This window comes from Nelumbo lutea, chromosome 8, assembly GCF_056320005.1.
Source record: "Nelumbo lutea isolate HS-2025 chromosome 8, American lotus-T2T, whole genome shotgun sequence".
Lineage (NCBI taxonomy): Eukaryota > Viridiplantae > Streptophyta > Magnoliopsida > Proteales > Nelumbonaceae > Nelumbo > Nelumbo lutea.
In genome coordinates this window covers 34,530,723-34,602,811 of record NC_142691.1, presented here as the reverse complement: position 1 = coordinate 34,602,811, position 72,089 = coordinate 34,530,723, and the positions used below count along the sequence as shown (strand labels likewise).

At 37.0% G+C, this 72,089-nt stretch overlaps 2 protein-coding genes across 5 annotated transcripts; one reads left to right on the top strand and one right to left on the bottom strand.

Moving 5' to 3' along the window:
- Positions 1 to 10,687: 10,687 nt before the first annotated feature.
- On the bottom strand, positions 10,688 to 13,607 carry LOC148843783 (Tetratricopeptide repeat (TPR)-like superfamily protein). The gene has a single exon (XM_088957123.1). It carries the CDS (start codon positions 13,273 to 13,275, stop codon positions 10,864 to 10,866), a length of 2,412 nt encoding a protein of 803 aa, XP_088813249.1. The 5' UTR covers positions 13,276 to 13,607; the 3' UTR covers positions 10,688 to 10,863.
- An 18,699-nt stretch (positions 13,608 to 32,306) lies between these two features.
- On the top strand, positions 32,307 to 69,155 carry LOC148843782 (adagio protein 1-like). Of its 4 annotated transcripts, none has more exons than XM_088958670.1 (4): positions 32,433 to 32,572; positions 32,723 to 33,080; positions 67,023 to 67,132; positions 67,250 to 69,155. In XM_088958670.1, exons 2-4 carry the CDS (start codon positions 32,860 to 32,862, stop codon positions 68,626 to 68,628), a joined length of 1,710 nt encoding a protein of 569 aa, XP_088814796.1. In that variant the 5' UTR covers positions 32,433 to 32,572; positions 32,723 to 32,859; the 3' UTR covers positions 68,629 to 69,155. The 4 variants fall into 4 exon arrangements, with proteins under 4 accessions (XP_088814795.1, XP_088814794.1, XP_088814796.1 ...); XM_088958671.1 differs by adding an exon at positions 33,685 to 33,829 and having other exon boundaries at positions 67,023 to 69,155; XM_088958669.1 differs by having other exon boundaries at positions 32,307 to 32,521; positions 67,023 to 69,155.
- The last annotated feature ends 2,934 nt before the right edge of the window (positions 69,156 to 72,089 follow it).

The window sequence follows — 72,089 nt, the reverse complement described above, 5'->3', positions numbered from 1 at the left end:
TTTAAAAAATATCATAATAATTTATGATCCTTTCAAAATATATACAAACATATTCAAAGACATTCATACATACCCAACCATATTCTTAAACATATTAATTCAAATTCCTTAACTAATTCATAAGAAAACACAAATACTCAACATAAATCCTAAGTTTTGGGCTTCAAGGCCTTAAACCTAATTTTAAATTAATCAGCATTTTATTTTTATTTAATTCTATTATTCTTTTTATAAATGTTACTAAATTTACTAAATTTTTAGATGATAATCCTTTTACTTATTTTTTTAATTTTAAGTTTTGCATATATTAACTTAGTTTTCCTACTTTATAAATGTAATTAATTGTTATTTTTAATTGCTACTAAATTTTAATTTTAAATTTTATTATTTTTTATTTAGTGAATATATACTTAATGTTGATATTTTTTTAATATTTATATAGGTTATATAATCTCACATATTAGTTTTATGATAAATTTTGATAATTATATTATTAATAAATACTGGTAATTATATTAAAATATGGGTAATAATATTAAAATAATGGTAATTATATACTGATAATTATATTAAAATTAAATTAAATATTAAACAATGCTAATTAATAAATACCATAACTAATTATTTTAACATAATGCTAATTATATTAAAATACAGTAGAATAGTAAATAATGCTAATTAATCAATGTTGTAACTAATTATATTAAAATAATATTAATTAATAGATATTGTTAATTAATACCTTAAAGAGTTATGTTAAAATACTGTTAATTACATTAAAATACTGCTAAGCTAATTAATGAATACGGTAATTAATGAATTATCATTAATTAAGTAAATTAATAAATACTATTAATTAATAAAAATTGTTAATATTTTTAATTAATAGATCAATAATTATCTATTTAGTTATTTAATTATCGTGTTGGTTGCGGACCGGATATGGGTCGGTATCCACGTAGAACCCGGTCCATTTAACTAAGCCACGACAGACGACACATTAGTTAAATGGATCAGGTAAGACTTTACAAACCGACCCGTACCTAACACATTTATCTCATTTTCTTAACCCGTGTATATGAATAGTCTCACTCAACACTATGGACGAAAACCAATGTTGGGGTCCCTTCTCCTTCTCCGGTGACTGTTTCTATTCCGTTTTACCCTATAAACACATTGGAAAATTTTAAGAATGAACGTGTTCTCGTTTTTCCCTTTCCGTGAGCTGGAAAAATCGCACAGAAATTTTCAACCAATACTTGCACATTAGTAACATCAAATAATTGCAGAAGAACCTGACTCGTCACTTTTCAACATCACCAAACTTCCTGAAACATCCCAATCAATGCCAAATACCCATTCCAAGAATTCAAACCATTATTGTTTGTCGGCAACTCCACCAATTCTTCTTGTACTCTACATCAGAAGCTTTAGCCTAATACCAACACTGCTAAGTAAATCCATCTCCATCTTTATGCAACCTATACTTCGAACCATTAAAAAATTAAAACCCTTTAATATAGAAGAGCTGAAGTTTATGAGAGATTGTTGTCATGAGAAGCATTGGCAACGAAAGATGCATTATTGATAGTAATAATGATGAAATCGGAAGTGTTTCCGTTAAAAGGGGGTTAAAGAAGAGATGAGGGATTAAAAGATGAAATCTTTGACAAAGTTTGCAATGAATCGGAAACCGGAAAAAACTAAAAGGTAGTGGAGAGAATGGGACGGAGCCCCTGTTTTGATGTATAAAATGAAAGGTTCAAACACTGAGTAGAATGGAGGAAGAAGAAGCCCATGGTGATGTGTTTTGACGTCCAAAAGGAACATTTCAAACAAAAAGAATGGGGGAAGAGATGTGAGGGAGGAATAGAGGTTTCCATAATAAAGGGAAGGTTTTTTGGATAGTTTCCATCCCGGTCACGATTCTGAAAAGTTGTTTTGGATGGTCTCTATCTCCATCACGATTTTCAATCGTGGTAGAACCTATATTGAATTGGGATTAAAATTATTGAGAGTTTGTTAGGTGGCAATTGCATGGGCTTCTAGAGGGAATCTTGCACCCGCTCTAGAATTGCACCTTGGGGTAAACGGGTAATAGATGAAAAAAGGCCATCTATGTGGCAAGCTCTTACTTTATTATATAAATAGATTGTGAAATAAATTAGGATATATTTTTTAGAATGAAGTTTTAGGTGGGAGGAGTTTAGCAGAAATTTGGGAGAGGAGATTATTTAGATTATTGGGAACATATGGAAGAGATAGATAGTGGGAGTCTCGGGAGAGAGAGAGAGAGATTTTAGGTAAATAAAAAATCAAAAAAGGAGAAAATTCCTAGTTTGCTTTGTTTTAATCTCTCTCTCTATATATATATATAGATATATATAAATATTAATTATTTATTCAATTTAATATTTCATAAAATTAAAATTTATACTATTATTACATAATTTCCTTATTTTAACTATTTTAAATTTAATTATATTAAATATGCCATTTTTTAAAATACTCCATTAGTTAAATATTTAAATTTTTTAGTTATTTAAATTTTATTTATTTTAAAGTTATTACATAGTATTAAATATTTTGTTATATAATTCTTTGGCTATTTTTAATATTTTGTTATTGAAATTTTTAAAATAATACTTTCATTTTTCTAAATTTTAAATTGTTTTATTTAAATAATGTTCAAATAATTTTGTTATTTAAAATTTTAAAATATTATTAAGTTGAATAATCTGTAAAATTATAATTTATATTGTTATTATATATTTTCATTATGAATTTTATAAACATATAAAATTATTAATAATTTGAATATTATTAAATTTATTATAATTAATTTTTGTGTTTTTAAAAAATATTTTAAATTCATTACATAATTTGGTTATAATATTTGAATAATTCTTAAATTTTTTAGCTCAAACTTTCTTTAGACAGATATGGATGAAAAGTGACACACACACACACACAGGATAAATAGGAAATAAAAATAACTTGGGAGAGAACATTGAGATAAATAAGAACAAGTGATAATTTAGGAAAAAGTGGGGATTGTGGTGACATGTGGCTAGACATCAAAAAAACAACTCTCTCTTTCTTTATCTATTGGTTACTACCAAGGACCTGTGTGATGCACAAGCTTTGTTAAACGAAAGTTAATCAATAGAAAATCATAATAGTAACAATTGTTTTATATTTTATTTTTTAAATAATTATAATTATTTATATTTTATATATTACTTTTAATAATATTTTGCAATACAAAAATAGTAATAATTAATTTCAGCTAGGGTTGTTCATCAAACCAATGAAACCAACCAACCCGAATTAACTCAACCCAAATTTGTTGGTTTTCTAGTATTTTCGGTTGGCTTTGGTTCAACAATTTTCCAACCCGATCAAGTTCGGTTAGTTTCAATTTTGTCATTTGTAAAACAACCAAAATTAGATCAACCCGACCATAGATATATATTAATATTTTATATTTTTAATACGAAAAAGTGGGAAAATTCTCACATTTCTTAGTTTAATATATTTTATATTGTAAATTAAAAAAAAATAGTTTATTTATTTTAATAATGTTATTGTAATTTTTTAAATTTAAATTAAAATTTTAAGCTTAGATCTTTTAAACCGATTGACCACACCATAAACTGACCCAAAATGATACACCCCAAGTTGGCCAATTTTCACTAATGGTCGGTCGGTTTCGGATGACCAACTCCCCAACCCAACCAAGTTTATTTGGTTGGCCAAGCAATCTTCAACTGAATCGATCTAACCCATGAATACTCCAATAAAAAACAATAGTTTAATCTCCAATAAGTATTGATAATTTATAACGAAAATACACAATTATTGAAAACAAACTTAAAACAAAAATAAATGAAATAAGTAATAAAAAACATTAAATACAATAATTATGAAATGAATACAATAAAATATTTAAAATTTTTCATTATTTAAATTTTATTTATTTGAAATTAATTACATAATATTAAATATTACGTTATAGAATTATTTAGATATTTTTAATAGTTTTTATTTAAAATATTTAGTTATTGAAATATTTAAAAAAATATTTTAATTTTTTAAAGTTTATTACTGAAACAAATTTTAAATAATCTTGTTATTGAAAATTTTAAAATATTATTTAGTTATTACATAATATAAAACATTTTGTTATATAATTATTTATCTATTTTTAATATTTTGTTATTTAAAATATTTAGTTATTGAAATACTTAAATATTATTTTAAATTTTTATTTTTTTTATTCAAATAAAATTTTGAGAACTTAATTTTGTTATAATATTTAAAAAATTATTAAAACTTTCATTTCAAACTTTATTTAGATAGATATAGATGAAAAGTACGGGAGAGGGTAAATTAGAATTAGAGATAATTTAGGATAGAAAATCTTTTCTAGATTAAAGATAATTTAGGAGATAAATAGGAATTAGAGATAATCAGAGATGATTTAGGAGAAAATAGGGATAGTGGTGGCATGTGGCTAGATTGAGAGGAATTTTCGGTGGAAGAGATAGTTTAGCAGAAATTTTAAGAGGGGGTTGGCTAAGTGATTAGGAACATGAGAAAAAGAGAGTTGGAGTGGGACTCTAGTGAAGAAGAGAGGGCTAGGGGTGTCAACATTATTCAAAAATCCGATTTCAAATTCGAGATTTGACATAATCAAATCCAATTTGAATCATTTGAATATTTAATTAGTTGAATTCAGATATCCTATCCATATCAAATAGATCATATATGACCTTATTTGATTCGATAAATATCCAAATTCAATTGATTATTTAATTCTTATATATAATATATAAAATATTTAAATGTTTTTATAACATATATATAATAATTAAATTATATAAATAATTTACATATTTATATACTTTATATAAATAAAATATTTATTTTTTACATTTATTAATTACCTAAAATAATTAATTATCCAAATTTGAATCAAATTGAATATTTGAATATTTAATCAAATTCAAATTCGAATTTTGATGTTGAATATCCGTCGGATATCGAATCAAATTCGGATATTGGATTTTCTAATCGGACTCAAATTCCAACATTGCCTGATTCAATTCGAATTCGATCCACTTACACCCCTAGAGAGGACTGCCACGTGGCTACATGGATGGAGGGGTTGGGAAGGGGTAAGGGAGGAAGGAGAGAAAGTTAAGGAGAAACCAAGATTGGGGTAATGAAGTAAGGAGAGGGTTGTTGACATGACCTATATCACCGTATAATATAGTACAGATTTGTAAAAACTACATGAAATAAAATAAAATAAAAAATTTATAAAAGGAAAAAAATATATACTTCCAAGATATTAGTTATTTTTTATTTAACTAACATTTAAATAATTTTGTTATTTAATATTTTTAAAATATTATTTAATTATTAAACCGAATAATCTATAAAATTATAACTTATATTGTTATTACATAATTTCATTATGAATTTCATAAAATTATAAAATTATTAATAATCTAAATATTATTAAATTTTTTATAATTATTTTTTATATTTTTAATAAATATTTTAAAGTTATGAAGAGTGTTTTGGCAGCACCCGTTTACTAATAACTCGGATGTCGATTGATGATGCTGATGACTCTAAAGTTGAGCTAGAGAATTTCTACTAGAAGATGGCTTGGATGCCGAGCAGACTAGGCGGAACCAGGATGTTGTTCGGGTGCCAAACTAGGTAGATAGGCGAGTTGTGTAGCTCTTTAAAGAGACCTACAAGGAATCAGTGTCAGAGGACCCGGGTGGCTTACCCGACATGGTTGCTCCGATGCTTAAGTTAGTACTGACTATGTGCGAGTTGGAAGCTTGGGAGTTATGAAAGCTAGTAAGCAGTAAATCGCACGTACCTTCTCCCCCCTGTGAGGTTGGAGGTGTGGCCTATATATAGGCGTTGCTTGGTGTGAGTTTTACGCATCGCGTCCAAGATCTCTAGGAGGTCATGCCTAACCAGTCTGAAGTCCTCGGAGGTAGCCATGCACGTAGACCAGTTTTCTCGCCTTATTCGGTTTCCTCCGGAACATTCGGTGCGGGGCCAACTTCCGAGAAACCCGGGAGTGATGGGATGTGCATGCAGAATGGGTCGGCGAGTATGTCTCGCATGTCGCCACCTGAACCTCAATCAATTCGGCAATCCCTCGAAGGAGGTCGCTCCACACGTCGAGGTCACTTCGGTTGGTGACAAGGTGTCATAGGTCAGCCCTGGATGGGGTGCTACAAGCTGCCCTGAATTGTGGATGAGGTTGCCAGCTCGGTTTTCACCAAGTCGACGTCGGTGGCATGTCACCAGGTTGGCAGCGGAGGCAGGTCGCCAGGTCGGTGGTGGAGGCAGGTCGTTAGGTCGGGCTCTATCATTTTGGCTAAGACAAGTCATCGCCTATGTGGTATCAGGGTGTCATCCAACTGTTCTGATATGCCATGTGTCATGATGTCAATAGAGGTCCAAATCTGCCCTCATCAATTGCCCCCCATTCCCGAGTTGAGATCAGTTCGGCAAAGGGAGTAGCTTGTTTCTTTAGCCTGGAGTGACTAATTTGTTGAGCTCGTAGCTGTTGGTGTCATTCTAGTTTTGCTCCCCAGGTTGGAAGAGTCTAAGTGTTGAATGTAGCCTTATGCATGATCTCACCGTCTTGATTATCGGGGCACAAGAGCGAATTCATCTGCTCGAGGAGAGAAAAAACAAGCACTCTAAGGACATCTACCTTACCAGGGATGCTGCCATCAAGAAGTTTTGCAATTCAACCCAATACCTCAAGAGCGAAGTTCGCCATGCCGTCTTCAAGAGGTTCTAACTGCATGACTGCTTCGTCAGGTCGCTCCACCCAGGTAGACTACAACGCAATGTCCCTCGAGTCGGTTCTCAAAAGAGTAGCCAGTGAGGTCGATGTGGAGCCTGAAACAGAGGTGGAGGTCGGCTATGAAGAGATCGGCCAAGTTTGCATATGCCACGGTGCTGAAAGCGAACTATTCTTTCCTTCATTTCTTTTTCTCTCTCTCTTTTTGTTAAGTTAGCGGTGAGATACCGACATCCTTTGAGATTGATTTACATGTGTTGCCGAGCTAGATAAATAGGGGGCTGAACTGCTTAGATCGGTCTACTTGTTGCCATCATGCTTCGAGGTCGGCTTGAGGTGGCCTTAGCTAAATGTTGTATAGCTTTCCCTTAGGACTCCGTTTGACCAAGTCACCAAGGCAGATAGTCATTCTGTTGTAGTCTTAAATGCGGCTGCTTCTATGTTGTCACTTTGAGATTGGCTTCCTCGGGTAGGTGCTTGCGAGATCATGGCGTACATGTATCATCTGCTCCGGGAACTGCTGGCTGCCCACTCCTATTGGAGTCATGGGAGGCTCACCTTGAGGGGTCGGCTTTGTTGTCTGTGGGTCCCCTACTCTCACAGGAACCACGAAGGGCTCAACCTATGAGGCCGGTTCGACATTTAGTTCGCTTCTAACTCTCAGGGGAGCCATGAAGAGCTCGATCAGTAGTGAGGCTTCACAGTTCAGGCTGGAGACATTCTGGGCCAGATCGCTGAAGCTCGCCCGGGCTGGTTGTTCATGGCTGTTCTGCTTGTGAGTTTTGTTGATATGTACGCTACACTCTGTGTTGGACGGTAGGTTGATGTCGCGGCTACACTGCATCAGCCCTCGAAGGCGCTGGTCCTCTACTCCTACAAGAATCCATAGGGAGCTCGACCTACAAGGGCAGCTCTACTAACTGTAGCTCGCCAACTCGCACGGGAGCCTTGAAAGGCTCGACCCGCAAGGGTGTTTGCATAGTCCGTAGGTCACTGATTCCCGTGGGAGCCACAAAGGGCTCAACCTGTAGGGGAGACCTCCCAAAGAGGGATGATGAGGCTCGTCCAGGCTGAATTGAGGTCAGCAGAGCTACTCAATCTATTGGCCATCAACTTCCCCGAGAGCCACGAAGGGCTCGACTTGCGGGGCAGCCTTACTCTGAGGTGCCTGTCGCTAGACTGCTAGTTGTTGAGGTCATTATGTTGTTGGTTATTTTGTGAATGCGCCAAACTTCTCCTCCCATGTCCACATCTGGAGATCCATGGTTCAACTGATAAAACTGCCACGCTCCAATCCTGGCGGTACTATTGATGTCTCTACCACAGGGCCGTCCACATAAGGTAGTAGTGTGTTTGCCTGGGGTAATAGGAGTGTTGGGTTCGGTGCGGTTGCTACTCCAAGAAGTGCTAGGGGCACTGATCTTGCTTGATTGTCATAGAGGGGTTTTAAAAGGTTATCATGGATGTTCCTGCCCCCTAGTAACTAATACTTTGTTCTTGATGTTGGTGCTACTCAAAAATGTAATTGAATTGACAAAAATGGAAATTAGAAGGTGAAAACTTATCAAACTAGAAGGTGAGATCTTAGCTTTCTAGAAGGTGAGAACTTAGCTTTTTGTTGCATTTCCCATAGACGGTGCCAATTGATGAGGAGTGTTTTGGAAGCACCTCATTTACTGGTAACTTGGATGTTGATTGATGATGCATGACCAAGCAGCTTCCTAGTGGCTGATGACTCTAAAGTCGAGCTAGAGAATTCCTGGTGGAAGGTGGATTGGATGCCGAGCGAACTAGGCAGAACCAGGAGGTTGTTCGGGTGCCGAACTAGGTAGATAGGCGAGTTGTGTAGCTCTTTAGAGAGGCCTACAAGGAATCAGTGTCAGAGGACCTGGGGTGGTTTACCCAGTGTGGTCGCTTTGATGCTTAAGTTAGTACTGACTGTGTGCCAGATAGAAGCTTGGGAGTTATGAAAGTTAGTAAGCAGTAAATCCCGCATACCTTCTCCCCCCCTGTGAGGTTGGATGTGAGGCCTATATATAGGTGTTGCATGGCGTGGGCTTTACGCATCGTGTCCGAGATCTCCGAGAGGTCGTGCTTAACTGGTCCGAAGTCCTCGAAGGTAGCCGTGCATGTAGACCAGTCTTCGTGCCTTATTCGGTTTCCTCCAGAACATTCGGTGCGGGGACCAACTTCCGAGAAACCCATGAGTGATGGGATGTGCATACAAAATGGGTTGACGAGCACGTCTCACAGGTTGCCACCTAGACCTCAATCAGGTCGGCAAGACCTCGAAGGAGGTCACTCCTCAAGTCGAGGTCACTTCAACTAGTGATGAGGTGCCATAGGTTGGTCCTGGACGGGGAGCTATAAGTCGCCCTGAATTGTGGATGAGGTCACTAGCTAGGTTTTCACCAAGTCGACATTAGAGGCAAGTTGCCAGGTCGACGGCAGAGGCAGGTCGCCAGGTCGGGTTCTACCATTTTGGCTAAGACTAGTCATCGCCTATGTGGTGTCGGAGTGTCATCTAGCTATTCTGAGATGCTATGTGTCATGATGTCACTAGAGGGTCAAATCCGCCCTCATCAGTTAATAATTCTTAAATTTTTTAGTTCAAACTTTATGTAGATAGATATGGATGAAAAGTGGGAGAGATGATAAATAGGAATTAAAGATAATTTAAGAGAAAAATAGGAATAACAAATAATTAGAGATAATTTATAAGAAAGTGGGAATACTAGTGAAATGTGGCTAGACATTAGAAAAGTAACTCTTTCTTTATGTATTGGTTATTTGTAAAAGTGACATGAAATAAAATAAAATAAAATAATTAAAAAATAAGAAAAAAGATAGATCAACTTCCTTGTATATATATACACTATTAAAAGTGTGAATGAGAGTGTAGAACTTTTGTTTGATTAAAATACCCCATATTTTAATTTGGTCCATCTCAAATTGTAAGGACAAAAATGTAATTTGAACAACCACTTTTCTCTTCATTCAAATCCCTATCATTAAGTCTTATATTTAAGGTGTTAACCCCTATTAACATTCATTAATTCTATTGTTGACTATAATACTCATGTTTTTTAATTTGATTTCTCTCTAATTTTTAGGCACAAAATGTAATTTGAACTACTACATCTATCTTCATTCAATTCCCTCCAATTAAGTCTTATATTTAGGGTATTAACTATCATTATTTCATTGAATCCTATATTAATTTATCATATTAAAAAAACAAGTGTGATAAAAATTAATTATTTTATTCATAATAGAAATAAAATACAAATTTAAAACCAACCAAAAGATGGAGTTATTTTTCTATTTGATGGAGAGTCAACAATTCAACCTTCTTAGGTTAAAGTGATTCAACCTTTGATTTCATAGATAAATAATAATAATAATAATAATTAAAAAAAATGAAAACACACAAAAATATAAAATATAACAAAAAATTGTAGAAAACATTTAGGCACATCTCTAATATCGTATATTTATCATACTGTGACAACTGACAAATAAGGATAATTTTTATAGATGTAGAAATATGAAAAAATTGTAACATATTATTTACTATATCATCGTCATAAAAATTTGTCACATGCAAAGCACATGCATATTTACTATATATATTATATATTGTGGTAACCTCTTACGAGAATCAACGAAAGATGCTCTTTCTATATTTATGGACTGGATAAGATATTTTGTCAAAGGTATAACAGAAACTTTTATATGACTTCAGCGACCAATTTATGAATTTTCTAACTATTTATATTTTACCAGCATCCGTTGAAAATCATATGCAACAAATCCAATGAAGTAAATAAACAAAAATTATCAAAGCCAAATCCATTCAGTTTTTTGATAATTAAGCCAAATTCTTTCCTCGGGCAAAATATAGATATAAACATAACATCATTTTTGAAAAGGATATAAGCATAACATATTAGTAACTACTCTATAGATCTTTTGCATTTATATTTACAAATTTAGCTAAAGTTTATGTTAAATGATCACCAATAATCACCACAAGAGCAACATCCATCTTTGAAGTGGTGATAGATTTTTGAATCCCCCACTATGATCTCTCGGTTAGTAACCTTTGAGATAATTTTTGCAGCATTATGGCAATCCTGACATATTCTGACATTTTTTCTGACAAGGATGGGGGTCCCAATTGTCATGGAGATCAAGCCAAAACAAATAGCCAATCTCACACTGTGAGCCTCCGGTGTGCTTGCCTTTTTCTTTAGTAAATCTAGTGGCCTGAAATTGGAAATGATAGGAGTGTATCTATCTTCCCCTTTATGCGTCAAGATAACATCTAAGACATCATATATGGTGCTGGTCTCAGTATGAGACTTGTCTCCATTGACAAAGTTGAAAATGTTACCATTCAGTGCAATCATGCTGTATGCAATTGTTTTCTGTAACCCTTCTTTCTTCATAAGATATCTCATTCTTTCTACATCTTCCCACCTTCCAGCTTCAGCATACATGTTGATGAGCAAAGTATAGCACCCAGTATTATCTTGTCCCATGGAAAAAATATGCTTAGCTGCAAACTCTGCTAACTGTAAGTTTCCATTGTTTCTACAGGCAGTCAGTAGAGATCCCCATATCCTTGCCGTTGGGTTTAGTGGCATTTCCTCTATGAAACACTTGGCTTGGTCAAGACTTCCTGTGCGACCTAAAAGATCAACCATGCATCCATAGTGCTCTATCCCAGGCTCAATATTGTAGACTTCTTTCATGGAGCTAAAATACTTCCATCCTTCATCAACCATGCCAGCGATGTTACAAGACGATAACAAAGAAACAAATGTACTCCCATTGGGTTTAATGCCATTTTCTTCCATCTTTGAGAATAGTTCAAGACCAAGTCTCCCAGATCCATGAATTGCATATGCCATAATCATAGTGTTCCATGAAATGACATCCTTAAAATGCATTGTGTCAAAAACTTGCCTTGCCATCTGGAGGTCACCACATTTTGCATACATATGTATCAGAGAGTTCAGGATGAAAGTATTCAAATTTAATTCTAATTTTGAAATGTAACCATGGATTTGCTTTCCCTCCATTAGTGAGGCTGATTCAGCATACGAAGGTAGGATGCTTGCAATTGTTACGGCATCTGGTCTGAGGGGCCCTTTCTGAAGGGAAGAAAATTGTGTCAGGGCTTTTAAGCTACATCTATTTTGTGCATAAGCGGCAATCATAGCATTCCATGAAATCAAGCTCCTCTCATTCATTTGATGAAACACACGCTCTGCCAATACTGTCTTCCCACATTTCCCATACATATCAACTAAAGCAGTGTCCAAGATTGAATGAGGTACAAAGCCTTTTCTAACAGCAAAGCAATGGATGGATTTACCCTGTAGAAAAGCTCTTAATTGTGCACAAGCAGGGAGCACATTCACCAACGTGATCACATCAGGACTCAAATTATGAGAATTCTGCATCTCTATCAAGCAAGTGATTGCCTTAATTGGCTCATTGTTCAATGCATACCCACCTATCATTGAGTTCCAAGAAACCAAGCCTCTCAAAGAAATCCTATCAAACAACCTCTCTGCCAAATCTACACTTCCACATTTGCAGTACATGTCAACGAGTGATGTCAGGACCATGATATCAAATCCATACCCACATCTAACTACACGGCAGTGAATTTCCTTCCCATGTTGTTGAGATCTCTCAAGAGAACAAGCAGAAAGAGCACCAATGATCCCGAACCTATCAGGATTAATTCCAAGTCTTAACATTTCTCGAAAATGCGATAATGAATTCACCCCATCCCCAACTGAAACATACCCACCAATTATAGAATTCCAAGAAACCAAGTCTCTCACAGGCATTTCCTCAAATATCCTCTCTCCAAACTCAATATACCCAAGTTTTGAATACATGGCAATGAGAGAATTACAAATGAAGATATCGGAATCCAAGCCAATTTTAATCATCCTTGAATGAACCTTCAATCCTTCTGCAGAAATAGACAATTCAGCACAAGACTTGATTACAAAAGGGAAGGTGAACTTATCAGCTCTCACCCCAATAAAGTTCATCCACTGATAAAATTCAATCGCCTTCCTGTAGAACCCATTATCAGTGTACCCTCTAATCATAACATTCCATAAGAAGGTTTCTGGATTCTCTAAACTCTCAAATAAAGAAAGAGCTTTGTCCATGTGCCCAGAATCCACATAAGAACATAAAGTACGATTAAGTGAGAAATTAGGCAATCCAGTCAGAGCTTTCACAGCCGTTGTTTTACTGCCATTCTTTTGGGCTGAACTAGACTTTCGATTCTTGACTGAGAGATCTATTTGCCTATCTGCCCTTGTTCCATCTACCCTTTGTGTAACATTTTCTCGAGCACTTGAATTGCAGAAATTCTGAGCCAACATTGCTGCCATCGTTGCTGAGTATTGCCGATGGATGCTTAGCAAATAGGGTTCCAGTCACAAATAGAGTGAAACTAAGAACAATGCTAAACATGCAAGAGCTTTGCTATAAGATAAACCATTCATAAATTTATCAATGCAAATGGCCACGGTGTCGAGACTCAGGACTATCCATCCGTGAATTTTCAACCTTATCAACCCTATCAACGCCCATGTCAAATTTATGGTCAAAAGGAAATGGGTGGGTGGGGGGTGGGGGGGCAAATAGCACTATTTTACCCCACTCTCATGTTAACGTGGCATTCTAACAGCATAGTTCCAAACAGCCAAAGACCAAAGTTTTTCGTCCTAGGTCCGTCAAATGACAAAGCCTTAAATATAGATCATACAATTGAGCTCCACACAAATAATTAACCCTATTTAAAAAAAAAAAAAAGGTCTTTTAAAAAAAAAGTCACTTTCCACGCAAATAATTTATCTATACTAACTATAAAAGAGCGAATGCCTATTTTTTCTAAAATTTTTATTGAATATTTTTTATCCCTTGTTTAAAAATATAGTGAGGATAAAGAGAGCATATATGTCCTTTACTCTCATTTCAAAAACTAACTACCTTAGAAACTGTCCATTTATAACTGTTTAAAAATTGTCCATGAATTATAAATAGTTGTCTTAGAGATACTACCACGTACAAATGTATGTAAACATTTACTAATAAAAGTAAAAGTGTAAAACAAAATTGATTGGCAAATACCCAAAAAAAAATAAAAGTAAAAGTGAATTATAGTTAACTTTTCTTTTATTGGAAAAACAAACAAACAAAATGGCCTAGTCAAAAGCACAAGTCTTAGGGTAGAGGCCCCCTATTGCATCAACTAGATGAAGAAGATGATAAATCCCCGAAAGTGGGGAATCAAAAAACTTGAATCTATCTTTTAACATCCAAGCTAGATTAGTCATGAAATTTGTGCATTGATCGTGATTCCTTTGAATCTCCTAGTCCCTTCGGAGAAACTTGATGTTGTTCAATCCGAGGTGTCTTGAACCGAGGAGTTGTTCATTGATTGGGATTCTAATCACCCAAGGAGTTGTTCCCCAGATAGGCACTTTGACACTCAAGTCAGTAATGTGAGAGATGGGTGGTCGGGCTGAGCAGTTAAGAATAATGCCGGTCCGAGAAGGTGAAGCAGAATAATAGTATGAAGTCCAAAAGACCCTTAACTTGAGTGGGGGTTACCTATTTATAGTCAAGGATCCGAGTCCTATTCGGATGAGGCTTTCGGGGTTGTCGGGATGAAGTTATCCGCTGAGGTTTTCGGGATAACTCCTCTTCCCCGACGGAGTCGCTTTCCTTATCCTTACGGGACTCCTCTTCTCGATCATGCTTATCCATCCTACATGGTGCCGACGTGGTTAAGGAGATAAGATGGCCACGGAGGTCGTCACGTGGCATGTGGGGCCAGTTCAACCATAACCCAAACACCACTTCCCCAGTTCCGAAGTCAATGAGTGTAGTACTCGGCCACGGTGTGGCATGAAAGACATCTACGTTTTTTGGCTGAGGAACTCTTTGGTTAGGCGTACTTTTCCAAGTTGAGTGGCTTGGGGTGTAGCTGATTTATTGGGTGAATCGGCTAGTTCAATGCTCGTACCATTTCTGAGATGGATCGGTAGGGGCGTCATTTTATTTCCTTGAGGCTACACGTGTACGGAGGGCGGAGGCATCATTTTGCCTTCTTGAGTTGTTAGAGGGCGGCATTAAATCGACACTGTTAACTTGCCTTGATTTGGGCCGTTGGGAGTCCTATAAAAGGGGAGTGAAGAGCATTTTCACCTTGTCATTTGCGAAGAGTGTTCTTTGGAGTTCGGCAAGAAGTAGTCCTCAACTATTGCTTCGGTTTTCCGCAGGCTTCATCTTTACTCTGGTAAGATGTCTTCTTCCTCGTCGCCTGATTCTTCTTGTTCATCTTCTTTGTTTATTTCCAGTAGCGAGTCTGAGTAGGGGTCTCTTGTCAAGGCTACCGTGCTCATGGTTCGTGAGGCCGATGGCCAAGGGGCCGATGTCGACGAATTCAAGGGTGAGGCCGTAGAGCTGGAAGAGGCCACGGTTTGGGGGACCGAGGCCAACGAAGTCGAGGTCAAGGTAGTGTCTAAGGGGCCCAACATCCCTCCGCGGCTAGGCAACCACTTTGGGTCTACTCCATTTCATCTGACTCCCGGGGATCTAGCCCGAATCAACGCCTTGTACTACATACCCGAGGAGTATGAGATGAGGTGCCTGAGTGATGGTGAACGAGCCACCTCGGCTCAGCCTAGTGAGCTCTGTGTTTCTGAGAATATCATGATGGTCGGGCTAAGGTTTCCTTTGAGCAAGGGTATTGCCGTAGTGGTGAGGTGGTTCCGCGTCCAGCTGATCTAACTAATGCCCAACTCCTTTAGCTACTTAGTCAGTCTCCTCTATTACTGTTCAGTCCACCGTCTAGATGTCACCTTGTCAATGTTTGTCTATTTTTTTCAACTAAAGAAGCATTAGCAGGGCTACTACTATTTCTCAGCTCAGCAGCATAACAAGGTGCTTGTCGGCGAAGTGCTGGAAGGAGAGATTCTTCTTTGTGCACTACCCTAGAGGCTAGTCGTTTCTTGCTAAGCTTCTTAAGCTGAGGACCAAGGTCAAGGTGCCAACCAAGGTTGAGCTTACCGAGGAGGAGTTGGCATATATAAGGCGAATAGAGAGGATAGACGTGATGGAGTACACGTCATTCTAGATGTTTATTCGCGTCGGACTGATGAGTGGCACGACTGAGCAATACTAGTCCGGTCTGTAGGTCATACTAGGCTATCTTCTTTGTTTCCGAAGTCTATACTTGGTATTGATTTGACGTTGGCTTGTGCAGATATTGAAATGGTTGGCTTTGAGGAGAAGGCTCACGGTATGAGGGTCGTGGTAAAGAGGCGTGGTCAGGCAAGGCTCAGGGTGCGCAGCCACAGTCCGCCAAGCAGCAGGTAGGGTTGGCGGAATGTATGCCTTGGATCCCGAAAGAAGTGGTGATTGTCAATCCAGAGGAAGAGGCACCTCAATTCAACCATCCATCGCCACCAAGGGAGAGCGTGCCAGAGCACAACGCGACAGAAGGCTTAGCGGACGTGTACATGCCGCAATGGAGTGTCCAATTAGGGGACAGGCTTGAAACAAAGGGGTCTGATGACGGCCATCATCAGGTAGGAGATTGGCGGTCTGACCAACGGTTCCTTGGAGAGTGCAGATCTGCATCAGATAGCGGCAATAAGTCTTTTCCCTATCCACTCAAAGAGTCCATATCCACATAAAGATTTGGATCAGGAAACTCCTAATTTGATTAGGAAGGTTGATCTTTATCTACAGATAAGATAAGGGATTATCCTTGTCTCTTAAAGAGAGTCCAAATCCAAAGATAACATTTGGATTAGGAAACTCCTAATAGGATTAGGAGAACCTCTCTTTAAAGCTATAAATAGGAGAGTAGGGCGAACCTACAGAGATACAACAGATAGTCTGCTGAATTAAGAGAGAAGACAATATACAGTTTGACTGCTTCTATCTTCTGCTCTTGTTCCTTCTCTTGCTGCTCCACCCAGTTTGATCTCCACCAATGGGAGTGATCAATAACAGTTCTTGATATTGCCTTTTGCTAGAAGAGGCAATCTGAAGTCATGCTCACCAGAACTGGGATTGATGGGTATATAGGAGAATTTTGAGCTGAAATTTGATGAATAGTTATTTTAGGATGTCTAAGGTATAATGGAAGTTTCTGATGGACTCAAGGATGTTGAGATCATGAGAGTACAAGTTGTGGGTGCTTAGGCCAATGAGAGAGCTCGGAATAGAATCTTTCTATGAAAGAGGGGTAAATGGGGAGAATTTTAAGTTGAAATTTGATGAATAGGTATTTTAGGATGTATGGAGTTTAACAAAAACATATGGCTTCCTGAAATTTTAAGTTGATCTTGGGTTACAAAGTAGGCTAGTATGGCTTCCTGAAATGGAATCTTGAACTGTTTATAAGTCAAATGAGGGAATTTTGCCATGAAATTTTATAGGTTGGTTAAGTATGAGATTTTGGGATCAAAGGTGTAATCAGTGAAATGATATTGGGTAGTTTTTTAGTTTCAGTGATATCAATTAATCAAAATTGTTGGAATGGAACCTTTAGTTGATGGCCGATGAAAGTTTAAAGTTTAGGGCTGATATTTGATCATAACAGGTATTTCAAGGTTCTAAGTTAGATGGTTGTTTTGATTTGATGGTCATGGTGTTGGCAGGGTTTGATCAAGGTTATCAGGTTGGGGTTGGACAAGTTCAACAATGCATTTTAAGGATTTAGAGTTGAGATTTAGGATTTTTAGTATTTTTATAGTGATCAGAATGTCTTATTAGGTGTTCTGAGATAAGCTAGAGTTCAATCAAATGATCAAGCAAAAATGAGGTGTTGACAATGTTATATAGCAACTTGGTCAGTGACATGTTCCAGATCATACTTATCACGTTAATAATGAGTTAAAAACATTGATACTTGGTTAAATTTTATTGATAAAGATAATTGAATAAATAATGAGTCGATTTATATTTTCATCTAACTCTTATAGATGTAGTTTCATGATAATAGAATGGTTGGATTTGGATCCATTGGAATCCCAATTTAGATACGCCAAGGTAGCAAGACATATAGGTGGATATATGAATTGAGATTTTTATTAGATGCCATAACTTGTTTAATGTGTCATGACTCTTCTAAATTTCTAACTTTTGCATTATTTTTTATTTAGAAAAAAATATCCAATATGAGGCTAGACTCACCCACAACCATTTTAGTATCATTTTTTATTAAGAAATCAAATTTAATTTTACATGGTATTTTGACACTAATCCATGCATTGCATGGAATCACTGCTAGTTTCCCCGTAAAACAAGCATTATTCATCTAAGACAAAAGAAAAAAAAAAAGGTTTTACTCCTCTCTCCTCATCTACACTACTATTAAAAGTGTAAATGGGAGTGTGGAAATTTTGTTTGATTAAAATACCCCATTTTTTAATTTGGTCATTGTCTCATTTTAAGGATAAAAATGTAATTTGAATAACCACTTTTCACCTCATTCAAATCCCTCTCATTAAGTATTATATTCTAGTTATTGACTCCTAATAGCAATCATTAAATCATATTTTTTAATAAAATACCCATATCCCTTTCTAATTGCGAGGGCACAAAATGTAATTTAAATTACTACATTTCTTCTCATTTAATTCCTTCTTATAACATCTTATATGTAGGCTATTAACTCCCATTCTTTCATTGAAGGAATATTTAAGCTATTATTTCACCCAAATAATAAATTATATCAATTAGATCTACATACAATACCTTTAGTTAATGATATAAAATACATGCTTTTTAAAATTAACCAAAAAATGGAACTATTTTTCCATCCTAGTGGCAAGTAAGCAACTCAGCCATATGGGTCAACTGTGCTAATTCATGATGTTATAATCAAATACAATAACTTTTAAAATAGAAATAAATAAAAAATATAGAAATTTGAGTGCATATTAAATGTTATATAAATATAAATATATACATTAATCATATTAAAAAAATAAGTGTGATAAATAATAATTACTCTTATTTATGTTGGAATGAATGAAATATAAATGTAAAACCAATCCAAAAATATAAATTATTTTTGTGGTGGTGGATCAACAATTCAACCTTTTGTGTCAACCCATGAAGTCGTAATAAAATTTAAAAAATACACAAAAACACAAAATATATACAAAAATATATAAATTATATAGAAAACAATTGGCCATATCTTTAATATTTTATATTAATGAACCACATTAAAGAAACATAAGTGTAACAAAGAATAATTGTTTTTATTGATGAAAGAAATAAAATACAAATTTAAAATTTGTGGCTACCCGAACCGGAGGGGGACAATGGAGTATGGAGTTGCCACATAAATTTTTGGGAATTAGGAATTTAGGAAAACCAAGGATTTTTCAAAAAAAAAACAAAAGCTTTCTTGGTGACTCGTTTCCCAATGGGATAGAGATTCTTAGGTTCCAAGCAAAGGTACGGTGTGGGAAGGTGTTAGGCCCAACACAAACCTGGTTAAACCGGCCTCTACTTCACCAATGTCCCAAGGATGATTTAAACAATTTTAGGCTTAAACATTAAATTACCACACACTAATATATATATAAAAAAAAAAACCCTCTGACTATTCAATTAACAACTAGGCAAGACAAATCATCAAGACAAAAAGAAAAATACATAGCTAACTAAAAGAAGAAATTCATATCTAACTGAAACTTCTAAGAAAGATTAACTATTGAAATTAAATATCCCACTAACGATTAACACTTATGATGATCAATGATTAGTGTAACTAAAAAGCTGAAACAATAAATAAATTAAATGACCCATTAGCAAATAACACTTATAATGATCAATGAATTTAATTAAATGAGAATTCATCTAAGTGAAAAAAGAAAAAGGAAAAAATAAGCTAAGATGATAACAACTAAAAAAAGTAATTAAAATCGATATTTTCTTTCAAAAAAAAGCATGTTAAGGATGTTCAAATAAAAAAGGGGCTCAATGTTGAACAAAAAAAAGTGGAACTTACAAAGTTAAATATCCTATTATACAAGAAGGGAAAAACACGACAATTTCCTAATCTGATGCGTGTTGATAACTAAAAGCCAACCGCTGAATAACTTGAGCAAAAATTAAAGTGGAGGATGATGTCATTGCAAAGTAAATTTAAATCAAGAAAACGAGTAGAATTGTTGATTAAATCAAGGGCATCAAAGGAGTGATTGGTTTATAGCAATCAAAGGACTAATTGGACGAAAAACCCTTGAAATGCTCATATAATGCAGTAGAAGAAAATAAGATCAAGAACGTTCAAAAGAAAGAAAGAAAAAAAAAAAGAGAATAGTGGGGCCAACTGCTTGCTAATGGGAATTAAGATAAAACAAACTAATAACTCACAAAAGACAATCTAAATAGTTTAAGAAAAAGAAAAGAGAAAATTAGGCCATGTTTGGTTCAACTCTCATTCTTTCTCATTCTTGCTGAAGATGAAAATTTAAAATGGACAAGAATGGGTAAAATGGGTAAAATGAGAAAATAGTGCCTTACGTTGCTCCAAAGTACTTTTGTAAAAGTGTTCTCATAAAAGTACTTTGTATAATTGCTTTTGTAAAATACTTTCATAAAAATGCTTTTTGTAAAAGAACTTTTCATAAAACTATTTTTATAAAAAGTGTTTTTGTAAGAGTGCTTTCATCTAAAAAGTACTTTTATAAAAGTGTTCTCATGAAAGTACTTTTGTAAAAGTATTTTGCTTTCGCAAAAGTAATTTTTTTGAAAAGGTGTTTTGGAGAAAATGTTTTCATAAAAATGTTTTTCTAACCACTGGCATAGAGTTTCGTTAAAGAATGAAAATGGGCAAGATGGGGCATGATTATTTTTCATGCTACAGGCTACCCCAATTTTTTTTGTTATGGGCTGATTTTTCATTCTGAAAAGAATGAGGTAGATGGTAAGAATTTTGTAACCAAACGCTTTAATGTTATTCATTCTTGGTCATTCTCAGCAAGAATTAAAAAAAAAAATTGAGGCCTTGAACAATGAACCAAACATGGCCTTAGATTCCAAAGAAATAGTAGAGGAATCACAGATCCAAATGAAACAAATCCTAACTACTGATAACATTCATTCAATAAATAAATAAGGGACTACAATGCAAATTGATGGTCGGGTGATGGAATGGTCAATCCTACTTGACTACTAAAAAAGAACCTATAACTGACTTTTTTTTTTGAAAAAGCACTAACATAGCACTTGTTCTTGCATCTATTTGACATTCATGACAATGACAAGAGTGACCAGAAAAATAATTAAATGGATGTAAGCAAAAAAAATTATGATACATACTTTTGGAGCAAAAGGCGAATGTAGCCACTATTGTTATATTCAACAAAACGGGATTCTTTAGTGAATTGAGGGGTTTGGCTCTAATTGTTGCAATAGTTACACATCTATTTAACATGCATGACCTCTTCTAATGCTCTCCCCAACTATATGAATATGTTTTCAAGGATGTATAAACAAACGTTATTGGACGTCTACAGTATTTCTGCAACAACTTTAGACTTTAAGAATTCTTTGAAATTCTTCCTTGATAGTTTGCACGACTTGGGGGTTTCTGACTATAATATTGATATAAGGGGACTCTAGGGACGTACATGGAGGATGAATGAGGAAGGTCTTAGACATGGCTAATGGCTGGGTGAGCGTATTTGCATGGGTTTCCCCTATGTTAGCATGTGTGTCCGTATGTGAAAAAAGCATATGTATTTATAGAATTTTGGGAGGATTTTAGAAGGGAATGGAGGGCTGACATTTGAGTTTTGGGAGATCATTGGTTGAGGTTTAAAATGTTTTTGGTGTCGTCGGATTTGGATTTTTGGGCTCTATGCACCTATGGTATTGGATCCTTAAGGTTCAAATTCTTATAAAATTTCAAAAATTCCCCTAGGTTGGCTAAGAGATTAGTTAAAACATGTTTGAATCTCGAAGTGTTGTAGAAAGATTGTAGGGATTAAAAATGGGATGCCTACAAAACCAACTCAAAAATTCAACATTTTGGGTCAAAACCAACTCAAAAATGGAGTTGGTTTCCTATTTGGTGGCAAGTCAATAATTCAACATTTTGGGTCAAATGTGTTAAACTTTGATGTCATAATTAAATAATAGTAGTAATTAAAAAATATAAATACACACAAAAATATAAACAAATACAAAAAAAGTTTGTAGAAAGAATTTGGACATATTTCTTAAATAATATATTCATCATATTAAACAAAAAAAAATGGTGTAACAAATAAGAATGTTTTTATAGACATTGAAATATAAAAAAAAAATTGTGGAAAATTTTGGAATCATATTATATACTAGGAAAAATCTATGATATCGAAAAGACATGTACAAGAAGAGTTTTGTCCAATTAAAACCCATCCATGAGTTTTGATACCACCTATTGGTTATCACATTTTCATTTTATGATACTGGTTGATTGGTCACAAGTTTTTCGAATATCATTATCTTTCCGGTTTTAAAATGGAACCCTATATACTATCATTGTCATCATAAAAATATTGCCACATGCAAAGCACGTACACACACTTACTAGTGGATCCAAATAACGAAAGCAATAGTGTGGGTTTTATAAATTCTAAACCCTACTTGCCTCCGTAAACCTCTCAACCCATACCTGCCCTAAAAGCCATAGTGGGTTGGATTTTGAGAATCTAAACCATTCGTATACATGAAAATGCAAAATCTTCCCCGACCCTACCCTTTGGACATTCAAGGTTAGGGGTGGTTGGGTTTAGAATGCACATCTGATTTCCACACATACCCACATAACATCACAACCACGCATGAGGAACATCTCATTCTCTTACATGTTATTATGCTTGGGGAGATATTCCCAATACACAGAGGTAGTGTTTTATGGGTAGGCATGGATAGAATTCTTATGGGCAGGAGATCTAAAGTCGTAAAAAACACATAAACTATTAATTATCCTTTACATAAAATTCAAAATCTATACTACTTTAAAAAATGAGGGCAAATAGGGTAATTTGTTATTCATATTAAATGAGTTGAAAAGAGGTGATTTTAAGATATTCAATGCATTCAATTCCCTCTCATCAAATCCAACATTTAGATCTCATCCACTTTTCGATAAGTTACTTACTTAGGTAAATGCACTTACCCGGGCAAGTGTTTCCAAGCAAAGACTTACCCAAGTAAATGCATTTACCCATGTTCTTTAATTTCCCATGTCAATGACCATTTTAGCCATAAAAATCCATTATTAAAAAGGGCATTTTTTATCCCATTCAAGTGTTTGCAACTTCCCCCCATGTGGAAAAGTTACTTACCCACCTAGGAGATGGGTATCACTTACCCAGGTAAGTGGTACCCAAGAAAATAAGCTTTCTCTAGTCCCCACATAAATCTAATAAAAGAACATGGGTTTCTTGGTAAATAGGAATCAAAATCCCATTGACCAACTTTCCCCCTCTCAAAATCTAAAAAAGGAATGTCCCCTTAAGGTATTAAATTGCATTCACCTTCATTGAATCATATATTTAAGGCATTTTTGTTTCTTCTCATCATTAAATTCTATTAATTAAATCCATACATAATAAATTAATAATTCTAATAACATAAAAACATATACTTTAAAATCTACTTGGAAAAAATAGCATTTTCATCTAGGTGGTGGTAAGAAATTAAACCATTTCGGGCAAAATGGGTTAATCCATTTTACCACAATTAAATAATAAAATTCAAAAATATATAATATGAAAAAATATCAAGGTTTTAAAAATTGACTCCGAAATAGAACCATTTTGGCCATTGGTTTCTGAGTTAGCGGTTCGAACATTTAAATATTTTAACAAGTGATATGTCATCTTACCTATTAGATTGGAATATTAGGGTGAGGTGCATATAAATATAAGAGAAATAAGGTTTGATTTTTTGAGAATGAGAGAAATTTGAGAAGCTATCGATGATTGGAAGAGTTTAGAAGAAGAAGAAGAAGAAGGAAGGAAGGAAGGAAGGAAGGAAGAGGAGGAGGAGGAGGTCACTTGAAGGCTGTAACGGCGACGACAACGGTGAGTTACAGCAGCAATAGTGACGGCGATGGTGGCGAACTAGCGATGAAAGTAGATTTGAGATTTCTTAGTCTCAGATCTCACTCCCTCTCTCTCTCTCTCTCTCTCTCTCTCTCTCTCTCTCTCTGATCTATCGTCTAGACTCTAGACTGCTCTAGCAGATCTGTCATCTAGAGTCTAGACTGCTCTCCCAGATCTCTAAATGTAAGATCTCTCAGATCTCTCTCACTGTCTCACACATCCCTCAACTAATCTCTCTCTAGTAGATCTCAGATCCAAGATATCTTCTTCTATTTTCATTCTTCTTCTAACAGAAGTAATAAACTGCAAACCATTCTCTGGGTCGAACGCTTCAACGGTCAAATCATCTAGGTCAATAGTTCGTTGACTAATTTAATGGTTTTTTACCAAAGACCGAGTTTGGGGTAAAATAGAACCGATCGCCTGAATGGTTTCCAGTCTGAACGGTTCGACATCTGGGTCAAGACAGTTCAAAAACATTGAAAATATAGAAATTAAAAAAATGGAAACATTTTTAACACCATATATTTGACATATTAAACAATAATAAGTATGCTAAATAATAAATGTTTTTATTAATGATGACAATAGAATAAAAAATTTAAAACCAATTGGAAATAAAACTAGTTTCCTATTCTCTCTCATTAAATCTCATGTCTAAGGTATATTCACTCATTAAATCTTATATTTAAAATATATTTTTCTTATCATTAAAATCTACAATAATAATTTTAAAAGTATAAAAATAAATATTTTGAAAAGTAATATGAAAACAAAACCATTTTCTCCCCTCCTAGTGGTGGGTAAACAATTCAAGCATTCAACTATTTGGGGTCAAATAGGTTAATAAATAATGCCATAATTAAATAATAAAAATAAAATAAATAAAATTTTTAATACAAAAAAATAATTGGGCATATTTCTAATATTCTATATTCATTATACTAAACAAAAATAAGTATGAAATTTAATAAGTATTTTTATTTATAATGAAAATGGAATGCTAAATTTAAAATCAACTTAGAAATGAAATGATGTCATAGTCAAATAATAAAATTTTTAAAAATAGAAAACACAAAGAACCACAAAAATAAAAAAATAGAGAAAATTTTGGGCACATATCTAATGTTATATATTTATTATACTAAACAAAAATACGTATGAAATTTAAGAAGTATTTTTATTTATTATGAAAATGGAATGCTAAATTTAAAATCAACTTAAAAATGAAATGATGTCATAGCCAAATAATAAAATTTTTAAAAATAGAAAATACAAAGAACCACAAAAATAAAAAATAGAGAAAATTTTGGGCACATATCTAATGTTATATATTTATAAAAAATAAAATATTGGGTACATCTCTAATATTATCAATCCATTATATTGCACAAAATAAGTATTATACATAAGAAATAAATTTATCAACGACGGAGATTACAAAATTTAATGTCAACTTAGAAATCAAACTATTTTTCTTTTAGGGTGGTGGTTTAGTGGTTTGGGTCAAATAGATTAATCAATGCTATGATAGTTAAATAATAAATCTTTATAAGAAATAATTTTATCAATGATGGAGAGATGTAATACAAAATTTAATGTCAACCTATAAATCAAATTATTTTTATTTTTAGGTGGTGGGTTAGTGGTTTGGGTCAAATATATTAATCAATGATATTATAGCTAAATAATAATTTTTTATAAAATAAAAATAATACAAGTAATCAAAAGAATATAAAAAAATCATATATTAATTATGTCAAACAAAAATTAAGTATGAAAAAGTAATTATTTATATAATCTAGATGAAATATATAATTTAAAATTGATCTAAACGCAAAGATGCTTTATTATCTAGATGATGGGTCAATGATCCAACTTTTCAAAGAAACTCATGATGTCATAATTGAATAATAAATATTAAAAAAAGATAGAACACAAAAAAATGAAAAAAAAAAATACATAATTTTGTTGAAAACATTTGGGAGCATTTCCAATGTTGTATATTCATCATATTAAATAAAAATAAATGTTAAAATTTTCACGAGCAAATACACGTGCTTAATTACTAATATTATTAAATTCAACATCTAGTACATAAAATGAATTTATATGCTTTCCAACAATATACAAGTTAGGGAGAGTTGGATTTAGCATAACACTATACGATAGTACCATACCCATACTTGTGTGGATTGTAGAATCCAAAAACCCATCCTTCAATAAAAAAAAACCCACCCTATCAAGGCGGGTAATCTCTTGGTAGGGTAGAAATTGCCATCCCTACATCCACAACAAGCTTTAACTCTCTTAAACCTTTTCTCCTCATTGATAAAAAATGTTGTTGGGCTATATTTTTGGTCTATCAGAAGTTAACTTGTTTCCTGTTTTCTAGTGGCCAATGTGGGGATGCTATTTCTTTTTTAGTATATAAAAGAGGGGATGCCAATAAAAGTTAGTGTCTAGAAGAATCTAGTCGTGGATCATATGACTCTTCTGCCAATGTAATCTTCATGTTTATTTTTTCTAATGAGAGATTGTTCATTGCTTAATCAATGATATCTCTTCCAACAAGACTTGGTGGTATACTTTTTTATATCTCCACTGAATAAAAATGAACAAAAAATTGTTTGGAATTGGGTAAAAGAAATAGCAAATCACATTGATGGCCATTGGAGAGCCTCATGGGGACTTTAACAATTATATGTCCATTGAAAATAAAAAAAGAAGGGAGAGACCCTCAGCCTAGCCAGATCCAAAAATTTAATGATTTTATTAATTGTTGTAACTTGGAGATGGAGATGAAGGGGAACACGTTTACTTGGATGAACAAAACTATTATGGAGAGAATAGACTAGGTCTTCATGAATGATCCTTGGAGAAGCTTGTACCCAAAATGCTTCTCTTAACAATTTACCTTTTTTGGCCTCAGATGACTCCCCTTTTTGGCTTCAAACCTCCACAACAAATTAGGGAGGATCCAAACCGTTCAGATTTGACTCTATCTGGTGTATGGATCCAAAAATTCCAGAGGTTGTTAGCAAGGCGTGGGATATTAGTGTCAATAGTTCTAGAGTTGTCCAATTTGTTAAAAAAGGAATAACCTTGTATGAGAGCTGAATGTGTGGAATAAAAATCATTTTGTGACATATTTGAAAAAAGAAAGATCTATTGGACAAATTAAATCAAACTCAAAAAAACATTACTGAAGATCCATCGAATATTATCCTTATTAATCTAGAAAATGTTCTTCAAAATGAACTAGATAAAATTTTAGAACAGAAAAAGTTTATTGGTCTCAAAGATCAAGAATTGACTGGATCAAATTAGGCGATAAAAATAACAATTTTTTCACACTATGGCCACCATTAGGAGATATCAAAATAAAATAGTGAGAGTTAAAAATGAAATCGGAGTATGGCTGAGTGAAGCCACTAACATTAAAAACCACTTCACCGAAACTTATAAACAGAGGCCTTCAGGTACTAGTGGAGTTGAGGAGTTTATAAGTGATCTAGACGAAACTATTACAGATGATCAGAATGCTCTCCTTGTCGAAGAGGTCTCTAATGCTGAAATAAGAGATGTGCTTGAGTCTATCAAGGATCTCAAGGCGTCGGGCCCTGATGGTTTGAATGCTTTATTTCTCAAGAAATTCTGGCCCATAATTGGGGACTTATGTATCCAATGTAGTTAAATCTTTCTTCCATAATAGGGGGGGACACGATGGGATATTAATCAAACTTTCATCACCTTGATCCCCAAGAAGAAATACCCGGAAAGTGTAAATGACTATAGGCCAATCAGCCTCTGTAATGTCATTTATAAAATTATTTCAAAAATCCTTGCAAATAGGATTACTAAATTTCTTGACAATATCATCTCTCTTTTTCAAAGTGCTTTTTTGCCTAATAGACAAATTACAAATAATATTCTTATATCTCATGAAATGATCCATTCTATAAAAAAGAAAAAGGGGCCCTCAAGAATCATGGCATGCAAAATCAACATGGAGAAAGCTTATGATAAGTTGGAGTGGGATTTTATAGAAAAGGTTCTCAAAAAATTTGGTTTTCATGAAAAATGGATATCTTGGGTCATGGAATGTATAAGAACAATGTCTTATCAAATTTTAATTAATGGAAGCCCAACATATGAGTTCAAGCCAAGTAGAGGAATTAAACAAGGAGATTATCTCTCCCCTTATATGTTTGCACTTTGTGTTGAAGCTCTTTCAAAGAAGCTAGAAAAAGGAAGCAATTGCAAGTACAAAACCAAATTGGTTGTAAGCTTTCTAGAGGAGGGCCAAAGATTCCCATTCTGTAATTTGTAAACGATTGCATTATTTTTGCAAAAATGGCAATTCCTACTTGTTTGAAAATTAAAGAAATTTTGACCAATTTCGCAAAAGCCTTTGGCCAGTGCCCAAATTTTTTGAAACCTTCAGTTTTATTTTCAAAAAATGTTCCATTTAATTTCAAAAAGCCTCTCTGTAAAATGCCCAATCCAAAAAGCTATTTGGGTGTGCCCATAATTGCAACAAGAGTAACTAAGGATACATTTGTCGGTATAAAGGAGAGAATGGCTTAGAGACTGGCAAATTAGAAAAATAACACATTATCTTTAGCGGGGAATGCTGACTTTAATTAATCTACGCTACAAATATGATGCCAAACTTTATTATGAGATCATTTAGAATTTGAAGAAATACCATAGAAGATCTTAACAAACTCCAGAGAGTTTTTTTATGGTCAAACTCAAGTGAGAGAAAACCTATCCATCTCTTGAATTGGGAAAAAGGCTTGTACCCCAAAAAGATGGGGGGGGATTTGGGTTTAAGAAACCTTCATTGGGTAAATGAGGCAATTCTAGCAAAACTTGGATGGAAAATTTCAAGTGAGGAGGAAAACCTATGGGTTAAGTTCATTAAAGATAAATACTTGATGAGAGAAAATTTTTGGGATGTCAAGATTAGAAAGAATGTCTCTTGGGCCTAAAGAGGCATTCTCCTTGCCCAGGATCATATTAAAAAAGGGATCTCATTGGTTAGTAGGTAATGAAAGATTAATCAAATTTTGGAAAGATAATTGGGTGTTTGGGAAACCTCTAACCAAAGAAATAAGCAATGGAAATAATGAGAATAATAATAGGTATGTCTCAGACTTGATTCATTATGAGAGAAAATGTTGGGTTGAAGATAAAGTTGGTAGGATAGTTTCTAAACGGATTTGGTAGATAATAAAATCAATCTTCATCTCCTCAAACTTAGAGGATAAATTAATTTGGGGCTACAATCCTAAGTGTGAATTTACCATCAAATCGGCATATTCTCTAAAATGCTCTTGCATGGTTAAGCAAAATGATTTGAAGAATTGGCTTACTAATGTTTAGAAAATAAATTGCCCTCCAAAAATAAAATTTTTTTGTACATTTTTTTCTAAAACAGACTTCTTACAAAAAATCATCTTAGAAAGAGAGGCTTTGACATAGATGATTCCTATTGTTTTTGTGGGGAAGTTAAGGACACCGACCATATTTTTAGTTACTACAATTTCTCTAAACAGATTTGGGCTATAATTAACCCCTCTATTGAGGGTCCTAGTGAGAATGATCAATCTATAGTGGAGTGGTGGTTTCATATTGGAAAGAACGAAGGGGATGGGAGTGCTCATATAAGAGAAAAACTAGCATTTATCTTGTGGGCAATTGGAAAAATAGGAATCAAATATTTTTTAATAACAAGTTTGCTCTTCCTCTAATAGTCTTGGAAAGGGCGATAAATCTTTTTTCAGAAAATTTAGGGGGAATCAAAGAATCCACTGGTGAATGTAATGCTAAGCATTGGAAGCCTATAGTATGGAAATCCCTAAATATCAACTATATCAAGATTAATTTCGATGCTTCTCGCAATAGTGATAGGAACTACTCAATAGCAAGTATTGCTCGAGACCACCTTGAAAAGTCTTAGACTTAAAAGCACTTGAGTTAGGGGGTTTCCACCATTAACCAAGCTGAAGCTTGGGCAGCTTGGGAAGCCCATAATATGGCTTGGAATTTCAGAGAGTCTCTTATCATTATTGAAGGCGACTCCAAGCTCATTATTTCATGTTTCAACCAGAAAGCTATCCCTCCTTGGAACATAACTAACATTATTAAAGAATGGGTTCAGATGAAGAGTATGATCGACAAAGGATTAAGGTACAAACACATGTTTTGGGAGGTTAATCAGGCTGCAGATTGGTTGGCTTGTGAGGCGCTTTATTCTTCTTTTGCTTCTTTGTTCTTTTAATCTTTCTTCCCTCCCTCTCCTCTTTCTATCTTATTTGTTTTGCTGATTTGTGAGACATGCTACCCCGTTTTATAAAAAAAGGGGTAAATCTCTTAAACTACCCCTAATGTTCGCAAATTTGACAAGCGGTACCCTTATTGTTTATATGTTGTCTTGCGGTACCCTTAAGTTTTTTGACAATTGTCATCGTCGTTAAATCGGGATGGAAAAGTTGATTTTACATTTTTACCCTTCCGTTAACTCTCACTTAGGTGGAACCCATTTTGCAAATTACTTTCATCGTTTACTAACGTTGTCCATCAATGGTGGTCCATAATTTCTTTTTCTTGATGGCTCCGGTGTCCCATTATCTCGCCGTCTATGTAGAATCGCTAGAATCCTCTATTAAAGCCCACTTGCGTAGTCTTGAGACGCTTCTTTCGCCCATGCAGGCCGCTCCGCCCAGTATAGCCTGGATAATTTTTAGTTGTACATGTTGTACTCTTGTTATCAGCACCCGTAGTTGTCAAATGCAAAGTCTTTTTGCAACTATTTACAAAAGATGATTCAAACTCGTGTTCTGTGCCCCTTGAACGTGTCACACAAAGAGACAAAGTCGAGAGATTTTCCTAGAAGACTCGAACTAGACTCAATAGAGCTAAGAGCAGTGCTATGTAGAAACAAAAGTGTTTGGCTCATTCATTTGAGTTGAAGCTAAGATTAATCTGATTTTCATTTTCGTCCATGATCGTCCTTATTATATTCATATTACAAACAAAACCAAAATGTTGCCTGCAATAATACACGAGAGGTTCTCGCAGGTGCGCAATAGGTTGGTGGTGGTTGCTACTTCTGCTGTTGCGCATTAGGCTGCTAGTGCTTGAAAATGCGTCTTGAGCATACTCCTCCAATTGGCTCTTTGTTGAGGTCAACTACTGGGAGGTTCTCGTAGTTGACAAGCGGTACCCTTAACTGCTGCAAATGACTCAACAGGGGAGGGAAAGCGTGAAGAAGAAAAAAGAAATAACTTGGGGAGAGATTAGGGTGATAGGAGGTTGCCACCAGGTTCAAATTAGGGAGAGAGAGAGAGAGTAGTTGGAGATGAAAGGGGTTTGCTGCCGCCTCTATTCTCGTTGTCGTTTGATGGGTCGAAAATGATAAATAGTGAAGAATCTGATTTTGTTGGTGATGTTGTGAGATCATGTTGGGAGTAATAAAACAACTATGTGGGAGAGCAGAGGGACGGTCAGCTTTCTTGGCCCATGTAGGCCGCTCCGCCCAGTAATAAAACAACTATGCTTCTTTTGAATAGAAGAAGAGAAACCTTACCGGCTATGCTTCTTCAAAGGACTCGTTCCGCGATCCACATATTACAAAGTAAAGATGCAAGTGGTGGCGATGGCCAATAAAGATCGAAAGTGGTTGGATACAGGCGACGACAGTGGTGGCGATGGCGACGGAGAGACGGGGTGTGAAATGGTTGCAGAGTGGTTTGTTGTAACTACTGTTGGGGAGAGGGATGAAGAAAAAGGGAGAGGGACGAAGGGCAAAATTGAATTTTGAAGAAAATTTATACATCACATCATGTCATGTGTGTATGAATTTCAACGAAACATTAACGGATATTAATGACAGGTAGAACTAATTAATGGTCACAAAACTTAACAGTGCAACAAGACAATAAGAGTGCCATTTGTCAATTTTGTAAATAATAGGGGTAGTTTAAAAGATTTATCCAAAAACAAGATGATTCTTCTGCCGGGGTCCCATTCTTCCAAATGAACTGTCTTTTGGAATATCAGGATATTTACCTTATGGAGGTTAAAAAAACATCATTCCAATACTTCAGTTTGAATTGAAGAAATTTGCGGGAGATGCGAAGTCTGCGTGCGCCGTAAGCGTATTGCGCACCTAAGAGCTGACTCGATTGTTCTTTCCAGCTCCGACACCACCACGTGTAAATGGCAAAAAAATACTCGAGCGAGATATTTTGAGTCGAGTAAGATTACTCTCTCTCTCTACTCCAAAATCTACCTCTTTCTCTCTCTAACATTCTCTCTCCCTAAGCGCTTTCGGTTGGTTTGTAGCTAAAATTCGCTAGACCTTACCAGCAACTTACGCCACTCGTTATATGAAGACCATCAAAAGTTCAAAACTCCTCTCCGTTCAGAACGCTAGGCTCTCCATTTCTTTCCTTTACTTACCTGTCCCTCCTCGGAAATACATACAGTTGTAAAGAATAAAACCCTAATCTCATCTCCATTTTTCTTCTCCAAGACTAGGGTACTATTTCATCTGTTGTAGCTCTTTTCTAGTCCATTTTGCATACGTAGGAGTACATACATTTGTGGGTTGAATGGTTTTGGGGAGATTTGTGTTTGGTTTGGTTTCTATTGTCTGATTTCGTGTTTTTATTTTCTGGATTTGTCTCAGTTTGGGGGGAAATTGTGTTTTGCAAGTGTTTGCACGTTTTTGGATCATTTGTGTAGATGGGTTGAAGGGAAGCTGAAACCCAGAAGGGATTTAGAAGAAAAAAAAACGATTACTTTTGGGTGGAGTTGAGAGGAAATATGGAGTGGGATAGTGATTCAGATGGAAGCGGAGATGACGAGGGCTTTTTGTTGAATGATGGGGGACCGCTGTCGTTTACAATTGGGAGCTTGCTTCAGACATCTCCGTGTGGTTTCGTCGTTACGGATGCTTTGGAGCCTGACCATCCTATTATTTATGTCAATACTGGGTTCGAATTAGCTACTGGATATCGAGCGGAGGAGGTCCTTGGACGGAATTGGTAAGTTATCTTCTCATTTGCTTTGTAATATATTTGACTTTTTTTTTATAATTTTGGTAGATTTGTTTATTATTAGTATAATTATTATTTTTTGTTGATCTAAGGATATTTATTAATTAATTTTCTGGATTTGGAGATGGAAGTTGATTATATGGTTTTGCTCTTTTGTTTACATTAGATTTAATTATGGATTCCTATCAGGTTATAGTTAGGTTAACTCTAATGTTTCAAGATGATTGACATTTCAGCTTGGCATTTTTTCTTTAGTAGTTGTCAAATATTTTGGGCATATAAATTGAATAAGCCATTGGCAAAATAGGCGTAACTGCTTTTTATTGCAGGGACTTTACTATTGGGAAAGGTATACATAAACTTATTAAATAGTAGGTTTCTTTAGATTGAATGTTACCATCAAGGACCTATAATTTATTGTGGGTAATGGAAAGACCTTCATATGACCTAATTGGTTTCTTTGGGTTGCATGTTATCAATAAGGAGCTATACTTGATTGTGCAGTGGAAGGACCTGCTATAAGTATTCGTTCATCTTCTTTCTAATATCAGATCAATTTAAGTGCCTTTAGCCCTATGGGTTTTGATTTTAGGTTAAGACTAATGTTGTAAATTGCGGAGGCGTGAGGCAAGGCACTAGAATCTTCTGATATGTGAGTGGTCTTTTAAAGGCATGCCTCAGGTATGCTTAGTCTCACAGGCTAGGCTCATTTTGTGGGTGTATACCTCTGAACCCAGGTGCGCCTCACCTGGCTTGTTGCTATGTTTTCATGAATTAACTTGAATTTGATGTTGGATTTGTAATTTTGTATATTGTAGATTATGATGCTTAGAGTGTAATCAATTACTCATGAGAGACTTGAACATACAAGGGTACAACCTTTGTGTTAATAACATGTATAATCTAACCAACTGTTTTTTTGAAATATTTTATTTCTTCCAGAATTTAGATTTTCATATTCTTGTATAGTAAATTTTTATTTTGTTTTTTTTTCCTAAAGGTGGTGCCCTGCTTCATTCAGGTGCATGCCTTGCCTTATGCCTCGTGCACCGGATTTTAGGAACTCCTTGTGCTTTAGTAATCCTCATGGCATGGGACTTAAACCTCATGAGATTTCATTATGTCAACAAAAGAATGAACTAATATGATAAATATAGGGCTATTTAAAAAGAGCTATATTTTTATATGAGAAAAATGCATAGATGAATTACTAATTATACAAACAATGACTGCTTTCGTAGAAGTCTTTTTAGACTATCAGGTTTAATGTAAGTCAAAACCAACAAAAACATAAAAATCTTATAATTGGTCTTTAAGTAGTTCTTATGATGAGAATCCTACTTCAACTAATGCATGAAATACATGATATTGGCATAATGCATGTGCACTATTCTTTTAGGTGTGATGCCTCTCTATTCTTTTGTACCTTATTTCTATTCTATTTACCCTTCTCCATTAACATGCCATTGGTGTACTAGACAAACATAACCTTCATATAACAATATAAAAGTGTATGTGATACTATTTTAGACATAGTTCTCTTTGTGACCTTCTGAACTGTTTGGAAGGAGAGCAATCATAGGATATCTGATAGATTGGAAAATGTTTCCCTTGTGTTACCTATAATAAAGTTTCTCATGTATTTGTGCCAGTGGCCCAGTGCATGTAATTTCTTAAAGATTGAGTCTTGGCTTTTAAAGATTCCAACTATTTTAAAGGAAGGGAGTTTTGCTTTTGTTAGAGTTGGTCGAGTAAGGGTAACTTAATCTTTTCATTATAGTTTAAGTAGTGTAATGATGTGGCAATTCTTTTTTGTTTTTTTTTTTTTATTTCTCTTGTCCCATACTTAACTAGATGTATATTTGACTTTGTACCCTTATTTTATTATAATAGAGATTATGGTCGACTAGGAGGGTTTAGACTCTCTAGTTCTTCTTTCTCTTTCTCTTTGAACAAGACTTATCTGAACCACTAAAACATGGTATTAGAGCACTAAATAAAAGAGAGGAAGGCTGCGATCTCAAGTTCCTGGACCTGTGATCTCTTCTCTTCTTCTTTTCTCCTTTTCTCTGAGGTGCAATCTCAGTTGCACAGGTAGAAGACTGTGGCACATGCAGTAGAAGGCTGCGACAACCTTTTTTTTGGTGATTCAGGACTGCCGCAATCCCCATTACAGGTGTTAGGAAGGCGTGGCAGCCCTAGGTGAGTAGTTCTCATATTGCTGTCACCATGAGTGATAGCCCTAGTGGTTGTGTGGTGGTGTTTGTTGTGTTACAGACCCTCTACTGAGTAGTTTCAAGGTTTTTTTTTCTTTGTTTGTGTTTGAATGGTGATGTGAGAAATAGTGTGGTTAACAGTAGTGGTGTGAGAAATCAGTTTTTTTTTGAAGGAGATGGCCAAATGTGTCTGAATGGTGGTATATGTTAGTATTTTCTTATGGTGGCTGGTTGAGAAAGTGCCATAAGGTGATGTGCAGATTGCAACAGTGTTGATTGAATAGCAGAAATCCTTTTTGTTGGTTGATAATTCAGAACTAGGAGAAATCTAGTGTATTGAGAACATAATGGCAGCAACTGGAGATGGTGGTGGTGATCAGAAATCTAATGTGGTGATCCCCTCAGACTAGACCTGTTCATGGGTCAGGTCGGGCCGGGCCGGGCTTTGTATATGTATCAACAGAATACACTCGGGCCCAAGCCCGAGCCCGAGCCCGGCTAGAAATTTGAAAACAAACTTTTTTTCTTCTTTTATTCAATAAAAAAGTGTTTTATTTATATTAAAAACCTTCAAAACTCAAAAATAAAAAACATCTCACTATGACTTGGAAAAAAGGAGAAGAACAAAGAAAAATTTTTGTATATATATATTTTTATTAAATAAAATTTATTTTTATTATTTAATATATAGTATCAAGTCGGGCTCGGCTCGGGCTAGGCTTTTTTGTTAAAGCCCGAGCCCGGCCCGCAAAAAGTCGGGCCCGGTGCTTTAGGCTCGAGCTTGAGCCTGCGGACCTAAAATTATGACCAAGCCCGACTTATAACGGGCCGGGCTAGGCCAACCCATTGGGCTACCCGGTCTATCAATAGGTCTACCTCAAACTATTTAGGTGTCCAGATGACATCAATTAAACTTAGTGGTGAAAATTATGTGCCATGGGCCAAGTCGTTGGAGGTTTTTCTCAAGGCCAAGAGGAACGTGAAACATGTGAATGAGATAAACCATCAGTTGACTCTCCAGGGTTTGATCATCGGGAACAAAAGAATGCCCAAATCATGACATGGTTATGGAACCTGAGATAAGTGCAAACTTTATGTTCTTAGATACAACTAAGGAAATATGGAATCATGCAAAGAAACTTGATTTTGGACAAGACAATACTACGAGAGTATATCAGCTCTATCAGGAGTGCTTTAATTTACAGCAAGGAAATCAAATCCTTGAAGAGTATTATGCCAGTATGAGGAACCTTAGGAATGAACTTAATGTCTATCACCCCCTCACTTCAGATGTCAAAATTCAGCAACAACAACGGGAGCAACTAGATGTAACCAGGTTTTTAGTAGGGTTAAAATCAAAATATGAACCAGTTAGAGCACAAATATTGGGAGGTTCTGCTCTTCCTACACTTGAGGAAGTATTTACTTGGCTCTGTAGGATTTCCCTAGGACCCACAGAGAGTACTACAACTTCTGACAGATTAGTGTTTGCTGTAGCGAGAAGAGGTGGATGTGGAAATAGAGGGGAGGGACATGCATTTCGAGGAGGCCGTGGTAGTCCCATGTTTGGTCGTGGTAGTGGAAGTGGTGGAGGTCGTGACTCAAGGGGAGGCCGTGGTAGAGGAAAAGGGCGCACTACTAGGAAGTGTACACATTGTGGCATGAAGGGACATTCAATTAATTTCTTTTATGATCTAGATCTACATGGCCCACCTTCCACATAAGCTAACCATGCAATTGTTGGTAGTGGTGATGTGAGTGATAATCAACAGACAGATCAAATACATTCTACATCTACATATGCTTTCAGGAAGGAGATGATGAGTGTACCACGAGATGAGTATGAGAGGTTCCTTCAGGCCATTTCACAATAGAACACTGCTACCACTGCTCATCTAGGTATGGCTTGTCTGGCATCCAAACCTTCTCATTGGATCATTGGTTCTAGAGCCTCTGATCACATGGTCGGGTCTCCAGGTGTGTTCTCTTCCCTCTCTGAAACTTCCACATCCCAAACTGTTACTCTAGCCAATGGTTCTTCTTCTCCCATTTGTGGTGTTGGTGATGTTGATACTGCATCTCTTTCTTTATCCTCTGTTTTATATGTGCCCAAATTTCCATTCAACCTTATGTCTGTTAGTAAATTAATGAAGGCCCTTCATATTCTATCACTTTTTACCCTTCATCTTGTGTTTTTTAAGATCTCAAGATGGGGAAGAAGATTGGTGGAGGGCATGAAGTCGATGGATTGTATTATTTTGACGGTGGTGGATCTTCAGTTGCACTTCAGACATCCCTGACTCCTCTCCAATGGCACTGTCGGCTGGGACATCTATCTCTCAAAGCTCTCAAGCTACTAGTTCCTTTTTTGAGTCATTTGTCTTCTTTGCAGTGTGAGTCATGTCAGCATGGGAAACACCATCGGGTTTCCTTTAGTCCTAGGGTTGATAGTAGTATGTTGTGTCATTTTGCTTTAGTCCATTCAGATGTTTGGGGTCTAATTAGAATTGAGTCCTATAATGGTTACAAGTATTTTGTCATTTTCATTGATGATTGTTCAAGGATGACATGGATTTATTTAATGAAAGAAAGAAGTGAATTGTTTTTTATTTTTCAAAAATTTCATGCTGAAATACATACGCAATTTGATGTTCCAATAAAAATTATTCATTCAGATAACAACAGAGAATACTTTCTTACTTCCTTTCAACAATATTTGGAACAACATGGCATCATTCATCAGACCTTGTGTGCATCCACCCCTCAACAAAATGAGGTGGCTGAACGAAAGAGCCGTCATCTTCTTGAGATTGCTTGGTCTATCCTTCATCATATGAATGTTCCTAAGCATTTTGAGTGATGCATTGCTCACAACTTGTTTCTTCATTAATCGGATGCCCTCATCCATCTTTCATGGTTGGTCTCCTTTTTCTATTTTGTTCCCACTTTATCTCCAATTCCATTAACTCCTCGAGTCTTTGGGTATGTGTGCTTTGTTCACAATCTAGGCACTAGTTTAGACAAGTTGGGTGCACATTCTATTAAGTGTATATTTCTTGGTTATTCTCGGACCCAGAAAGGATTTAAGTGTTACAATCCTATCACTCAGAAGTCATTTGTTTGTCCTGATGTCACTTTTTTTGTGTCATTGTCGTTCTTCTTGGGTCTTGATGTCCTGGCCTCTTCACCATTGATCCCTCTTCCTCTTCCCATTGGTGATCTCATTCCAGTTGTTCTTGTTATGCCTTTGAGCCTTCACCTCCTCTAGTGCATATTCCTACTGAATGACCACCGATCCGACATGTGTATACTTATTGATAGACACCAGCATCTCCTCCAGCTTCTACCTCATCTACGGATCTTGTAGTTGCTACTATCCTAGAGCTACCTACCTCTTTCTGACCTAGATCTTCCCATTGCATTGCGGAAAGGTAAATGTAATTGTACCTTACATCCCATATCTAAATATGTTTCTGTTTCTCATCTTTCCACTTCACATTGCCAGTTTGTTTCTTTATTGTCCTCTATATTTATATCCAAGGATGTCCAGGAGGCTCTTACTTCAATAGAGTGGCGTCAAGCAATGGAGGAGGAACTCTCTGCTCTTTAACACAATCACACATGGGAGTTCACCACTCTTCCTCCAGGTAAGCATGTTGTAGGTTGTAAATGGGTGTATACTGTTAAATATTTACTAGATGGTAGTGTGGAACAGTTGAAAGCCCAACTGGTTGCTAAGGGTTACTCTCAATTGTATGGGGTGGATTATATGGAGACGTTCTCTCCTGTTGCTAAGATTGGTTCAGTTCGTGTCTTGATTTCCTTGGCAGTTATGTATGATTGTCCTTTGTTTCAACTTGACATTAAAAATGCCTTTCTCCACGATGATCTTTTGGAGGAGGTCTACATGGAGCAACCACCAACGTTTGTTGCTCAAGGGGAGGATGGTAATGTGTGTAGACTCAAAAAGGCAATTTGTGGGCTGAAATAGCCTCCTCGTGCTTAGTTTGGGAGGTTTAGTGAAGTGGTGAAAGATTTTGGCATGCAACAATGTCAGGTCGATCACTCAGTGTTCAACTATGATTGTGAAGCTGGAAAGATTTTATTAGTGGTTTATGTGGATGATATAGTCATAACTAGTAGTGACAGACTAGGGATTGACAAGCTAAAGGCCTTCTTGCAAGACCATTTCCAAACAAAAGATCTTGGGAAGTTAAAGTATTTCTTGGGTATAAAAGTTGCCAGGTGGAAACAAGGTATAAATTTATTCCAAAGAAAATATGTTCTTGATTTGTTGGAAGAAACAAGGTTTTTAGGTGTTAAACCAGCTGAAACACCCATGGAACCAAATGTTAAGTTGAGCAGTGATGTGGGTGAAATGTTTGATGATCCTAGAAGATATAGACAGGTTAGTGGGGAAGCTGAACTACCTAACCATTACTAGACCAGACATCTCCTTTGCCGTCAGTGTGGTAAGCCAACTTATGCAAAATCCCCAAATACCTCACTGGGATGCAATTCTTAGAATTGTACGGTACTTGAAGGGAGCTCCAGGTCGCGGGTTGTTGTACAAACTAGGGAGAAGAGTTGAGATAGTTGGGTATACAGATACAGATTGGGCAGGCTCGATGTCTGATAGGAGATCCACTACAGGTTATTGCACGTTTCTTGGAGGAAATTTGGTGATGTGGAAGAGTAAGAAGCAAACTGTTGTGGCAAGGAGTAGTATTGAAGCTGAATACAGGGACACGACACACACCGCATATGAATTAGTATGGCTGAAAAATCTTCTGCAAGAAGTTGGATTCTCAATGAGCAAACCTATGAGATTGTACCATGACAACCAAGCTGCAATCCACATCTCATCTAATCCAGTTTTCCATGAAAGGACAAAACACAGAGATAAGCACAGAACACTTGAGTTCAGGTGATCAATGGGCTGACTTGCTCACAAAAGGTTTGAGTTCAGGGAGAGTGAACTATATATGTAACAAGCTAGGATTATATGACATATATTCTCCAGCTTGAAGGGGAGTGTTAGAGTTGGTTGAGTAAGGGTGACTTAGTCTTTTCATTATAGTTTAAGTAGTGTAGTGATGTGGCAATTCTGTTTTGTTTTTTTGTATTTCTCTTGTCCCATACTTCAATAGGGGTTGACTTTGCACCCTTATTTTATTATAATAGAGATTATGGTCGACTAGGAGGGTTTAGATTCTCTAGTTCGACAACTTTCTCCTTCTTTCTCTTTCTCTTTGAACAGGACTTATCTGAACCACTAAAACAGTTTTCATTCAAAAACTGGTTAGGGTGTATGGTATGATCTAAAGCCTTGTTGGTGTTGTTGATCTCTATTTGTACATTCTTATTATTTTTTTGAAGAGTAAAGTGAAAATTCATTAACAAAAAAAAAGTGAGTTACAATCCAATGGGTAACAAGATGGCACCTCACTAAACACATCAAACAAATTCTAATTAAGAACAAAAACTGATCCAAAATACAACAATTGAATTTCAAGAAAAGTCTTCTGATTTGATCAACATCTGGTAGCACTCAAACCCAACCCACTACTAGCTTCCCAACCAGGGCCACGAGTGTTTCAGTGTTTTTTATTTGTCTTCGAAAAGTCTAATGTTTCTTTCATTCCATAGGACCTAGCATATGGAAAAGGGGATGCAACTCCCCTTATTTGTACATTCTTATTGTGCATATAAAATTTTTGATTACTCATCAGGATTATATTTATATTAAATAGCTAGATAATCCAGTGTATTCAAAATGCTTCCTAGGGGTCAACTAGGCAATTAGTAGGTGTTTTGGAGGCCTATTGCCTAGACAATCAACTAGGAGGGTGGTACGGATATAAACATCTTAGTGGGGCAAGTAAGTGGTTTTTTTATCAATAACTCAAGTAATCAATTTCATTAATATTAGAGAAACTGTACAACCAGAAGTTATGAAGGAAGGGCAAATAAGTGATTATGCTCCATTTTATATTGACACGAGTGTCTACAACCTATTTGGGTCATAATGAGTGTACACAACTACACATAGCTAAAAACTAAAGATCCTTATATTTTCTTTTGATATACATTGTGTTAAGAACCTGCCTAACTCAGGGCTCTTTGAGGGACCAACCTCCTGAATTCTTGGAAGCGAGAGAGAGAGAGAGAGAGAGAGAGAGAGAGAGAGAGAGAGAGAGAGAGAGAGAGAGAGAGAGAGCTTAATGCTAAAAGAGTTATTCCCTTATTCCTTTTCTGCTCTACTACTTATAGTTTTACAATCTTGATTGTTACAGTTGTTACAAGTGGATGACAGTTGCTGTTACAAGTGGATGGTTAGTTGTGCTGATGTGGCCTCCTCTTGTAAAACTGATTAATTGCCTTCTGTTCCTCTTGTAAAACTGATTAATTGCCTTCTGTTGGTCTTTAAAAGCAGTCTTGACAATCCCCCCTTCATTTAGAGCGACCTTGCCCTCAAGGCCTAATGTAGGAAAATTTAATTGCAGATCTAAGTAGGAAAATTTGAGTCCATGTGCATGAATATGGGTTGATCTGGATCTCCTCTTTGCTTTGTTAGTGTTGCAAGATTGATGGGCCTTGGGCCCTTGCATGTTTGCCCTTGTAGATGGACTGTAGAGTTTCCTGATGTGAAGTCCATGGTAAGACGGGTCCAATCACAGACCATGGGTCCTAGCTGTCTTAACCATTGAATGCCTAGCACCACGTCTGCTCCACTGAGATGGAGAGGATATAGGTCCACCGCAAACTGATGACCCTGAATCTTTAGTGGTAGGCCCACGCAAATGCTATTGCAAGATAGGTTGTTACCATTGGCCACATGAACCGTAAAGGCCGTTGTTGGTTGAACCGTAAGTCCCATTTTATCCACCAAGACTTGAGTTATGAAGTTAAGGGAGTTGCCACTGTCTATGAGGATTGACACTTGGCGTCCTAGAATCAGCCCTGCAACTCTCATTGTTTGAGGGGACGCAAGTCCCGTAAGGGCTTGTAAGGATATTTCAGGCATGCCATTGGATTGTATTTCCCACCCTGGGTTAGATTCTCCGCAACCGGTGATGTCGTCTTCCTCTTCGGCATCTGTTTGGAGGAGAAACACTTGTTGTTTCCTGCAGTGATGGCTCAACTCAAATTTCTCTTCACAGTTGTAACAGAGACCTTTGTCTCTGCGGGCTTGCATCTCTGCCCAGGTCAGCCGTTTGAAAGGAACCAATGGGCTTGGGCCTAGTACTCCTTCCTCCTTGTCTGGTGCTGTCGTCCTTTCTTGCTCCCTTGCTTCTGGACCCCATGGTCGTTGCACTTTTCTTGCTCGATTGAACTTGTCCTCATACAATCTTGCTAGTGCTGCCGCATTGATGACCGAAGTGGGCTGCATCGCTTTCACTTCCAGTCGTAGTTCTTCTTTTAGGCCGCCGACGAAGCTTCCCACCAATGCCTTCTCCGTCCACCCTTGGACTCTCACGGCTAGCCTTTCGAACTCCATCTGGTATTTTTTCATTTATCCCACCTGCCGTAGCTTTGCCAAATTTTCATCAAGATCTTCGAACCCAGATGATCCAAAATGGACAGTCATGGCGTCCGTGAAGTCTGCCCAGGTTTGACGAGGGTGCCCCCTTCTATACCATTGAAACCAGAGGATAGCTTCCCCTTCAAGATGCGTAGAAGCCAGAGCTATACCCTATCTAGCCTCGGTGTTTCATGGTAATCGAAATACCTTTCGGCTCTGAGAATCCAGGGAGTTGGGTTGCCGCCTGAGAAGATGGGGAAGTCAATTTTGGCTATTCTTGTTGCCGCCCCTGTTCTGCGGCTGTTTTTATTGCTGCGCTCTTCTTGGCTTCCTTTATCAGTGTTTGCTGCCCCCTGCTCCAGTCGAAGGAGGAGAGCAGTTAAGCCTTCCTTCATTTCATTGAGATCTGAAGACATTCGATGGATCTCTACCTCCATTTGATCCATTCGGGTGTCTACTGACGTGTTTCTTGTGTTGGTCATGTTGGCTCTGATACCAAATTGTTAGGAACCTGCCTAACTCAGGGCTCTTCGAGGGGCCAACCTCCTGAATTCTTGGAAGCAGAGAGAGAGAGAGAGAGAGAGAGAGAGCTTAATGCTAAAAGAGTCATTCCCTTATTCCTTTTCTGCTCTACTACTTATAGTTTTACAATCTTGATTGTTACAGTTGTTACAAGTGGATGGCAGTTGTTGTTACAAGTGGATGGTTAGTTGTGCTGATGTGGCCTCCTCTTGTAAAACTGATTAATTGCCTTCTGTTCCTCTTGTAAAACTGATTAACTGCCTTCTGTTGGTCTGTTCCAGCAGTCTTGACACATTGAACTAGGATGGTTATTCAAAACTTTTGCCATTTTTTTGGAATCAGGTGTAAGGTTTTTTTTTATCAACAACCACAAAGAATAGATTTATTACATTAAAGAAGAATATACAACAAAGAGTTGTTAACAAAAAGCATGTCAAGCATTAGACAAATCCCCCAACCTAAATTACAATTGAGCCTAATACGTAAGCCTCGAATTCCAAACCAGCCCAGAAGAGGAGTGGTGAAGATCAGTAAAGTCAACTACACGTCTACCTTTGAAATTGGGTAGGACAAAAAGGGAGGGAAAGACATCTTTCAAAGGGAACTCAACCACCCACACATCTTCCGAAAATCTAATTTTATTACCGGAAGCTAGATCATACCTTACATGGTTGAGGAAAGGAGGAAGAATGCCATGATAGGGACCACCACCGACTAGTCTCTATTCAATTCTCTCTACCACTGGACTCTAAATGCTAGCCAATCTGGGGTTATCTCCTAGAGGTAAACCTAAGGCTAAGTACCTTAAAGGTCAATCTCCACTCTCATATCCCAATGTTTCAACCAAAGATGTAAGCTCTTCACTTTCTAGGTTAAGCCCTTCCAGTATGCTTCCAATTTGCACTCAGGTTAGGCATTCTCTCGAAAAGATTGACCACCAATTTCAAGTTAGCCACACCTCTATTCTCCCTATCACAAAAGACAAAGTATCATCTGCATATTGAAGGTGAGTGACTAGAACATTGCCCCTTCCCACCAACCCCCCCTTGAATAACTGCAAACAATTAGCTCTAGATAACAACTTACTAAGGACCTTAGCCACTAGTGTAAAAAGGAATGGGGAAAGAAGATTCCCTTGTCTAAGGCCTTTAATCCCCTAAAAAAAATCCACCACTGATCCATTAACAATTATTGAAAAATGAGTTGTTTGCAGGCATCCTTTAGTCCACTTACACCATAAGTCTCCAAATCCACAACTCCTCAAAATGTTAATGAGGAACCCTCAATCCACTAAATCATATGCTTTTCCCAAATCCAACTTGATTGCAACTCCCTTTTTCCTTGATATCTTTTGAGCCTCAACACATTCATTTGCAATTAATATTTGATCCACAATCTGTCTCTCCTGAAGCAGGTGTAAGTTCTAAGTTGTCATTAAATCATTTACTGATATAATTTGTAGCTTATAGTTTACAATTAACATGTAATTACATAATATGTGTGTACAATTGTATGTATACATTGTCATATATGTTTATGTGACTCAACTTTTGGAATCCAGTGGTGGAAAGGTTTGAGAAGGGATTAGCTGGTTGGAAACACAATTATATTTCTCTAGGTGGGAGAATAACTTTGATTAAATCCACCTTAGATAACCTTCCTATTTATTATATGTTGGTTTTCAGGATGCCCCAAGTTGTGGTGAAACAAATTGAAAAGATCAGGGCTGTTTTTCTTTTGGTTGGTTGTTCTTGGTGGCTGTTTGAAGGAGAAAGTGCCTTTCTATTGGGTGTCTGTTTGGATTTTGAAGGATTTAAGCTAAACCAAGAGGGTGAAATTTCATATTTGAAGGTTAATGGATAGGGAGTGTAGTAACAAATGTAAGACCACATGATTAATCATCACATATTGTAAGCAAAACAATAAGACAATGGCACAGTATTATGAATGTGATCAATTGTAACTCACTATCAAGATGTGATGAGAACTATGCACGTTGTATCACATTAATATCTTAAACCCTTGACGGAATAACCACCTAGTGTGCCCATGACACATTTGCAAATTGACATCTAATACCATTACACTCAATTTCTCATTACATTCTCACCAAGGATGTAGGAAAGCCTGAGCAACTCACATTCTCACATGTGCACATCGGGAAAGGGCGGGAGCCCGAGTACCAAGGTAACTGTATGAACACGTAGTGAAGCCCCATTTAGTCCAACTGTCCAAATGGTGCAAACCAATCAACTTTGTAGTCTCCAAAAGGAACTTTGCAGAAAAGGAAATGCCCCTCAGGAAAGCTATAAGTAGGGATCTCCCAAGGACATCCACACCTTTTACCTCCCAATTTTCATGAGTCTCTGAGAGTACTTTCTTCGTTCTCCAGATACTCCCTTGCCCCATCAGATTTTAGATCTGAGATTTGAAACCCCTTTTGCAGACCTTCTCAGCCTTCCCCCTTCCTTTACAGTGCCATTTGCCATCTTTCAGGCAGATCACTACAGTGCCTGACTCCACCCACCAACAACCATAAGTAAATGTTTGTCCACAAAATTCTGATTCCAGCATGCATATGTGAGGTGCACAGCAGCTATTTGAATAATTGTTCATGAGATTGTCTGACCTTTCAAATTATTTAATACTTCTTTATTTCTGGATTGTTCGTAGCACATGTTGCAGTGGAAGTGTTTGCTGAAATGCTCAAGTGTCTTCAACAGCAAAGTCCCTTATACCGTATACATGTTTAAGAAGTGCCTAAGGGATTACTGATTTTTGTTAAGGGGAAGTCTTAATCTTTGTCTTAGGGTTAAATGTTTTCAAGTTGTTTTTGTGTTGTTATTGGGGTCCTGATGAGTCTCTAGTAATTGTCACATTGGCATTTCCTTTCTTGTTCCTAGACTAGGTTGGTATAAGATGTGAATGTAGCTTCCAACAGGTATCTTTGGTATGCTTAGGATTCTTGCAGTAATCATACATCATACACCAGGTCTTTCTTGTCTTCCCTCCTAGTCTCATTGCTCTCCTTCTCTCCTTTTAGCTTAGGTTTGACTGTACTAAGCATAGCTGATTGGTCGATCCTAGACTGTCTCATCATAGCATTCCTCCTACTTTCCTCTTTAGACACAAGGGCATATGCTTAAGAAAGAGTCACACTTTCTCTAGAAAGGATATGCTGTCTGGAAATATCAAATTCAAGGTTTAGCCCAACAAAGAACTCAAAAATCCTATTCTTCTCTATCAATTTCTTATAGGTTTTTGCATCCTTAGTACTCTCCAAAATACACAATCTCCTTCCGAAGTGTCTTCAACATAGAGAAATACAAGAGGCCTATCTCTTTGTTTTGTATTAATCACTTGGTTCCTCAACTGGTATGCTCTGTTTACATTTTTCTTATGAGAATAGGTCTCAGTTACCCCATCCTAAATCTCCTTTGTATCAGGTTTCCTCTCCTCTCCAGGAATGTACACTAGTTTTTCACAAGCACCAATACCCATCTTGGCTAATTGTGCCCATTCTAAATAGTTTATACCATCCAATTTAACAGTAGTAATAATTGCAGATCCAAAAGGATCACTGGCACTTCCTATTCCCAGGCCTAGTTCACTAGTTGACTTTTGTTCAACACTACAACTCTCCATCTCAACTCAGTTAGCTTAAAATAAGAAAAGGACTAGGTAGAAACACTTCCAAGATCAGATTGATCTGACAAAAAAAAAGTGGAAAGGTTTTTTGGAGGAAAAAAACCCTACCTGGAGAGAAATCTCCCTACACGAGATCTGAGGGAAAAACATGGTGCTGATCTCTCCAAAAGGCTCAGAAAAGCCAAGAAACTGAACTGCCCCCTATAAAAAACTCCAAGATATCCAAAAAGGTCTGAGAACCCAACAACAAACCAAAAACAAAGAGTCCAACTTGACTAGGACCCTTCCTTGCACTCCAGTTCTTCCTGATTTTGATGTTGAACCACAAATCATCTTCTTGATTATTGAAATCTGCTAAAAAATCAAAGAACTAGGCAATTGAAAGCAGACTGATCAGCCCTTTATTCCCTCATAAGCTGGCTGATCTAGGACTGCATGAATCAACGTTGAAGAAGCCTAACTAGGCTCTGATACCAAGTAGGAATCTACAGAAAAAAAACTATAGAAAGAAGAGAAAGAGATGAAGAGTTTTGTGTGGGAAGAGAGAATGAAGAAGGAAGAGAAGGCATCTATTCTGGTCACTCTCTTCCATTTGTATTTATACCTTAAGTAAAATGTGTACAATGACAGATGTGCCCATAATACGGCAACTGATGCAAACAACTTAAAAGAAACATAAAAAACACTATTTTAACAACTTCTAAATAATGGGTTGTGGTCCCAGCTTACTAGCTAAACAAATGATAAATAAAAAAGCTAAAAAACTATAAAATCCTCAACAAGAATCATTAGAAAAACTATAGTTGCACATTAAAGGCTTGAAATCAATAGCACTAAATTGTATATATCTAATAAGAGAAGATTAAGAGACTTAAATAGGTATTTTTCTCTTTTTCACCCTGTTTTGTATTTTAACTATCTTCTCTTTGTTATGAATGTCATTTACTCGCCATTTTGATTTTTTTTGTTACTATATTTTTTATTAGATTGAGAATCGTCTTTTGTAGTCTTTTTCTCTTTCTTTTGAATTATAATGACTTATTTAGTGAATCATATCAAATAGTAGGTTAATCATCTAATCACCGAATCTCCACTTCTTTTAGGAATTTAAAAAATTTTGATGAATTTAATCAAATATTAGGAAGTTTCTAATAAAGCTCTAAAATATTGTTTATCATTGAAATCTGAAATATTGTTAAAGTTGGCAAATCAGGACTGTAATCAGTCCAATTCTTGATGTAAATTCAATGAGAAAAAATACCAGAAAAGAAGGAAGAGAGAAGAGAGAGATGAGAGAAAAAGTGTGGGTTGACCTGAGTTGCCGCCCCACTCAACTATTTATATTAACATCAAAATATAAGATTGCAATTACACTAGTGCACTTACTGCTCTAATTATTGCCCTACATCTCTACACTCCCCCTCAAGTTGGTAATAGATATTTATCATTCCCAACTTGCGTAAGTATGTTTCCAACTTGGTCCTTATAACTGCTTTGGTTAAGAAATCAGCAAGCTGCATATCGAATGCAATATATGGAAGACACTTCTTAAGAGGCAATTCTCTCTGATAAAGTGTCGATCTACCTCAATATGTTTAGTTCTATCATGCTATATTGGATTAGAGCAATGTTAATGCTGTACTGGATTGTCATAATACAGCATTAGGGGTTTATCATAAGCAATTCCCAGTTCCTCAAACAAAGGACCTCAACCATAATACTTCAGCCACACCATGTGCAATAGATCTGTATTCTGCTTCAGCTCTAGAACGTGCTACAACATTTTGTTTCTTACTCCTCCAAGAGACAAGGTTGCTTCCTACAAAGGCACAATACCCAGAAGTAGACTTCCTATCATCAATATACCCAACCCAATCAGCATCTGTGTAGACTTCTATCTTCATGTGACCATTATTTTTGAAGAGTACACCTCTGCCTGGACATCTCTTTAGGTAAGCAAAAATCCTCTCAACTGCAAGGTGAGTGGTTTTGGGGGAATGCATGTATTGGCTAACTACGCTGACCGCATAAGAAATGTCTAGTCGTGTAAGGCAAAGATAAAGCAGTATCCCAACCAATCGTTGAAACATAACCTTGTCTTCAAGGGGCTCTCTACCTTCGGTCCTTAGCTCGTGGTTTTGTTCAATGGGTGTGTTAGTAGGTTTAACACCTAGCTTCCCAGTTTCTTCCATGTTTGGATCGGGCTACTACAATACCTAAGAAATAACGTAGTTCTTCCAAGTCTTTGACTTCAAATTTTTGTTGAAGCAGTTGTTTAAGAGAGTCAAACTCATAGGTATCATTCCCTATCACCACAATATCATCCACATAGACAACAAGTAGGGAGGAGTCTGTTTTTGCAAATCACCATTAATGAAGGCATTTTTAACAACCATTTGGAACAGTGGCCATGAGAAATTTGTTGCAATAGACAATAAAACTCTAATAGTATTCATCTTAGCTACTATTGTAAAAGTCTCCAAGCAATCTATGCCATAAGTCTGTGTAAACCCCTTTGCAACTAATCTGGTCTTATACCTCTCAACAGAGCCATCAACATTATATTTCACTGTAAACACCCATCGGGGATTGGAGGTGCGCTTAAGGATGAGAATGGGTTTGTTTCAGCCATGTTTTCAGGCCCTTTTGGAGAGGGTGACTCTCTCAGGGCTGAGATCTTTGCAGTTCTGGAAGGAGTCCGAAGAGCTAAGGAGATGAATATAAGAAAACCCATCATTGAAGGGGACTCGGAGTCCAAAGAGCTAAAGCAAGGAGTCAAGAGGGAGTTAATGTTTTGGGCACAAGTGTAATTTTTTCCTTTTTCTGTTCTTGGATGCTCAAGATCCAGTTGGAAGAACAACGAAGCTTCTCTTTGCGGTTTGCAATTGGAAGATAAAGATCATCCAAAGAAGGAGAAGGCTCATTAATGGGAGGCATCTCATTAGGCTCAGTGATGGGAGGTATCTCACGTGCAGTGGGATGTAAAGGAGTTGTGATACCTAGATTCGGAGCCGCAGAGGAAACTGCTAAGGACCGAAATCAACCTGTCTTCACTACTTGTGAAACACCCTCAACTCCCTACACTTATGACAACCCTCCTCACTACACTCCCCTTTAGTGATTAGAACAAGTAATGGAATTTCTGATGTGGATGAACCCATCTCACTACTCTCCCCTTTAAAAGAAACTCCATGATAGTAGGAACATCCTCAAAGAAGGTGACATCCATGGAAACAAAATGTTTCCCATATGTAGGTTCATAGCAACAATATCCCTTTCAATTTTGTGCATACCCAAGAAAGATGCATTAGGGGAATGGTGAATAAGTCCTTATCACGATATAAAAGGTTGAATGGAATTTTCATATCTAGGACAAGTGAAGGAACCCGGTTGATGAGATACATGGCTGTATGGATAGCATCTCTCCAGAAACGTATAGGAACATTGGAGTTTAGCATAATGCTTCTAGTTTCTTGCATATCTAGTTTCCTCCAATATATGCCTATTTCTTCCTCTCAACAACTCCATTTTGCTGAGGTGTACGGGGACAAGTGCTTTGATGACTAACCCCATGGTCAAGGAAGTATGAGACCAAAGGTTTTGCAAAATACTCTTTGGCATTATCTGATCTAAAAACTTTGATTTTGACTCCAAGCTAGGCCAAAACCATCTGATGGAAGTTCCGAGTCAAGGTAGGGACCTCATATCGAGAGTGCATAAGATAAACCCATGAAAAACGAGTATAGTCATCAACAACAACAGAAAGTATTGGTATCCCCCCATAGCAGTGATATGATATGGTCCTCAAACAACAGTCTGCACAATTTCAAAAGGAATAGTATTCTTTTATTGCTCAAAAAATAAGTTGTTCTACAATGCTTTGCAAGCTCACAACTTTCATATTTTAAACTAGACATCTGGATTGACTCAAACAAACTGGGAAACAAACTCCTTAAAGACTTAAAAGACAAATGACTTAATTGATTTTGCCAAAGCATAATCTAACTCAGATTGATAAATAAGAGACCTTCCAACTTCTTTATTACTAAGTTTAGGAACATGCAAAACTGGGGACAAGGAGATGGCATCCGATAGTCTAATGTTTCCCTTCCTAGAGATGGGAACAAAGGATCCATTAGCAATGGATTCTCTGTCTTTGCCAGAGGATAAGCAATAAGTAGTAAACAAAGAAGATAAGCCTGTCATGTGGTCATATGCACTTGAATCTATGACCCAACAAGGTCCATTGTTACTTGGGCCTGAAATATGATATGCTGATGCCCATGCATCTGAATGAGCAAATGCTGAAGTAGGAGTGGCAGTTGTGGACGGGGCTGAGATGAGGGGGCTGAAGTACCAACTTCACTTTCTAACTGAGTCAGAGTAGCTCAGACAACAACTAAAGTATCTAGGGATGTGGCTCTTGTGTTGGATGAGGATGCACCATCAGTAGTGATAGTCACATTGGCATTCCATTTTTTTGTTTCTGAGCTTTGCTGGAATTAAATGTGGATATAACTTCCAACAAGTGTCCTTGGTATGCTTCAGCTTCTTACAATGGTCACAAATTAACTCCTTATCCACCTTCTTTATGTCCCTTTCCTTATCACCCCCAAATTTTGGTTTCACCTCTACTAGAGCTGATTCCATAGGCTTAAATTGCAACATAACCTTTCTCCTACACTCTTCACTGTACACTTGAGAATAGGCCTGAAATAAGGTCACACTCTCCCTGGTGAGTAGTTGTTGTCTCACAATATCATACTCTGAATTCAGAGTAGCTCAACCTATGGAATCAGCTCTATAACAATATTAATTATTGCTCTACATCTCTACAATTGGCATATTGGAAAATATTGGAGATAATAGGAAAAAAAGATTCTTGATAAATTACATATCACTACCTAACAAAATGGCAAGGTTTCAAGGAGATTTCACCAAATCTTGTTGATATTGCGAACCATGCTCCAAATAGTGTTGGTATTTTCATTGGGGGAATGGCGAACTGCGTGTTAAATGTAGCAAGCATCATGGGAAAATCTAAAGGGAAATGATAAAGTGCTCAAGAAAATTGGCGATAGAATGAAAAGATTCAAAATATAATCAAGTTAAAGCAAGCATGTTAGAAAGAAGGGCAAAAGACTAAAAATGTAGAAAAATGTGAAAAAAATATAAAACTATAATGTTAAAAAGAAAGTAAGTGAATAAGGGGGTATTGTCACATTGTGGAGAGAGGATTTTGTAGAGGCAAAGGAGTTGATAGAAAAATTTTCGATGTTTGTAAAGTTTAGTTCAATGGAAGATGGCTTCATGTGGGTGTTGACCAATGTGTATGGACCAAATAATTATAGAGAGAGGAATGGGTTTTGGGAAGAATTTTATGGAATCCAAGGGTTATGGGAGGACTCTTGGTGTTTGCGTGGTGATTTCAATGTTTTTCGTTTTATTAATGAGACAAGTTACCCCCAACAACTCATCACAATTAGCATGAGGAAATTTAATGATTTCTTTAATTGTAGTGAGCTAAAGGAGCTTCCTCTTGTGCAAGCCCACTTTTCTCGGTTCAATTTCCAAGAAAGCCCAACTTTATCAAAGTTGGATAGATTCCTCTTTAATGAAAGTTGGAAAAGTCATAAGAGGGGTTATCCAAGGCTCTGCCCAAAGTCACTTCTGACCACTACCCTAGACCTTTCAAATTTGAAAATATGTAGTTGGCACACCTAGATTTTGTGAAAAAGTTCGAGTGGTAGAGTCAAGAGATGGGGGGGTGAAGTGAAAAGGGGTGAGATTCCACAAGAAGTTGAAAAGATTGAGGGTGAAGTTAAGAGAATGGAAATGGGACCATTTTTGGAGAATAGAGGAACTGAAATCCAATTTGATGACCTAGACGAAAGATTTGGACGAGAAGGAATCTCAAAGAATCATGAGTGCTCAAGAAAGGGAAATAATATGGAAGTTGAAAAAGGTATTAGAGGAGATTCTATTGTGAGAAGAAATCTCTTGGAGGCAAAAATCTAGCTACAAATGGATAAAGGAAGGTAATAGGAACACCAAATTTTTTCATGAGGTAACCAATGGAAGGAGGAAAAACTTGGTAACTAAAAGAGGCCAAACATCCCAAAGATTTTACCACAATCGATCAATTTACAAAGTCCCCCTAGGCATCTAAAAGGCTCCCATTAGTCAAGCTCTAGGGGAGATGAGAAGATCAAGTAGGGAAGGATATGTTTTTAATTCGGATCTTAAAAGGCCTACGATTTAGGGGAGCTTTTGTTCATGGTAGACAAATATTTGATTAGATCTTAATAACAAATGAATGTGTGGAAGAGATGAGAAAATTGGGTAGGGAAAATGAATGACAGTTTAGCTAAACAAGGGGCAGAAAGGGATTCACTTTTTTGGGCTAAGCTGTAACTATAGTGTGTTTTCTTTCTTTTTTCTCTTTTCTTGAGGGTCTTTGTTGCTCTTGGAAGATAAGCGTGTTTGTCTTCCTATTGTAAATCTTCTTTTGATGAGTTAATGAAAGTGTTATTGATCAAAAAAAAAAAAAAGAAAATTGGGTAGGGAAGGACTTGTTTGCAAATTGGATCTTAAAAAGATCTACGATTTAGTGGATTGGAGTTTCTTGATAGAGGTGCTTAGGAATTGTGGATTCGGGGATAGATGGTGCAAGTGAATAGGTGGTTGTCTCACATCTTGCCATTATTCAGTTCTACTTAATGGGGTAGTAAAGGACTTCTTCCCAATATGTAGGGGCCTAAGACAAGGTGATCCATTGCCCCCTTCCCTATTCACTTTGGTTGCTAATGTGTTCAGTAGACTTTTGTCAAAAGCAGATAGGGTTGGACTAATAAGAGGATGGAGAATAGGAAGAAACCATGTCCTGGTAACCCATAGCCCACCTTCAGTTTGAGATGATATCATAATTTTTTGTGAGGGATGTGACTTGGTGAGGGTAAGGAATCTAATAATTGTCTTTGAGAGTGCCTCTAACTTGAAAATAAATTTCAAAAATAGCTGTTTTGTGGGGTTAAATGTGGAGGGAGGGGAGTAAGAGTCTATTGTTGCATGCTTAGAGTGTTCTATTTCTGCTTGGCCCTTGACCTATTTAGGACTCCCCCTAGGTGCTAATGTAAAGGAAAGTAGGTTTTGGAACCCAGTGGTGTAAAAGTTTGAAAAAAGGTTAGCAACTTGGAAAAAGAACTATATCTCTTTGGGGTGCATAATAACTTTAATTAGGACCACACTTGCTAACTTACCCATCTTCTAGGAGCCAGGTGAAGAGAAAAGGAATCATTTGATTAGGTGGGAGGAAGGGGGTTTAGGGTTAGGGAACCTAGTTAATAAGAAGGAAGCTCTTTTTAGCAAGTGGTTGTGGAGGTGGCTTTTGGAAAGAGAGGGATTGTGGCTAGTATCCATGGCTGTTATGAATTTGGTTGGGATGCTGGGGGTATCTCAGTGGGCTTTACTCACAACATCGTGGAAAGCAATTTTTAGTATCCTCCCTAAATTCCTCAAGTTTGTAAGGTATGATGTCTGCACTGGTAATTTTGTTCTCTTTTGGGAAGTTGTTTAGGTGGACTCTCAACCTCTAAAAGATCTCTTCCCCTCCCTTTATTCTATTTCCCTTTATAAAAAGGAATTTGTTTCTATGTTTCTCCCCCCCCCCCCCTTCTCTTGTTGTACCTTGGACAACACTTAGTTTCTACCTTGAGCTCCGACTAAATTGTGGTTCAACCTTCAAAGCTAGCTGATGTGTATCATTTACCTTATACAAACAATGTAGGCTGACTTGATCTTGTATTGGCAACCTCAAACCATTTATATATCTACTAACATTTTGCTGTTCGGTTATTGTCGAATTACTCCAAAGAGTTAGTCTATTAAACTCTTTTATGTACTCCTTTACACTCCTTTCCCGTTGTTTTAAATTTTGTATCTTTTGGTAAAGAATTTTCTCATAATCTGGTGGTAAAATTGTGATTTCATAACTCTTCTACATTCATTTGCTTCTAATCAAAATAATTTCCATGCTATCCAACCAATGTAGAAACTCTTTAGTTTTCAACTCACCATCAAACTTGTTGATATGAAGTTGAACTCCATGACCTTGATTGGATTGTAAAGTTTGCACTATTTGGTCTTCCCATCGTTGGTTGTTTTTGCTTTCATGCTGATCACCTTCAGGTTGCTTAATGTCTTCTTCACTTGATTCCTCGTTAATAATGTCACTAGGTTGCTCATCAACTTTAGGAGTTTGTCTTCTTCTTCCTATCCCCAAATCACTTGCTACATCACCATCCCTAGTAGCATTTTGAGCTACAAGTTCAGCAAGATGCCCAATCTATTCTTGTAGCCCTCTTCAAGTGTACACCAATAAGCACAAAAAAACCAAGCTGAAAACAACAATGGATTTTTAGGGATTTCAGATTTTAACTTGAAGTAGAACTCCTCTTGGAACAGTTCTTCTACAATAACAATGGCATCAAGTAAGCCTCTCGCACGGACACACAGCAATAGAGGGATTGGAAGGTGGCAAAATGAGTTGGATCCTCATAACCTTAGGCTCCCAATACTTGAAAACTCTAGCTAGGACTGAGATATAGCTCAAACAAGAGAAAAAGAACCAAAAGGACCCCTACAGCAACAACCCTCTTCTCTTTTATAAGACTTAATGGCTTTCTGGAGAAGCCAACTAAGATATTTACATATAAGCCCCTAGAATGCCCCCCCTTCACAAACAACTCTTTAAGAACAAAACTAACTTCAGCCCCCAAAAGATAATAATAACTTGAAAACAATAAGTTGAAAGCAACAGGAGAAGAGGAAAAAAAGAGTGGAGAGGAGAGAACAAGAGAGGAGAAGATTGAGAGCCAAATCGTTATGCTGGTTGTGCCAGCATTGGCATTTATATTAGGACGATCAAAAATAAAGTAAAACTATAGAAGTGCCCTTGCAGCACTAAAGGTGAACTGTTGACAACCTTTTAAAAGATAACTGTTGTTACAAAAAGACCCAAGTAACCAAAACCCAACACATGTGCACCCAACTTCCCCTAACCAGAATATGAATTATGAAAATGGCATAAATACCCCTGGACCCAAGCTACCCAAAAACAACAATTTCAGATCCTACTACAAAAAACATATAAACACAAAATACATTAACATTTCTCTCTATTTTTTTTTTTCATTTTTTGGGCTCATAAAGTGTGATGAGAAGCTTTGGAGTGAGATTGCGATACTCGGTTGCAATATGCAGTTATGATGTGATACATGAATGCAAAGTTGTGATACTAGATTTGTGAAAATGTGATATGAGATTTGTGATAGATGGGTGCTTGGGTGTTTGCCTATTTGCATATTGCAAGAGGTGTGATGGTTAATTCTATGTTCTCACACTAGCAAGGTAGCAATGATGCTAAGACATCAGAAAATACTAACAAATATCTTTTACCACACGTGAGAATTAACAAACCAAGAACACCATAGTCAATCAAGTAGAAAGTAACCACAAACAATACCAACATGTGACCCTGAACAATAGAGAAATTAAACAATTGTCACCACAAACAATACCAACATGTGACCCTGCCTTTGACCTAGTCATTTGAATGGTCACCTGGCCAGGATTCAGGGTCCGGTTCAATCAAGACCCATCAAACGGTCAAAAACCGTTGACTTGGTCAAGAACCGTTCGACCGTTGACCCATTCGACCCAATGACTGGGTCGTGGGTTGCACACTCAATGCGTGCAAAACTTTCGGAGACCATAGAGGGAGAGGGATTCAAGAGAACTTTTGTGAGAGGAGAAAAATCAGGCATCTGCCCTTTTTCTTAGATGATATGCTTTGCGTAACAACTTTGTTAGAAATAGTATTGCTCTTATTTCATAGTCAGATATAAAAATACTTTATATCTGATGGGATCAGAAAAATCAGGCATGTGCCCTCCCATTCTCATGAAATCAAAATGCAAAAAGAAAAAAAAAAGAAAAACGGGAAGGAAAACGTAAAAATAAAACCAGCAAGCTACAGTGATCTATTATGCACCTATCTCAAGATATAAAGCCTTCCCTTCTATTTTTGCAAAAGCAATATTGTCAGCTTGAAGGAAGGGTTAGGATTCATCATATGGATGGCCGAACCGAACCATGCTAGATGGTTGGGCGAAATTTCAAAAATTTCCTAATCCTTCTGGCTATGTTTGGTTTGAAGGAAAAGGTTAGGTAAGGAAGGGAAAGACAAGGAAACCTATACAAGGTTTGTAAAGGTTTTCTCACCATTCTCTTCCTTTCCCTACCATTTCCTTCAAACCAAACACAGCCTCTGCGAATCAAATTCCTTATGTTTCGAAAAACTGCATTTTTCAGGATCGGTTTTGCACTAAATTGGACCAGATTTGAAACCAAACAAAGAGGGAGATGTATACTTGATACGGATGCCACAAACGCAGATCCCAAGGTGGAAGTTCACGCCCAAATCAGTCCTAAAACCAGCCCCCATTGAAGATGGTGCAGTTTATTCCTAAAGTTGGTTCAACAACGCAGTTTTCAGCAAAACTGCAATCCAGCTGTTTGGATCGAACTAGAGAGGTGAGTACGAAATTCCTCTAAAATTTTCTAGCAAAAATCATAAGAAAACTGATCATTATCAGTCCCAAAATAGTTTTGGTCGAACTAGGATTTCTTGGGAGACAAAAAGAAGAAGAAAACAAAATAGAGAGCAATTCTAGTCTAGTTCGCCCTCTTCTTCTTTTATCTCTTTATGGAGCACTTATCCTAATCAAATTAAGAGATTATCGAAATCAAACTAATTTGGATATGGACTCTATTAAGAGATAAGCCTTATCCTCTTAAGAGTATGGGTGCTCCATACCCAATTCCAAATCCAGATTCGCTCCTTGTCACATGACAACTTAAGCTGTCATGTGACAACTTAATTAATCATATTATGGGTCTTAGACCCATCAACTATAAGGCTCACGACCCAAGGGTGTTGCATGGCCAACTTAGGCTTGATTTGTATGGCGTGGGACCCCATAATGACCTCACATAAGTCCACATGAGTCTGACCCAACCTCTGTGAAAAAGCTCGGTCGAATTCACTGCTTAACGTAGTGAACCCCTGAGCATATTACTATGGGCTCAAAATGGACCCAACATTTACACTTAAATGATCTTTGAATTTAGCCATCCTATGAAGACCTAAGGATAATGGACTTAAGTAAGATAAAGCCCATCAGGTAATCAACTCTTAATGGTATCTTACACTTAACGTCTTGGCCCATAATGATTAAACACTGCCCAACAGGGAAGAACCTCTCCCCTGGCTACAAGGTGTAGTGTCACACTCTTTACTAGGATGGACCTCGGGAATTAAAACCTTTTGCAAACTTTTTTTCATAAAACCTAATATATATATATATTTTGCAAAACCAATCTCAAAGACAGTTGAAATACACTGTCAGCAGTTTAGGTTTCCATTAGAGAGAGTGTAAACCTTATCATTCACTTTGTCCGACAAAGGGGCCGATCCTATCAATATGATCACCCACTCAGATGAATTCTCAGATTGCCCCAACATACCCAGGTTTTTTAACCTTCAATGGATCTCATTGATTGGCATATCAAAGACAGTCCAATCCGACACCTAGTGCAATACCATAATCAAATCTAGGGGTTATGTGTAACTTTCTAGTTTTGTCCATTAATCTCCAAGGTCCAGGGCATAACTGAAAAATGGTTTGGGTTCAGTGTTTCAACCAAACATACACTGCATGTGCTTTGGGTCTAACCCTAGTAGCTGAGACAAGCTGCCCCAACTTCTTTGGCAGCACATCAGTGTTAGCCTTGGTAGGATAAACTCTCCAAGTCTATCCAACGGCTGAGAACATTCTAAACTAACACGAGTCACATAAGTGTCCAGTTTAAGGGGTAATTTCACAAAAACATGCGAATATCAACATGAAACAATAATGTACTTTTATTCATTTACAATAAATGTATTTGTACATTAATCTGATTGGAGCTAAGGGCATACACTGTCTAACGCAGCTAATTGTTGTTCTTTATCATTGTTTTGTTCATATTCACAATCTGACTTGCAGTGATTTATTATGCACCTTGCCTAAGCCCTAGGTGCAGTACTTTCAAAATTGGTGTGCCTAGGTGTGGACTTGTTAGTTAAAAGCAATTGAAATTATAAAATCATTTTGTGTAGGGATTATGAATTTAAGACTCTAACATGAACTTGTTTGGGCTTGTCTCAAGGGACTTGGTACAATGACGGCTTGTAGAATTAGGAATGCAAAATGTTTACATCATGTAGGCATCAAACAGTTCAACAGTTCATCAGTTCATCAGTCGAACAGACAACAGTAGGGTAACCGAACAGTCATCAAACAGTTCAGCAAACAATAGGCATCCAAACTGACAAGGATGATAGTACCTCTTTTAGTTTCAAATGATAGTCTCCCTTATGGTAAACTAGAACTCCTTGACTGTAAACCAAAGCTCCTTCTACGAATCCTCAAACAATAGGTAGCCGAACAAAAGATGAGCAATTTCTGAAGACAGAACACCCTCTTCGAACTGCAAACAATGGTCTCTCTACAGTCGAGCTGACAGAAGGAGCAATTTCTGGGCTGGAAGACGAAAATACTCTGTAACTTCTGGGTCGAACTGACTTCACCAGATCAAGAGTTCGATTGGAGACAGCACTGGATGCAACAATAGTTAGCTTGACACCCCCCTTCAGGCCTGGACGACTTGCTCTGATACCATGTTGAGCAAGAGCAAGTGAAGAGGGGAGGAGAAGAGAGAAGAGAGATGAGTCGAGTGACTGAAAGCCCTCCAGAACTTAGGGGGTGAAAGAATGATTTTATTATTTATACTAGTACAGTCGAACAATATAAACAGAGGAGAAATTACGACAATACCCTTATGGTACTAAATCTGAATACATAAACAACTGACAACACTCCCCCTCAAGTTGGAGCATAGATATCAATCATGCCCAACTTGTCACAAAGATCATGATGTCTGGAAAGGTTTAAACCCTTTGTAAAGATGTCTGCAAGCTGGTTCTTAGAAGTGACATAGGGGGTACACACTTCGCTTGTGATAACTTTCTCTCTGATAAAATGCTTGTCAACTTCGATGTGCTTTGTTCTATCATGTAGCACCGGATTGGCAGCAATGCTTATAGCTGCTTTGTTATCACAAAATAGAGTTATAGGTTTGGTCTCTGGGAAACCCAACTCCCCCAACAAATTCTTTATCCACATGCCTTCAGCAACCCCGTGGGCCATAGCACGATATTCAGCTTCAACACTGGATCTAGCTACCACATTTTGCTTTTTACTTCTCCATGTAACAAGGTTCCCTCCTATAAAGGTGCAGTAGCCACTGGTAGACTTTCTGTCACTTTGGGATCCAGCCCAATCTGCATCTGTATAAACTTCAACTTTTAAATGTCCATGCTTTTGAAACAACAAACCAGTACCCGGATACTTCTTTAGATATCAGAGGATTCTCTCTGCTGCTTCAAGATGAGAAGACCTAGGAGCATGCATGAACTGATTGAGGACACCAACAACATATGCAATGTCTGGGCGAGTCATAGAAAGGTATAACAATCTCCCTACAAGTCTCTGAAACTGTTTCACATCCTTGAGCGATTCACCACAGTTGTCACCTAATTTATGGTTGGGGTCAATGGGAGAGTCAATTGGCTTCACCCCCATCTTTCCAGTGTCCTGAAGTAAATCTAGGACAAATTTCCTTTGAGAAATAAAGATACCCTTCTTTGATCGGGCAACTTCAATTCCAAGGAAGTATCTGGCAGGTCCTAGATCCTTCACTTCAAACTGAGTGGCAAGAAAAAGTTTCATTTTCTGAATTTCATCCTCCCAATCACCAGTAACAATTATGTCATCCACATATCCAATTAGAGGAGCAATTTTACCTTCTCCTTTTTTCACAAACAGGGTGTGATCTGATTGACATTGCCTGTATCCTTTCTGCTGAACTGCCACATGGTATCCGCTGAACCAAGCTCTTGGTGATTGTTTCAGCCCGTATAAGGACTTCTTCAACTTGCACACTTTCTGTTCATTGCCTTGGGCTAGAAAACCAGGAGGTTGAATCATGTACACTTCCTCTTCAAGGTCACCATTCAAGAATGCATTCTTGATGTCCAACTGGTGTAAAACCCAATCCAAATTAGCCACAAGAGAGAAAATGACTCTAATGGAATTCATCTTGGCAACGGGGGCAAAAGTTTCTGCATAATCAACTCCATACACTTGAGTAAATCCCTTCGCCACTAAGCGAGCTTTATACCTTTCCACTGTTCCATCAGCCTTATGCTTGACTGTGAACACCCATTTACATCCAACTGGAACCTTTCCCTTAGGAAGATCAACAAGTTCCCATGTGCCATTTTTGTGAAGGGCATTAATTTCTTCCCTCATGGCATTTGTCCATTCAGGAACTGAAAGAGCTTCTGCCACATTCTTAGGGATAGGGACACTGTCAATAGAGGTAAGGAAGGCACGGAATGAGGATGAAATGTTCTAATAGGAGACAAGGTTGGAAATGGGATGTTTAGTGGTGCACAATCCAACACCCTTCCTATGAGCAATAGGACGGTCAAGATCATTAGCAGTAGAGGAATCATTTTCAATAGATTCAAGGACATTATTGGGAGCCAAAATACCTGAGTGAGTATGATCCTCCCCCGAGGAGTCTGGTGTCACTGGAGGTACAGCTTCCGGATTCTCTGCAGCTCTTGAATTTGGTTGGCCTTTGCGACGACGAGAAAAAAACACGAAAAGGTGGAGGGTTAGGGAGAGAGAGAAGCTGAACCAGTTTCTCCTCATGCCTACACTCCCCCAGAGGAGAAACAGGATAGAAAGGCTTATCTTCAAAGAAAGAAACATCCATGGAAACATATAATTTACGAGAAACATGATCAAAACAACGGTATCCCTTTTGAGTGAAGGAGTAACCATGAAATATGCAAGGGATAGCACGAGAATCCAATTTCCCACGGGTGGGAGACAGATTTTGGACAAAACACCGGCAACCAAAGACACGAGGAGGAATAGAAAGAATGGGAGCCTTAGGAAAGAGAAGTTGATGTGGGGCTTTGTACTCTAACCGACGAGAGGGCATACGGCTTATAAGGTAAGTGGAACAAAGAACAGCTTCAAGCCAAAACCGTTTGGGAACATTCATATGAAGTAGTAAACCTCGAGCCACTTCAAGGAGATGTCGGTTCTTCCGTTTGGCCACACCATTTTGTTGTGGTGTGCGGGCACAAGAGCTACGGTGAAGGGAACCATGCGAAGCAAAAAATTCTGTGAGGTCACTATGAAAAAATTCTTTTGCATTGTTTGATTGGAAAATTTGGATTTCAGTTTGAAATTGAGTGAAGACCATCCGCTGGAAATCTTGAATGATTTTTGGTACTTCTTCTCTGGTTCGCATCGAGTATACCCAAGTATATCTAGAATGATCATCAATGAGGGTAATGAAATACTTGTAGCCACTCTCAGATGGTAAAGTAATAGGGCCCCACACATCAGAATGAACAATGTGAAACGGAGATTCAGATTTACTATTTCTTTGAAGAAAATGAGTTCTACAATGCTTACTCAACTGACACGTTTGACAAGAAAAATCAGAAACAAACATTGACTTAAACAGTTCTAGGAATACAACTTTCAAAGACTCAAAAGACAAACGACTAAGACGACAATGCCATAAATAGACATTTTTCTTACAGGATTGACTCATAGACTGACTCATAGACTCTGTAACATGAAGACCAGCCTTATTCTCCAGCATGTAAAGTCCATCAGCCATATGACCCCTACCAATCGTCCTCCCCGAGGCCAGATCCTGAATCACACAATGAGAAGGGAAAAAGATCACTGAGCAATTCAAGGAATTAGTAACACTACTAACAGAGAACAAATTAATGGAAAATTTTGGAACATGAATAACATCAGAAAGGGTAAGGCCAAGAGGAAGAGAGAGTTCCTTGACCAGCTATGGAAGAGTATGATCCATCGGCTAGTCTCACCTTGTCTCTTCCAGAAAGAGGGTGATAGGTTTGAAAGTAAGAGGACGTACCAGTCATATGTTTTGATGCTCCAGAATCAATGATCCATGGAGAGTCAGGGGTGTGAGAAGCAACATGGAAAGCAGTGGCAGGGTTACCTGAGGTAGTATCCATCTGACGAATTGCTCTACCATAGAGCTCTAAATGGTCACGGAAGGAATTCATAATGTCCTCCCTCGAGTCAAGTCCAGTGAGATGTGTCTAAGTCACAGTAGAAATGGGGGGCTGATCCTCCCGAGTAGCCATGTTGGCCATGTGATGTTTCTTTGTACTTTGTTGTTCGTACTTATTCACCTCTGAACCTTGCTTCTTAGTCAGATCTTGAGCCCATTTTGGTTCCCCATGAAGATCCCAACAGGTATCTTTGGTGTGTCGGGGTTTCTGGCAATGAGTGCACCACAATTTTTCTTTATCTTCTGTTTTTTTTCTGGAGATCTCCTTTCCGAGAAGATCCCACACCAGTAGATACACCTCCTTTTGCAACTAACACAATAGCATCCCCACCAGGGTTGTTCATCAAATTTCTCCTGCTTTCTTCAGATTGTACAAGATCATAGACTTCTTGAACAAAAGGGAGATCCTTAGAGCTGGGAATCTAAACCCTAATAGATTTATACATAGGATTCAGACCATGTAAGAATGCAAACACCCTTTGCTGGGAGACAAGTTGTTTGCACTTCTTAGCATCCTCATCACACTTCCAATCCACACTCTGGTAGTGATCCAACTCCTTCCAGACAGATGTTAAGTCAGAGTAATAGATCGATAAACACCTCTCCCCCTATCTATAAGTAGAAGATGCTGCCTGCAGTTGATAAATTTTGGCATAGTGTCGCAATTCTGAATATGTAGACTTTGCTTGTTCCCAGATTTCATTCGCTGTTTCAGCCCACATGAAATTCTTCCTGATTTGAGGTTGCATGGACACCAAGAGCCAGGATATAACAATATTGTTTTCTTGATTCCATCCATCATATTCAACACTCCCGGAGGATGATTCTTTTATCCTCCCATTAATATAGCCTATCTTCCCCCTTGCAGTGATGTATAATTTGATCTCTCTTGACCACTCCAGGTAATTTAAACCATCAAGAGGGACAACAGCCATGGGAAAGGATAGGTCACCCCCACCCATTCCATTCAGCATTGAGGAAACTCCAGATGTGGCTGAATCTTCACTGCCCATGATATCTGAATAAAAAAGTTGAAACAACCAAAAAAGGCACAGCCGTACAAGACTATTTCAGAGATAGGTCCTTCTGACCACCGGTTTCACTAAGAACAAAAGAAAGAGCACTGCTGTTGCAGTACAAGAACAGGTCCTTCTGACCTACAGCTCCATTGAGAACAAATAACAAACTGAACACTGCTGTTGCAGTACTGAAACAGGTCCTTCTGACCTACGGTTTCACTGAAACAAGTCTGCACACTGCTGTTGCAGTACAAGAACAGGTCCTTCTGACCTACTTAGTAGGGCTTAATAAGATTGATGTTGAGCAGACAATTAGTCGGCTAAAAACAGACCATCAACAGTCCACAATACCAACAACAAAAAGGTTTGAATACAGTTATTGTGTTAAGGAATATAGTCGATTAACAGTGGGGCAGTCGAACAATATAAGCATAGGAGAAATTACAACAATACCCTTATAAATCTGAATACATAAACAACTGACAACACTCCCCCTCAAGTTGGAGCATAGATATCAATCATGCCCAACTTGTCACAAAGATCATGATGTTTGGAAATGTTTAAATCCTTTGTAAAGATGTTTGCAAGCTGGTTCTCAGAAGTGACATAGGGGGTATACACTTCGCTTGTGATAACTTTCTCTCTGATAAAATGCTTGTCAACTTCGATGTGCTTTGTTCTATCATGTAGCATCGGATTGGCAACAATGCTTATAGCTGCTTTGTTATCACAAAATAGAGTTATAGGTTTGGTCACTGGGAGACCCAACTCCCCCAACAAATTCTTTATCCACATGCCTTCAGCAACCCCGTGGGCCATAGCACGATATTCAGCTTCAACACTGGATCTAGCTACCACATTTTTTTTTTGCTTCTCCATGTAACAAGGTTCCCTCCTATAAAGGTGCAGTAGCCACTGGTAGACTTTCTGTCACTTTGGGATCCAGCCCAATCTGCATCTGTATAAACTTCAACTTTCAAATGTCCATGCTTTTGAAACAACAAACCAGTACCCGGATACTTCTTTAGATATCGGAGGATTCTCTCTACTGCTTCAAGATGAGCAAGAGCAACTGACAACACATTTTATATGTTTGTACTAAATCTGACTACATAAACAACTGACAACACATCACATTAGCTATTAGAAGTAATGCAATTGGAAAAAAAAGAGATTGAAGGTTTTACATGCTTGAATACATTTTATATGTTTGGTTTTATTTTTAACTTTCATTTGAATATGTTTTACATGTTATGTTTATGTATTTTAATTTTAGATAATAGGTTTTTTAAAACACGTGTAAAATTTAAGTTTATATTTTTAACTAATTTTATGGTTATTATTTTTTTTGCAAATTTGTTTGCATTTTTTGGCATTTTTGCACCTTACTTCGAAAAGGCGTGTGCCTTGCACCATGGGTGCAAATTGCTCTTTGTGCTTTGTGCTTTGTGCTTTTAAAACACTGCTTACATACAGTATTACATCTATATTGTGGTCTACTAGTCAGTGCTTAGGTACAACTTGTTACTATAACTATTAGTTATCTCCTCACAACATTGATTATATTGGTTAGTAATAAAAAAACTGCATCCATTTTTTTACTTGTTTTATTTTGGATGTAGCCTGGTCCTTTACATATAAACCTATGAAGGAAAGTTGCAAAGTATATCTACTTTAATAATTGAATGACTGTTTATAGAGTGGCTTTGTGGAGTTGAATTGAGATGATATGTTTTGGTCTGCATAAGATTTTGTTGAGTTTAATTGATAGTTGAGATGGCTTAATGTACTTGCTAGATTACTTTTGAACAGATAGGGACATTCTTGTTGCATGCATGCATGTCTATATGCTATATGCTGTATCCTCTGATGTCACAGGTTTAACCTCACCGGATGGATGGTTCAACCAGTGGCTGATGAACCACCAACACTGATTAAACTCTTGTTTACTTTTGAAAACATCCTCTGCAATAACTTTGCTTTCTTTTTCTGATCATGTCTTTATCTGTCATTTGTCTATTCTAGGTTCTCTTTCTCTATTGAGTGGTTTTTTTCTTCACTTGCTTGTAGTGTTTTGTCTAGATAAGTTCCTTTTTTGTTCATTTCCACTTGTCAAAGGGATTATATTGATGAAGATCCCTAATGTTAAATTCTAATACTGGGGGATAGTACAGGATAATAGGGTATAAAAGCTGACAAAAGAAGCCTAAAATGTCTTGTATAGAATCAGAAAGTTCATATCTACCACAGGGACTCTTGCAAGACTTTTGACCAAGGAGTTAGCTTATCTGGTTATCCAATTGAATGAGCTGTTCACGGAGCCTTCTAAGTTCTAACAATTTAGCTTCTCTAATTAAGATCTAAAAGCCCAAGGTCCAAGTAGGCCACCTGACATCCAGCTGATAACAACTGAAACTTAACTTCAATATAGTTCAGTTTAGCTTCTTGGAGAAACCCCCCCTCACCATCTAAAATGGTTTCTAAAGACCCCATGAATGCTAGAAGTACCAGAATACCTAAAGCGCATCTATTAGAACCTATTGGTTGAATGACATTTTTGGCAAAAATTTCTATTGCTCATTGGAAACCTATTGGTTTGTGCATTTGTTGCATTTTGGTTTGTATTGACATGTGTGTGTGTACATATATATGCTCATAACAATATGTTTACTACTAATTATGTGAGTTCTTTTTGCAGCCGTTTCCTTCAATACAGAGGACCATTTGCAAAAAGGAGGCATCCACTTGTAGACTCCACAGTTGTTTCTGAAATCAGGAGATGCCTTGAGGATGGGGTTGAATTCCAAGGTGAACTTTTGAATTTTAGGAAAGATGGTTCTCCCTTGATGAACAGATTGCGGCTGACCCCAATATTTGGTGATGATGATACAATAACACATGTTATTGGTATCCAATTCTTCACAGAAGCAAATCTTGACCTTGGTCCACTGCCTGGATCTTCAGCAAAGGAGTCTACCAAAGCATCTGATAGATTGCATTCTGATCTGTTATGCCGTCCTGTTCCAATTGGGCATGGAAATGTTTGTCGAGAGATCTGTGGTATGTTGCAACTGAGTGATGAAGTCCTTGCTCTGAAGATACTCTCACGTTTGACACCAAGAGATATAGCATCCGTTGGTTCTGTTTGCAAGCGACTTTATCAGTTAACAAAGAATGAAGATCTGTGGAGAATGGTTTGCCAAAATGCATGGGGAAGTGAAACAACCCGTGTGTTAGAGACGGTGCCTGGGGCAAAAAGGCTAGGTTGGGGCCGGCTGGCAAGAGAATTAACCACTCTTGAAGCTGCAGCATGGAGGAAATTAACTGTTGGAGGTGCTGTAGAGCCTTCTCGTTGCAACTTTAGTGCATGTGCTGTTGGAAATCGGGTTGTTCTTTTTGGAGGGGAGGGGGTTAATATGCAACCAATGAACGACACATTTGTATTGGACTTGAATGCTAGTAACCCAGAGTGGCGACATGTCAAAGTGAGCTCCCCACCACCTGGCCGGTGGGGTCACACTCTTTCTTGTGTGAATGGATCTCTTTTGGTTGTATTTGGAGGTTGCGGAAGGCAGGGATTACTTAATGATGTTTTTGTACTGGATCTTGATGCACAGCATCCTACCTGGCGTGAAATCTCTGGATTGGCACCACCACTTCCCAGATCATGGCACAGTTCATGCACCCTTGATGGGTCTAAGTTGGTAGTTTCTGGTGGCTGTGCTGATTCTGGTGTACTTCTCAGTGACACCTTCCTTCTGGATCTTTCAATGGAGAAACCTGTCTGGAGAGAGATTCCAGTATCATGGACTCCTCCCAGTAGGTTAGGTCACACTCTCTCTGTCTATGGTGGCCGGAAAATATTGATGTTTGGTGGTTTGGCGAAGAGTGGTTCACTTAGGTTCCGTTCAAGCGATGTATTCACAATGGATCTGAGTGAAGAGGAACCATGCTGGAGGTGTGTAACTGGGAGTGCAATGCCTGGTACTGGGAATCCTGCTGGTATAGCTCCTCCTCCTCGACTTGATCACGTAGCAGTGAATCTCCCGGGTGGCAGGATTTTGATCTTTGGTGGGTCTGTAGCTGGTCTTCACTCTGCGTCCCAGCTTTATCTTTTGGACCCAACTGATGAGAAGCCAACTTGGAGGATATTGAATGTACCTGGCCGACCTCCAAGATTTGCTTGGGGACACAGTACATGCATTGTTGGGGGAACGAGGGCTATTGTTCTTGGAGGGCAAACCGGAGAGGAATGGATGCTTAGTGAGCTTCACGAGCTGTCATTGGCAAGTTCTGTTATGTGATTCAGAAGAAATGCAATGGTAAGTTATTACAAGAACATACTCCATGGTCATTATCATCAATTCGGATAGAGTTGGATGAATGGATAGACTCTTCTTTGTCAAGGACCAAAGAATTGGACTATTTTGAATGCTGAAAAAAGTGGTTTGTTGGATGATTGGTGCTAACATATACCCATTGTTTGTTTGCTAGAACTTCAATTAACAGATAGGACTCTTGTCTGGACTCGTTTATTTATGGTTATCTGTCATGCATTTTACTGTAAAAGGTAATTCTCGTTAGGACTTGGCAATGATCAGATAAGTGATGGCATAGTTCCACTTTTCTTTCTGAGGTTGTATGTGACACTGCTTTCTGTCACTAAACACTTCGCACTTGGTCTTTACCAGATCAATAGTGCCGTTTAGGTGGATTCTATCATGCATTTGTGTTTCTTGATAAACGCCTGTATATAAGTAATTTAGTGTATAATCATATTTATGTAATTTGAACTTCACTAGGTGAGGTTTCATATTTTTCTCTTGATAAATATTTTGTTCTACCTGGATTGATGTTTCCTGTGATTTTTCAACCTTTAAACTGCCGTTGGCCTCATTGATTGTCATGTTTGGAGTGTAAATATGCGTTGTAGCCGAATGACTATCATGGCAATCCTGATGGAGATCTCCTGAGGTCGACACAGAGCAGTTGCTGGTCAGTTGTACGCACTTGTACTGCGGTAAAAAGGATGTCAAGCCTCTTTGATCGAAGAGCAAGGTTCAAATGGCTTCCCGATACGCCTCTCCAGGGGTTGTATCGGGTCAGACACTGGTTCGGAGGGTAGTCAAGCCTTAAACCGATCTCTCTGAACCGGTTTTGAAAAAATAAATAAATAAAACCTAAAAAAGTACCGATACAGGCCTATATGCCCTATCAGCGTATCAGTCTGTCGATATTTTGAACATTGTCCAAGAGCATGCTTTTGATGTACAACATGAAAAATGTATATGTTTCATTGGGTTCATGTATCAGAAAAGCAAGGTATATTGGAATATACATGGATACACTAGAAAACCCAAATCCGTCCAATACAGAAGGAAAAAAAAGGAATATGAAACTATCTAATTCGATGCGTTTATTGTATCATCCCTTTCCCAAAGCGGTACATATCGTGGGATATGTTACAAAATTTTAAACGTTGGTTAAACCTCCTCATTCCTAATCTACCTTATAATAAGGTGAGCAGGATTCTACATCGTGATTTAGTCTTTGAATCAATCGGAATCTTTTTCCTGAGTTGAGCCAAATTTTAAAGATTCTTGGTTTGTCTAGACCTGTTGAGCTCCAATCTTTACAATTTATTACTTCGCCTCACATTCCTGTCACACATGAACACATTTTGATCATAAACATTGTGAGGTTGTGCGCTTCTGTCATCCATTCTCATGGAATATAGAGTAACTCCGCGTACGGCTATAACACTTCAGCGTGGCTGACTGGCTGGCTCGTTTTTTCCATGTGAATTCATCCTTCCCCACTTTTAACTGTTAACTGATTTATCTGGGTTTTGGTTCTGGGGTCCAACTCTTCTAAGTTTTACTGAAACTTTACACTGAAGGTTTAAAATATTGAAGCTACTGTTATACGGTATAGGTGGAATGACAAAACTCTGTTCAATTGTATTGGCTGATACGTTCAATGTATTAGTCTGTTTCATGCCTGTATCGGACTATTGACAATATCCATTCAAATTTGATTAATTCCTATATTAATTTCTACTCTTTTTCAGTAATTCATATAATTAACATTCTCTCTCTCTCTCTCTCTCTCCATTATTCCCCAATAATTCTATACCATACCTACATGTTATAGTTATAAAAAGAAAAAAAAAAAACTGTAAAGGGATTCTACAACTATCCTATACTTCGACAACAGGGGAGCCCAACCCCAGTGAAGGTGGGATTCATTCCCAAGTCTCCGCTACGACCAGCATCTTACCTACAAGCCAGCTGGCAGTTTCAACTTGTTATAATTATACGACCTCTAGATGTTAGCTTACATTTATCTTCTATCAACAATTTTAAGAACCAATTGATTATTAAAATCTATATATTTATAAATATTAACAATGATGCATGCATTTCCTAGTTGTTAGCTTATATTTATCTTTGAATTAAGAAATGCATGCATATATTAGGGTCCGTTTGGTTCGCTGGCAGGATCGGAATTAGAATCAGAATTGAAATCCCCCAGAATCGGGATCAGAATCACCTATTCCTGATCCCTGTTTTGTTCAATCAAGAATCGGAATCAGATTCCGATTGTTGATTTTTGGTTCATTGGGAGTTTGAATTGGAATCAATTGAAAATTTTAAATTTTGCTTTAGACTATTTATTATTTTAATATTACTTTATTAATATTTTATGAATATATAATTATCATTTTATTAGTACTTTGTTATTATTACTGTATTAATATCTTAGTATTTATATTAATTTATGATATTTTATTGTTATTCTTTTTAGTTTATTAATTTCTACTATTTTTGTTTATTATTTTCAAATTAATTTATTATTATTTAATAAATAATATATTTGATTTTTATTATTAATTTATTAATATTTTGTTATAGTATTATTATTTTATGAATATTTTACTAATATTTTGTTATTATTATAACCGTTAATATACTCATATTTTATTATTACTTTAATTATATTGTATTAATATTTTATTTATACTTTATTATTAATTAATATCTTTATTTGTTATTATTAATTTATTAATATTTTATTATAGTACTATTATTTTATTTCTATTTACTAATATTTTGTTAATAATTTATTATTTTATTATCAATATTTTATTATTTTTTATTATTCATTTAATAATATTTTATTATTTTATTAATGTTACGGTTTGAGGGGCTTTTTTGTCTTGAGCTTTTTACTTCTTGACAGACTCTAGAATGGAAATCTCATTCCCTAGGGGGCCTGGAATGGCCATTCCCTCATATGGGGGAATGGGGAATCGGAATCCCATTCCTGCCAAATGAAAAGTAGGAATTGGAATGGGCCATTTCGATTCTGATTCCAAGCACCTATTCTAGAAACCAAACAGAGCCTTAGTTATTTTATCATTTTCAACAATTCTTAATTGTTTCCTGGCTAAACTACTGAAGTGTTTTTTCTTAATTTATAATCACCTTCGACCTAAATTTAATGTTGTTGATGTAACTTCTTAAACTTATTTGAGTTTCTCCAATGTATTCATGTTTGTCCAAGCATGTCTTAACTTTTCCACATTATCCATGCATATCCAAAGTGCATGTTGATAAATATTTTAACATTGCATTTTGGACACTTTAAATCTTGTTTACACCTTATTCACCATTTTCTGGGAGGTTTTTCTGTTAATTTTGCTATTGCCATCAAGCACTTTAGATATGCTTGTAACTGAAAAACATAGAAAATTAGTAATGAT

Coding starts and splice junctions, on each gene's coding strand:
- LOC148843783 (XM_088957123.1), bottom strand. CDS start 13,275: ATGGCAGCAATGTTGGCTCAGAATTTCTGCAATTCAAGTGCTCGAGAA.
- LOC148843782 (XM_088958669.1), top strand. CDS start 32,860: ATGGAGTGGGATAGTGATTCAGATGGAAGCGGAGATGACGAGGGCTTT. Junction 33,081..67,022: donor GAGGTCCTTGGACGGAATTG/GTAAGTTATCTT, acceptor TTCTTTTTGCAG/CCGTTTCCTTCAATACAGAG.